The 72,089-nt window shown below is 34.5% G+C and overlaps 1 protein-coding gene across 1 annotated transcript; it reads right to left on the bottom strand.

Moving 5' to 3' along the window:
- Nucleotides 1–71,462: 71,462 nt before the first annotated feature.
- LOC124898018 (uncharacterized protein K02A2.6-like) lies at nucleotides 71,463–71,957 on the bottom strand. Its single transcript, XM_047411634.1, has 2 exons — nucleotides 71,627–71,957; nucleotides 71,463–71,569 (listed from the first exon to the last, which is right to left on the bottom strand). Exons 1-2 carry the CDS (start codon nucleotides 71,955–71,957, stop codon nucleotides 71,463–71,465), a joined length of 438 nt encoding a protein of 145 aa, XP_047267590.1.
- Between the last annotated feature and the right edge of the window lie 132 nt (nucleotides 71,958–72,089).

Raw genomic sequence — 72,089 nt, 5'->3', positions numbered from 1 at the left:
ATTTTGAAAAAGGATTCTTGGGCTCCATGGAAGGTAAGGATCCATGGATGAACATCTAACATACCTCAATTTAAAGAGTTCTTGGAGAGATTCTGAGATTGACCTTGATTCTTGAGAGCTAGGGTTGTTTTCTTGAGAGAGGACTACCTTTTTTATTTTGGGGAAAAGTGAATAGTGAAGAATTTTACACATTTTTAGGGATTAAACCCCACATCTAGGTGAAATAAAATCACGGGAAAAGGTTGTTTCAACACCAGGTGCAACTTTAATTTTTCATGAAAGTTTTCCTATCTAGACCCCTGGCACGACGCGCCGCTATCATGCCAGGCCACTGGAAAATGACAAGTAGGAAATTGCATGTTGGCGCGATGCGTAGCCACCTTGGACGCAACCTGGAAGCTTACCGTGATATGGTGGTATCGCTTTGGAATACTCAAAAAGGACAACTATTAAATTGAGTCTTGGCGCAAAGCGCCAATATTGCGGAGTCTCACTGGTGTTTGACAATTTCCATTTTGGATGGCTCCGCGATGCGCTGATGGCTTAGGTGGTACACTATCTTACTAAAATGACCATAACTCTTCCCTCGGGTGTCGGATTTGGGCAAATTTTATATCATTAGAAAGCTGACTGAATTTTCTACATTATGGTGGGTTTAAATCTGGGAAATTCTGCCTAGAACAAAAATTCTACTTAGGAATTCTCGTGTACAGAAGACTAAACTAAGCTGGGAAATTATAGGGTATTACACTTTCTAACCCGACTCAAAATCCAGTAGGGGTCTATATATCGTGGACTAAGCTTACCCTTTTTTCCAAATCTCTTCACCCCCTTCATGGGTTAAACCTTCAAATATAACAGATCATCTGCTTCAAAATCAAGATATCGCCTTCTTACATCTGCATAAGATTTTTGACGACTCTAAGCAGCTTTCAATCTCTCTCGAATCAATTAAACTTTCTCCAAGGCTTCGAACACCAAATATATCCCAATCAAAGTGGCATCATCTACTTTGATCCAACTGAATGGTGATCTACACCTCCGCCCATAAAGAGCTTCAAACGGGGACATCTAAATACTAGAATGGTAACTGTTATTGTAGGCAAACTTGATTAACGGCAAGTGGTCATCTCAGCTGCCTTTTAAATAAAGAACATAGACCCTCAACATATCTTCTAAGTTCTAAATGGTCCTCTCTTCTTGACCATCTATCTGCGGATGAAAAGCTAAACTGAGATAAACTTGGGTACCAAGACCCTTCTGCAAGGCTTTCCAAAACTGAGAGGTATACTGAGTACCCCTATTTGAGATAATGGGAAAAGGAACTCCATGCAATCTGACTAACTCTCTAATATACAGCTTAGCATAATCTTCAGCTGTGTAGGACGTATGAACTTTTAAGAGATGGGCTGATTTGGTCAATCTGTCTATAATCACCCAAATCAAATCATACTGATGACCCAAATGGGGTAATCCAATCATAAAGTTCATATTCACCTCTTCCCACCTCCAAGTGGGTATGCCAAACTCCTACAAAGTTTCACTAGGTCTTTGGTACTCAACCTTAACCTATTCACAAGTTGTGCACTTGGATAGAAATTTTGTAATATCTTTCTTCATACCACTCCACCAATAGGATCCTTATCCTGCTTCTCTTTCACTTCAGAAACTAGAGAAGATTCTAAACTACTCCGAACCCAAACATTTCCTTCATCAGAGTCAAACAACCTCACACCCAATCTAGCTAACCGGTGAACTTCCCGAGCTAGTTCTCTCTTATTATTCTCCACATGAGCAACACTGCCCATAGATAATCTACTAAGGGCATCTGTCACTACATTGGCCTTGCCTGGATGATACAACATACTTATATCATAGTCTTTCAATAATTGTAACCACCTTCTCTAACAAAGATTTCACTCTCTCTGAGTAAACACACACTGCAAACTTTTGTGATCCGTAAATACATCATTATGCACCCCATAATGATAATGCCTCTAGATTTTCAATGAAAACTCAACAACAACTCTTGATTGTGGCCTTATTTAGATACCGATAGTCAATGCACATTCGCAAAGAACCATCTTTCTTTCGCACAAATAGGATGAGAGCACCCCATAGAGAGACACCGGCCATATGAAACCTTTATCTAATAGATCTTTAATCTTCTTTTTTTACTCTTTAAGCTCAGCTGGAGCTATATGATAAGGAGGAATAGAGATAGGCTGAGTATCTGGGAGAAGGTCAATACCAAATTTTACTTTCTTATCGAGAGGTACCCCTGGTAAATCTTTAGGAAAAACATCAGGAAACTCATTGACTACACAAACTGACTGAACTGTTGAGGTCTCAGACGTAGTATTTTTGGCTCAAACTAGATGATAGATGCACCCTTTTAAGATCAACTTTCTGGCTTTAAGGTAGGATATGAAATGACTCTTAGGAGATACTAAATTACCTTCGCACTCAAAGACTGGCTCATCTGAAAATTAAAACTTCACCACTCAGGTGTGATAATCTATAGATGCATAACATGAATGGAGCCAATCCACACTAAGAATAAGGTCAAAGTCAACCATATCTAGATCTATTAAATTTGCTAACGTGATTTTATGAAGGACAGTGATAGAATACTTTTGATAGATCTGTTAGGCAACAACGGATAGTGGGTGGAAACCAAGAAGGGCTTATGGATCTTTTCAAGACCTATTTCAAAATTTACTGCAACTAGTGGGGTCAAATAAGAGAAACTAAACTTGGGTTCTAACAACACATAAAAATTAAGATAAAATACACGAAGCATACTAGTAACAACATCTGGTAAATCTTTCTGCTCCTGAAGGGATGGTAAGGAATAAAACCGATTCTAGCATTCACTGCCACCGGTACTGTATGATGTACCTTAAGGAGGGACAGGGCAACATAGAGGGACTGGTGCACTAGTAGCCTAAATATGGGGATGAACATCCCTATTTCCTTGCTTAGCATACAGACACTCTTTGATTCCATGTCCCAACTTACCACAACCATAATGAGATTTTTTTCCTAACAAATACTCACCAAGATAATTCTTACAATACTTAGCACATGGAGAATAACTAGTCTTTCCATTCTCATTATTCTAAGATCTGGACATAGAAGACTTACCCCACTGGTTTTCCTTAGATCTGGGGGGTGGGATCACTAGCTAAAGATGGAGCTGGCATATATGAACAATTCTAAAACTGCAAATGATTTCTCCCTCCATACTTTGTTTGGCCATACTCAAATTGCCCGATTCAAGCCTTCTTATTTCCACTCTTTCTTTCCTTCAACTTTTCTCCCTTAATCTACTGAGCATAAATCATCAACCTAGCAAGATCCATGTCCTTAATAATCATGGAAATCCTACACTCCTTGACTACCAAACTAGATACTTCAGTAACAAACATACTCATAATAGACCTAAGGTCAACATCGTATCAGGGGCATACTTAGAAAACTGGTTGAACTTAAGAAAGTACTCTTTCACTGTCATCGAGCCCTACCTCAGGTTCACAAACTCCTCTACCTTAGATTCTCTTATTTCACATAAAAAGAACCTATCTAGAAATATATCTTGAAACACCTACCAACTCATAGGAGCTGCATTCTCACCTCTACCATTCTTCCATATAACCAAATAATTATATTATACATCCTTAAATCTATATGATGCTAACTCTACACTTTTCTCTTCAAAAATATGCATAATCCAGGTGATCTTCCTTATCTCAGCTAAGTAAAGTTGTGGGTCCTCACCTTCTTTTGACCTGAAGAACTCTGGAGGATTCATTCTCATAAAATTTCAGATTTTAGATGTTGCTAAATCACTATTTTGCTAAAGATAGACTACCGCCTCATGCTTGCCCTGAACATTAGCAGTCACAGCTTGGGGTAACACCAGAGAGGCAACCCAAAATTTAGCATGGGATACATTTTCATTCAGAGGGTCAGCAGGATGGGGTGGCTGGTTATTATTTCTACAGGCGTTAGTTCGACGAGGAGGCATATTCAACTTTCACGTAAGAGCATGAGTTAAGAGCAGATAGAGATACTATAAGCATGATAGATCATGAAAGAAAGAGATGATTTCCTAAAAATATCCCGTATCCTCTTGCTCATAAATGTGGTATGCTTCACACCCATAATTAAGACTCTACATAAAGAGGATTTTCTGACACCCTAGGACTCTTATAACCTTAGGAATTGATACCGAGTTTGTAACACCCAAAAATGGGTCCCCGAGATATCACATGGTTATCAATACTATGAGTAGCCTTAATCTAACCCTATAAGCCATCTACTAAATCTTAAAATCATGATAGAGAAATATAGATATAAAATCAAGCTAAAATTCAGAATTTTGTATGAGCTAAGCTAAAAATGTCTGAATATAACATCTAAAAATACTAAACTCAAAAGTCTAATCAATCGATACTGAAAATATGAATCACAATCTAGAAGTCTGATAAGCCTCTACTACTAATGCTAGAGAGTCACTGGGACAAACCCCCAGCTAACTTGAACTATCTAAAAATACTGAATCATATATACTAATAAGCTGCAAAAAAAATTGAATAACTGGGTCCCCAAACTATGAGGACTCTCTAACTATTGGGATACAAATATAGAAGATCAAAATCACTCATGCTGCTAAAACTGACCACTTGTACCTACATTATATGACAATATAGCACATAGACGTATATGTGGATTAGTACTTCTGAATTGTACTTAGTATATCGGGGTGAATGCACAAGTAAATTAATATCTTAATATTATTATAAATTTGTAAAAGAATGTGTGCTAAATGTAGATGACTCACATAAGTTGGAATATTAGAAAACTAAAAATCATAATCATGAATAGAAAAACATGTTGCACAGATCTAGTGAGTCATAACATTTAGTTTCGAAAAAATATACTTATACTCTGTCTTTAAATCATGCTATCTAAGTATAGAAAGGACTTACTTTTATATCTGTAATTTGAAATTTGAAACTTCATAGTTGATGTCACATGTAAAGCAATATCTGAATAAATTTGTAAGCCTTTACACTTCATTTTCTAAATGCTTTTTTGTTATTCCTTACTCTTTTTAGTAAGCTGTAGGGAAATACTTTTAAAAACTATTCTACAAGTCTTTATTGTTAGGGAGGTTCTTCTAAGTGACATACACCATGTGAGCAATTATAGTGTCCAACATCTAGTTCCCTTATGGGAAAAACTCAATTAAGGAGAGGTGTTGTACTCTTGCCAAAGAGTATAACCTAATCTAAGTGATCATATCTATAACTGTCATGCATATAGAAATGGGAATAATCTGATAATCTGAACCTACATTGGCTCATAGTTCAGAGATATGTGAACATACCCAACTCGATGCTAAATACTACTCCCTTTAATCTGTATGCTCATTCTATTGGAAATCCGCATTTAAAAACTAATATTAGGGTTTATAATGAAAACCTCTTATAAATTTATTTACTATAAACTATAGCTAAATCAGTAAAGTAAATTTCATGCCTAAGCTGAGATCAAAAGATCAAATCTTTATAATAAATATGAAAATAGATAGTCATGGGATACTTAAAGCATAGTCATTCTTGAAATATCATCTTACAAGCTAGGAATTAATAACTCATGCTTCAATTTCACATCAAAACATCATAATGTTCATGCTTGATAATGTAAATATTGGTAATTCAATTCAAAATCTGGAAATTACTGCAATACGCATGAAAATATGGAAGTAAACATGCAAATTCAACATCTAAATTACTTCAAATCTCATAATATCTCAATTAGCAATATTGGGTATGAACCCTAATTCAAAACTCATGTAAATTCATATAAAATTAACTTCAAAACTAATTTTGGGAAAAAGGATGAAAGGATTATCCTTGTTGAAAAATCTCACATGCCTTAATTAATGATTAGATGAAGAAACTTGAATTTTGAATCCCTATTTATGATCTTGAAGATGGATTCTTGATTATCATGAATTGGAAATCTTGAATTTTGAGCTTTCTTGGGGAAAAAATGGTGGAATTTAAATTTCTTGGGAATTAAGTTTCGATGTTCTAGGGTTTCTTTGAGAGAAATTTAATGAAAAGTGAGCATATAATGCTTAGAATAGGATAAATCCTCTATTTTCATGAATTGGTGCTTGGGAAAAGAATAAACTACCCATTTTAAAATTAACTTTGGAAAATTGGAATCCTAATTTTGTCCACCACGTGATGCGCTACTATTGCGGTGGCTTACTAAAAAAGGGATGAGCGCCGTTTGGCACTATGGCCTGATACAGTGAAATCGCGTCGGGCTACTGGAAAAGGGATGAGTCCTATTTTGGCCTGTGGCGCAACGCTGCATAATTATGTTGCGCCACTGGAATAAAAAGATGAGTGGGAACTGGAACTTCACTGCAACTTGGGCCAATCACGGTGTTTCACTGGAATTGGAATATTGTGAATTTGTCCTTCACCATGACGTGGGGCCATCCTAAATGCCATACTGCTTTTACTAAAAATATCATAAACTCTCAACCGAGTATCCGATTAAGGCAAAATTGGTATTGTTGGAAAGTTGGTTCAATTATCTACACATTGGTGGATCTAGAACTGGAAAATTATGCATGCATCAAGATTTATTTATTTTCAAAGCTAACCCTTGACACTCTAAAAACTAAACTGAGCTAGGAAAAAGTACGGGCTATTACATTCAATTATTGCAATAGAAGAAGTATCTGTTAGAAAATATCAAACATATTTAGACATATTGCAACATGTAGGTCATCTATTAGAAATTATCAAACAGGTCTTCCCACTGTTGCAACTGATAGACTTATATAGAAACATCAGTATAATGCACCAGATAACTAACCTATTACAATAGATAAACTATCTGTCAGAACAGAGAGAATATCTATTTCAACAAATAGACAATATGTTGTATTACAAAAAAGTCCATATTTCATTAGATATTAAAAATTTCCACTACATGTAAAGTGAAGTGACTTGAAATAAAAAAAAGGCAAAACCCATCAACAAACATCAAAAGTTGCAGCGATCCTTTACTTTGGCACCTCAAGTAGATATTGTTCATTTTAAACATCTAAAATAGACATCAAGTATGTCAGTTTGACACTTTTTTCATTGTTGGTGGCTCTCGTGTAATTCACGCAGCCAAGGCGCGTTGAACCCCTATTTTTGCTGACTTGGTGTCTAATTTGGCCCCTAACGGTTATTTCCCCCATTGTCCTATATATTCATATTCTTCCTAAAATTTAAACCTAAATTCCAAAATCTTATTTTTCTTCGTCTTTTTTTTCTGTATCCATATTCTTCAAATTATTTGTATTTAATTTTTTTTATTTTTTCCAACTGAGCTTGATAATGTCGAGCTCATCTTCAACTATATTTTGTTATAAAGATTTTTGATATTGTAAGTGTGGTCATGAAGCTCTATTACAGACTTCTTAGACTCAACAAAATTCAGGTCGTAGGTTTTTTACTTGTAAGATTTCAAAGGTAATATTTTTTTTGTTTAATTAGTTGATTAATTATTGGCTTGTAATTGTTATGTAATTGTGGTCTTATTTTTATAGAAATTGGGTGGATTTGATTACTTTGACTGGTATGAAGAACGACACCATTCACAAACAAATCGTGTAATCTAAGGTTTGTTGAAGAAAGTCAAGGCTTTTGAAGACAAACAAAATCGAGCAAGAAGATACAACATTATTGGCGTTATTGATACTGGTTTGGTGTTGGTAGAACATAGATATTCAAGCCTGATTGTTAAAATTTTCATGGTGGTGTATTTTCTACTGGTTTGGTGTCTTTGAGCACATGGATATTTAAGTGTGATTGCTGAACTTTTCATAGTGTAATTGTTGCTGGTGTGATGTACCAAAATTGTTGGTTGTACTGTTTTGATGATGATTTATGTTATTTTGTCTATAAATTTTATTTAATCCTTAGATTTTAAATTATTAATTGAAATGGAATACTAGATTTAAATATTGCAACAAATAACATATCTATTACAACAGACAAAATATCTATTGGAAAATATTAAACTGATTTAGACATATGTTGCAACATAAAGGTCATCTATTGAAATTGTCAAACAAGTCTTCCGACTATTGCAATAGATAAACTATCTATTAGAACATATAGAATATCTATTACAATAGATAAACAACCTATTGCATTATAAAAAATTCAACTTTCATCAGACAAAAAAGATTTCCAATGCATGTAAAGTGAAGTGACTTGAAATAAAAAATTGTTATGGTGTTTGTGTTTCTGCATCTCATCATTTGTACACAGGATCCAAGAGTCCAGTTAGTACCCTATAAGCCCAGACCTCTTGAATATTTTCCATAATGTTATCGCACAAAAAGGTTATTGGCTCATCCATTTCTGTGTCGATCAATAAATATTCTATGTGTGCAAGCGCGTACGACCCGCATCCGGCATCAATTTAATTTTTAGGAAGGTCCATATTCTTGTTTTGACCTTTAAAATCTAATGTTTGCTTTCTCAACACTTCTACTAGAAAATCATCCATCAGTTTACTCTGCCTCAACAAGTTGGGGAACAAATCCAATAGTGGTTGCATGTGGGTAAAAAAATAGGCCTCGTCAAGGGAAGGTAAGTTGCAATCATAAACCTTGATCTTTCCCTCCTAGAGTAGTATATCAATAGCCAGATAATATAGGACGTCCATGTTTATGAATGTAAGAATTCTCTTTTCCTTGATCCAGCTCTTGTTGTGTGGATATTTTCTCTCCCAACTAACATATTTAATCATTTATTTATTCCATTAGAACCCAAAAATTAGCGAATCAAATCCTGGTCTATCAAGAGTTGACGCTAGCTTAGTGAGATGATTGTACCTATCCTTGAAATTCTTATAGAAGTTGAGGTCTATTATCTTATCGGCAGCATTATAAGCTTCCAAGTACATTAATTGCCTGTCCCTCGTGAGGTAGAGAATTTATTCAACATCCTATGATATAAGAAGTCAATTTTTAAATAGGTTAGTAATTATAAAGAAGGAAACATAGTAAAAGGTGCAATGGATGGTCCAGCAGAGCGTTCTCTGAATCTGTTCATAGATTATACATCTAACATAACTTATGCAATATATGGGAAATGTGTTGCAATAGAACCACTACCGGTTGCATCAAAAAACCCAGTTGTTGCAACATATGACACATAGGTTGCGTAGCTTCTTCTTTATGGAGTAAATTAGAAGGATAGGTTAGGTAAAGTAAACTTACCTTGTCCACATACTTCATATGCATATCTATTATACTCTTAAAGTCTTGGGTGGAAAAGGTATGCTTGGGGTAATCTTGTGGGCCTTTCTTGACATTCTTGGTCCATCGCAGATCCCTTTTTTCTTTGGCGCCAAGCTCTGAATTTCGTCCAACTTATTCAATGGACCCTAAACTTCAATAACTTTTGGAGAGCTAGGAGTTGTAATTTTTTTTATTTTCGATTGGAGAGTACTTGGCTAATTGCTCTTTTCTTCCTCCTAACCGCCTTTGTAGGAGTGTATAGCTCCCTCACCTTCTTAGATGGTATGAAGCCCCTCTTAGATTTTAATTCCTCAACAGCTTTAGCAATAGCCTCTACTTTTTCAAAGATTTTATCTTATCTGTCCTTGCACTCGTTCCATTTACAATATGAATATAAGGGTGAAGAGGGGTGAGAAGGACCACTATAAAGATGGAAGGGACCAATGTAAGGTTAATAGGGACCTATGTAAGGGTGAGAGAGACCTGTGAAAGGAGTGTTTTCAAATATATTTATTTTTCCTTGAGAATCAACATACTCATCATCATGACTGGAAGGAGTAGGTTGGTCATGAAGAGCCTCAACATTAGGCTGACCTTGCCTAACTGCTCTTCTTATGCCTATTTCTCCAGCCAATTCCTTATTTATTAACTCCACCATTGGGTCTGCTATTATATCAACAAAACCTAGAGTAATAAAAGAATTCATTCCCAATTCCTACTCAGTAGGCACAATCATAGATGCACAGCCTATAAAAAAGATATATACATTTAAATATATAATCATTTGTAATCAGTTGGGTTACATATTAATACATACAACTTATGCAGTAGATGATCTTTCTATCGCAACAGCTGATTTATCTGTCATAGCAAATTAACAATATGTTGCATCAGATACCAATCTATTGCACTTGTTCTATTAGATGGGTAATCTATTGCAATAGATGACCCTCCTATCACAACAGATGACACATCTATTTCAATATCTTTCTTTGAGTCAAATTATTTTACTTGAAAGAAAACATACTACATCAATATCTTTCTTTGAGTCAAATTATTTTACTTGAAAAAAAACATACATCCAGAAGGTTAAAGAGATCAGCCTCCTTAATTCTTGTGTTTCTCTTTGCAGCCAACCACCTAAGGATCCTTGGATGAGAAACCTCATCCGGGTAATCCTTGACCTGCTTTCGGGGGACAAGAATGACTTTAAATGCCCAAGTCTAAAAAATGTAAATGGGAAGCAAGCAAAAAAAAATTCATAATAATTATTCAATATAAATTAATGTATGAGTAAACAAAAATGATTGAATTTACCATGAAAGCCCAAGGAAACCCGTATAATGTGATCGTCTTTGGGGATAGATTTGTCGATAAATATTTGACAGTCAAGTCGTAGTTGTAATATTCCCAGGAATAATTTTTGAATTTCTCAAAATACTTAGAAAGCCTGAACAAATCATCTTCCATGACTTTGTTGATGTCTCTTTTCAATATAAGGGAAAGGCCAAACCAAACTAAGCACAATTGATCCTTGTACTTCTTTGATATTGTTTTATCCTTGAGATATTTTAACAAGTTAGCGGCTTTGTACCCATGTCCAGCAATGTCCAAAAATCCATCTATTTTTTACTTGCGTTTATTGGTTTTGGTGGGTAGTGTAACACCCCGCAAAATTCTAAGCTCATTTCATCCCTTTAAAGATTTTTAAGGGTCCCAGACTTAGAAAATTTTGGCTAAGTATCAAGACTTAGAATTATTTTAGCCTTTAAAAATTGGAGGATTTTATTTTCGACCTTAGAATATTGATTTCCAAATTGATTCATGATCAGGGCCACTTATAGGTCATCTCAGGAAAGTTTATGATTTTCTGGACTGGCGTAAGGGCGAGTTTGGATGCACAAAATAGTAAGGGGTTGCAACAACCTCGCGTCGTGAGGGCCATTCAACCTAGCTAAGGGTCCCACCATAATAGCTTCTTAACCTGAGTAGGGGTCGCATCACGCTGGATACTTGAACCAAGTAGGGGTCGCGATGCAAGGGAGGCCTAGTTCAACATTATTTTGATATGGGTTTTGGGGACAAATGGGTTATTTTCCCCACCCTTTTTCAGATCAAACCACAAAATTCAACCTCTATTCACCAAAAGTATACTCACTTTCTCTCAAGAATAAGCCTTAGGGTTTTCAATCCAAGATTCAAATCTCAAGAATTTTATCATCAATTTTCTCAAAATCAAGCATCAAGGTATGTAAAGTGTTCATCCAAGGGTCCCTTTCACCCTTGGAGTTCAAGAAACCCCTTTTAAAATCTTAAATCATGATTTCCATGTTGTGGGTTGTATTGTACTCATGTTGATGTTGTTGTATGATTTCCAAGTTGTGATGTTTAATGAATTTCATGAATTTATATTAGCATATGGTTTGAAGTCCTTAAAATCGAATTGATCTGATGTAGCCATGATGTATTGGTTTATTATTCATGCCCAAGCACAAGGTTATGCCTCTCATGTGTTTGTCAAAATACCTAAGTGAATAAATTGTGCCTTGGGATTCATAGGTGATCTTATGATAACTTCATGCTAGAACAACATGTTCAAAATGTCTCCCATGTTAAAACTATGCCTTGAGAGTGTTTGCTGGAATGTCTATGTGAACTGCTTAGTGTACTTATGACATGATAGTATGCATTCCTATACATGTACAAGTTCAATATTTTCAAGTGCTTGATGAAATGCCTCATTGATTGCATTGTGTACATTTGACTATTGTTATGTTTCCAAGAATTATCATGTCTTATTATTATTTATACAATCGAGTCCTGGGGGTATTTAATGCCCTACAATTTAGTTGTATACCAAGAGACAATGTCGGTTAAAGAATAGTCTCAATTACATCATGATCAGTAGTACTCTCAGTCAGTTACAGACTAAGGAAAAACTCAGTAAACTCAGTATCAGTCTAGTCCCATTCAGTATTCAGTTCAGTCCTCATAAACTCAGTCAGTTAGCAGAATTCAGTAGTAATCCGTCAGTCAATAGAAACTCAGTACAGTTCAGTTATATAGTACTATCAGTAACAGTTCAGTTAACCCTAGTATGATCTAGGAAATCAATTCAGTGTCTATTCAGTTGGGAGTAGGATTCAGCACCGAGTGAACCCAAGGATGGGGACTCACCTGCCAATAGAGGGTATGATTCTTAGAAATAATCCATGTATTCCAAAACTACGTAGCTAGCGTAGGTTGAGACATTAAACCTATCAATTGAGGTTGATGAGGTATTTTAACCTATCATTCGAGGGTTCCACTGCTCTCATTAGAGTACCTGCCAGATGAGGGTATCTCTTTAGTTGTCCTTACCTGTGGCATGGTACTAACACCCTTCCAACTAAGGTTACAGTCTTGGACCCCAACTCTATTAAGAAAAAAGAGTATGTAGGTTAGATGAATACTTCTTACAGTCTCAGTTTTAGTTTCAGTCTCAGTATGGAACTCATTTCAGTTCAACAAATTCAGGACTGTCAGACACAGTCACTCAGATCAGTATGAAACTTAGCATAGTTCTATTGATTTAGGACTGTCAAATACAGTCACTCGGTAATCAGTTGTACAGTAGCAGAAAACTCAGATGTCAACTAATCAGTATTCAAAACTCAGTACTCAGTGTTATCAGGATCTCAGTTATAGTTTATATATTCATGCATGTACTCTCATTCAGATATTCTCATATCATCTAGTCAGTATTGTTCATGCATACTAACCCATGCATTATAGCCTACCTCACTTAGCATACCAGTACATTCAAAGAACTGACGCATAATTTTTTCTTTCAGTCTATGATGTCTTATATCATAGGTTTAGATGCACGGGCTCCTGATCATACTTAGAAGCCCAATCTATCAGCACCTGACTTTATGGTGAGTCCTCATAGTTTGAGGACATAGTTAGAAGTTTAGTATTTCAGTTAATCAGTAGCTTAGTAGTCGGAGTTAGATGGGGGCTTGTCCTATCAACTCTATGTTTTCAGACAGTTTAGGGGCTTTTCAGACTAGAATATTTTTAGAAAGTTGTTTTTAGTATACTGTATTGATTTCAAATTTGAACCATATGGAATTTTTCCACATTTATCTCAGCTATATTGTTATTACAGTGTTACTATTATGCAGTGCTCACAACAGGTACTAGTAATGGGTTAGCTAGTGGTCCTTCGAGATTTCTAGCACCGTGTAGTGTTCGGGGTACAAAATCAGGGCATTACAAACTTAGTATCAAATCCTAAGGTTCAATAAAGTCTTAGGAAGTCTAAAATCCACATCTAGTAGAGTCTTATCCATGGGTATGTAGCGCACCACACTTATGGGCAGGAGGCTATGAGATGTTTTAGGAAAAGTTTCCCTTCTTTCAGTATTCATATCATGTGAGTGAGAATAAGCTAAATTTAAACTCTTATTCTAATTCATCTCTCCTTATTCTTGTAGAACATGCCTCCTAAAAATGCTAATGGAGGAAGGAACAAAAATCACCTAGCTCCTCTGCCCGTTCAGGCAGATCCTCTATGATGCTGAATTTAGAGTTACTTTCAATTCCTTAGCTTATTCAGTAATTGCTTAGAATAATTTATAGATTGTTGTACTATCTAGGCTTTTGACTTGCACTCAGTAGAGGGAGGGAGGGGAGCATAGAAAGAATAAGGGGGCTAGAACAAATAATTCTAGGCCTAGATTAGGGGGTAGTAACCGCTCCCACTTCCATCAGAGATTCTTAACCCCAGTTTTACTTTCAGTTAGGGTGCCAGTGCCTAATTCGAAGAATGACAGTCGTCATGGAGCACTAGTCTCTAAGCCACAGGGTTATGGGAAGAGGGTTCTTACTCATCCGCTTTGCGGGGATTATGGTAAGAAGCATAAGAGAGTATGCAGAACTGGCAGTGATGTATGTTTTGGATGTGGTAATATAGGCTATAGGATGAGGAAATTTAGAGTAATGGCTCGGAGGGGAAAGAATTTGCACCAACAGGGTCAGTCCAACCGTCCTCCAACTCAGTCTGGTTTCTCGAATCAGCAGGGTGCCACTTCCAATGCCACAGTGGGCAATATCCAAACAGATTCTATGCACTTCAGTCCTGACAGGACCAGGAAAGTTATCCTAATTTGGTCATTTGTATGTTACAATTTTATCATTTATGTGTTTATGCTTTGCTAGATCCAGGAGCTTATTTGTCCTTAGTTACTCCTTATATAGCAGTTGACTTCGAAGTCAATCCCAAAATTCTAGTAGAGCCTTTCCTAGTCTCTACCCAATAAGTAAATCTATCATAGCCCGATGGGTATACTGAAACTGTCCAGTTATGGTATCTCAAAAAGTCACTCCAGCAGACTTAGTCGAATTTGAGATGAACAGTTTGATCTCATCCTCGGCATGGATTGGCTTCATTCCTACTATGCCTTAGTCAACTACAAAAATAGAATTTTCCAATTTTAGTTTCAAAAAGAACCAATCATTGAATAAAAGGGTAGTACCTCAGGTTCAGTTGATTTAAATTTGAATCTCTAGATTGAACTAGTAGGAAAAGGAGTTTAGAATTTTAAGTTAGTCAGTGTTGAGGTTGATATATGATGCTTATTGGGGCAATAGAAGGTTAAGAAATTGTGCATCAAAAGGAAGTACTGACAGTGGACCTTCTATTATCAGGAGTATTCCTTCAGAATAAGGTTAGTGTTTGTGAGTATTGTTATATCTCAGACATGGAATAACGGCTTAAAGATAAGGGGGAGATGGTAGAACAAGTAACCCAATCAGGCTCTCAGATTCCAGTAGTAGGGCCAGAATGTGTAGAAAAGCAGTAAGAGAGGATGATTCCTAACCTATTCTTATCTCAGTGTAAATTTTTTCAGTCATCATGATATATACTCATGCCTAACATGTTAGCTCCCCCATTACGGCTCATATTCATGCATTTTATAGAAAAACCATGTACGCTTTCAGCTTCTTTTTTTTAGGAGTGCTAGTTTACTCAGCATTATGCTTGATGTTCCCTAAAATCATAAACTCCAAAAACTCAGGTCATGAAGCTCATGATTCATGTGCCCATGTCTTACAGCATGTCCAGTTCTAGGTGCTGACACTACACCTCTAATGATCAGCGAAATTCAATTTATGCCATGTGCATACTTAGTGTAGATCTTTTAGTAAATCCATGATGTTGATATTCTATCCCTTAAGCCTCGGTTAAGTGCTGAGTCTGGTATAGTATTCATTTATGCTTCGTGCCCTTATGTTTTAACCCATCAGTGAACACTCCCACAGTTATAGTTTCAGTATTCAATACTCAGTAATCAGTATTCAGTCCCAGAATTTAGTAAGGAACTCAGATAGTTCTACAGAACTATGAATATCAATTATCAGTGACTTAGCCATCAGAATTTAGTACTTCAGTATCAATCTAAATCATAGCTATCAGTTACTCAATTATAAGAACTCAGTATTTAGTTCCAGTACAGTCTCAGTTATAGTCTTAATCACCATCCTAGTTACAGTTTCAGTCACAGTCTCAGTCCAGTCATTAGATTAGTAACTCAGTTCAGTTTTAGGTTTACTTGACCATAGCATACAGTTATCAACTATTCAATTATCAGTATTTCAGCACCTTAGTTTACAGACTATTTAAGAATCATGTATATGCTTGGTCTTATATTTTCAAATAATATAGTATTTCACAAATTAATGATCAGTTATCTCATGTTACTCAGTAAATACTTACTTCATATGCATAATACTCTATAGTTTTAGTCCAGTTATTCAGACTAAGTACAGTTTTGTCTTACATACCAAATATTCAGGTATCAACCATTCAGTTAATCAGGTAAATTAGTATGTTTATGCGTTCATGCTTAATGCCTATGTGAATATTTCCAGTAGTCTCAAGTGAAGTAGTGTACTAAGGTGGAAAGTATAGTTGAGAGAGTATCCAAGGGATGTGTCTAAGCTTAAATATTATAGCTAAGTGTATAAGGCCTAGTCACCCTATCTTAGATGATGATTCGTAAGCCTTGCCTCATATCACAAAATTTTAGCCAGGATATGATTTCTTATTCAGATATTTGATTCAACCCATGCCAAGATTCCTAGCTCCCTAAAGTCACTAGGAACTTTATAGAAAGAGTGTCAAGGAAATGTTTCAGTTAAGTATAAAATTTTCAGACAAGTTGGTCTGTAAAGCCACTAATTCAGTTTAGCAGTCAGGAGGACAAACTCGTATAATTTGGTTTCCCATCTTTTCCTCTAGTTTCACTATTCAAAGTCTCATAGATGTAACTATTCCAAGATGGGGCAACCAGGTAGTTACGTGTTCAACTCAGTTCATGTCTCATGTCTCAGTTTCAGATCCTAGATACTTAGTCAGGACTCCGTTCGTAAGTTCCCTGTGCATCATCCCAGCTTTTCCTCAGTATCTCAACCAAGTTAGTATTCTTTAAGGGACATAATATCCCAAGGGGGAGATGCACTATAACCTCCAAGCTTTCATGTACCAAACCTCTCAACTTCTCTTGACGTAATGAATCTATCTTGGAATAGTAGGTACTCATAAGTTGACCCACAAATTCCAATCTTAGTTGTAAGCCATGTACTCAGGGGCTTAGTTCAGCCTATGATATTCAGTCCATGTATCACGTTTCAGGCTCAATTATGTTCTCATATCTCGAGTTAGAGATTGATGATTTTGTATTCTTGAAAAATATTTCCCATGAAGAGAGTGAAGACGTTCGATAAGAAAGGAAAGCTCAGTCCCCGATATGTCGGTCCTAATAGAATTCTCAACTATTTTGAAAAGGTAGCTTATGAGCTTGAGTTACCTTCAGACTAAGATTCAGTGCATCCAGTACTCCACATCTACTTGCTTAAGAAATGCATAGGTGACCCAGCAGCCGTAGTCCCTAGAGGGCATAGATATTCAGAACAACCTCTCTTTTGAAGAGATCCTAGTCAAAATCCTTGATTATTAGACTCAGAGACTGAGGAATAAAGAAGTCCCTCTAGTCAAAGTTCTTTGGCATAATCAGTCTGTTGAGGGAGCTACTTGGGAAGCAGAAGCAGATATACAAATCAAGTATCTTCACCTTTTCTCTACAAACTCAGACTCTGCTTAAGGTAACAGTTTTTCCTTAAACATATTTAGTTTCATTCTCAGATTTTCTTTACAAACTTGATATCAGTTACCATTACATATTCGGTCATGCATTCATGAGTTATTTTAGTTATGTATTCATGCATCTGGTATGCATGTTCAGTATGAGAACCTCAGCTTAACAGTAGTCCCAGTCATGCATTAATGAATCATGTTCATCCTTATACTCATGCATCAGATATGCATGTCCAGTAAGAAACCTCAGTATATCAGTAGTTTAACTCATGTAATCATGCTTCAGTTCGGCATGTTCAGTACACGAACTTTGTTAATCACTAATCTCAGCTTAGTCAGTCTGATTCGTGGATGAATATTTCCAAGGGGGAGATATTGTAAGACCCCATAAAATCCTAAGCTTAATACAGCGCTTTAAATCTTGTTAAGGGTTTCAGACATAGAAAATTTCAGCTAAGCATCAAGACTTAGAATCATTTTAGCCTTCAAAATTGGGGGATTTTATTTCCAATCTTCTCGACCTTGGAATGTCAATTTTCAAATTGATTCAATCAGGGTTACTTATAGGTCATCTCAGGAGAGTTGTATTTTTTGAACTAGTGTAAGGGCAAGTTTGGATGCCCAAAATAGTGAGGGGTCACGATAGCCCCGCGTCGCGAGGGCCAGTCAACCCAGCTAAGGGTCGCGCTATAATGGCTACTTAACCCAAGAAGGGGTTGTGTTGCGCTGGATACTTTACCAAAGTAGGGGTTGTGATGTGACTACAGCCCAGTTCAACATTATTTTGATATGGGTTATGGGGGCAAATGGGTCATTTTCCCCACCCTTATTCAACCAAAAACACGAAATTCAGCCTCTATTCACCAAAAATATACTCACTTTTTCTCAAATTCTCTCTGGAACAAGCCTTAGAGTTTTCAATCCAAGATACAAATCTCAAGAATTTTACTATAAATCTTCTCAAAATCAAGTAGCAGGGTATGTGAAGTGTTCATTCAAGGGGCTCTTTCACCCTTGAAGTTCAAGAAACCCCTTTTAAAATCTTGAATCATGATTTCCATGTCGTGGGTTGTATTGTACTCACGTTGATCTTGTTGTATGATTTCCAAGTTGTGATGTTTAATTTATTTCATGAATTTATATTAGTATGTGGGCTGAATTCCTTGAAATTGGATTGATTTGATGTAGCCATGATATATTGGTTTATTATTCATGCCCAAGCATAAGGTTATGCCTCTCATGTGTTTTTCAAAATGCCTAAGTCAATAAATTGTGGCTTGTGATTCATAAGTGATCTTATGATGACTTCATGCTAGAACTATATGTTCAAAATGACTCCCATGCTAAAGCTATGCCTTTAGATTGTTGGTTGGAATGCCTATGTGAATTGTTTAGTGTACTTATGACATGATAGTATGGATTCCTATACATGTACAAGTTCAAGAATTTCAAGTGCTTTATGAAATGCCTCATTGATTGCATTGTGTACATTTGACTATTGTTATGTTTCCAAGAATTATCATGTTTTATTATTATTCATGCAATCGAGTCCTGGGGGTGTTTAATGCCTGACAATTTAGTTGTATACCTAGAGCCAGTGTCAGTTACAAAATAGTCTCGATTATATCACGATCAGTAGTACTCTTAGTCAGTTACAAGACTCAGGAAAAATTTAGTAAACTCAGTATCAGTCCAGTCCCATTTTGTATTTAGTTCAGTCCTCAGTAAACTTAGTCAGCTAGAAGAATTCAATAGTAATTCATCATTCAACAAAAACTCAATGAACTCATTCTAATTTAGTTAAATAGTACGATCAGTAGCAGTTCAGTCAAGCTTAGTATTAGCTAGGAAATCAGTTCAATGTCTGTTAAGTTGGGAGTAGGATTCAGCACTGAGTGAACCCAAGTATAGGGACTCACCTTCCAGTAGAGGGTGTGATTCTTAGAAGAAATCCTTGAATTCTAGAACTACATAGCTAGCATAGGTTGAGACATTAAACCTATAAGTTGAGGGTTGATGAGGTGTTTTAACCTGTCAATTGAGGGTTCCACCGCTCTCGTTAGAGTAGCTGCCAGATGAGGGTATCTCTTCAGTTGTCTTTACCCGTGGCATGGTACTGACACCCTTCCATCTGGGGTTACAGGCTTGGACCCCAACTCAATTTAAAAAAAGGTGTATGTCGGTTAGATGACTACCTTCCACAGTCTCTGTTTTAGATTCAGTCTCAGTATAGAACTCAGTTCAGTTTTACAGATTTAGGACTTTCAGAAATAGTCACTCAGCTCAGTATAGAACTCAGTATAGTTCCATAGAATTAGGTTTATCAGATACAGTCTTTCAGTTATCAGTAGTATAGTATCAATAAACTCAGATCTCAGCTAATCAGTATTTAGAACTCAGTACTCAGTGCTATCAGGATCTTAGTTACAGTTTATGTATACATGGATATACTCTCATTCAGATATTCTCTTATCATCTAGTCAGTATTGTTCATGCATACGAACCCATTCATTGCAGCCTACCTTATTTAGCATACCAATAAATTCAAAGTACTAACACATAATTTTTTCTTTCGTGCTATGATGTCTTATATTATAGGTTCAGATGCATGGGCTCCTGATTGCACTTAGAATACTAATCTATTAGCAGCAAACTTTGTGGTGAGCCCTCATAGTCAAAGAACATAGTTAACAGTGTAGTATTTTAGTTTATTAGTAGCTTAGTAGTCGGAGTAAGTTGGGGGCTTCTTCCATCTACTCCATGTTTTCATACAGTTTAGAGGCTTTTCAGACTAGAGTATTTTCAGACAGTTATTTTCAGTATTCTAATTCCAGTATATAGTATTGATTTTAGATTTGAACCTTATGGCATTTTTCTGAATTTATCTCAGTTATATTGTTATTACAGTATTACTATTATTCATTGCTCACAGTAGGTGCCAGTCATAGGTTAGCTAGTGGTCCTTAGGGATTGCTAGCACTATGTAGCATTCGGGGTACAGACTCGGGGCGTTACAGGTGGTCGTTGAGATAATGCTTTCCCTCTATTTGATGGTGGTTGTTTGGCTACTCTATTTTCCTTGAACCTTTTGTGGGATGTTTCCTTGACCAGAGGTTTTTCTGGACATCGCATCTCAAGCCTGTCACTATGGAAAACTTTTTCAAGCCAAAATAAATCGGCACGCCACAGTAGTTGATTCATATTTCATCCATCCTTTCTCCCCCTCTTTAAAATCTTTATCATCTCCCACGTACTTGATCTTGCTCTTAAGGAGACGATAAACCATACTCCTTTGGAAATGGCAGTCTGGTCTTCAGGCAGCGTAAGAAAGTGTCCATAGAAGCTATGTTTAAAAAGTTCGTCTAAGTGTTCATTCTTCATAATTTTCATAAAGTCATCAAAAGGTTTCCCTAACTGACATTTAAGTACAAAATCACCAGTTAGTTCTGCAGGGTCATCTATCGGCATCGCAACTTGAAACCTGTTGATACTAATAGTTTGGACAACCTCATGCTAGGATTTTGATATTAATTCAAGCCCCATTGATGATGCATTATCAGCATATTGATCATTATCCTCTTTCTCACTTTCTTCTTCCTTCTCTTCTTGCTTATCTTCTTATTCTTCCTCCTTACTTTCATTTTCCTCATCACTATCTATAAACCGTTCTCCACCTCTTTCAATGTCATTTTCATATCTTTTCTCCGCTTCACTTTTCATTGACTGAGATTGTTTAGGAAGCTTCTCCGAATCCATCTGTACTCTAGACTTTTTTGTTAGGTGGTCAGAAGTTGATGTACTTTCACTTTCACTTTCTTTTCTTTTGGGAGATATGTTTTACCTGCAAATAACAGAAAAACAAAAAATACATTACAATTGATATATGCATAAATTTTAAAAAAAATCATTACAAACACCACCAATACCAACACCACCAATAGACACCATAAACATTACCACACCACCACCAACCACTACAAACACCACCAGTGCTACCACGATGACCACCAATAACCACCACCACCACCACCAATGCCACCAGCCACCACAACACCATAAACACCACAAACACCATCTAATAATACCACGACAATCAACATAATACTGTGATAAAAACTAGGGTTTTCTCGAGTTCTACCTACGATTTTTGCATCAAAACTCAAAATTGTTAACCCATTCTTGAAAGTAATACAACTAAAAGTTTTATTTTTCCTCATTAACTACAAATACCTAATTTTTAGAAAAAATAATAAATATAGAACTCTTCTTGAACTCTGTTACCTAAGAAGACAGAGAAATCGATGGATACAAGCAAGAATAAAGTCCAAAATAACAACTATATAGTCAAAAATGGGAAGAAAATTAATCTGTTGTTAATAGTTGAGCAATATATTGAGTAGTTGTTGTCTATATTATTGAGAGAGGGAGAAAAGAAAGAACATGATATTTGAAATAATGAAATATTTTCCATACAAATGGATGATTCGTATTTTTGAAAAGACTGACAAGTTTTGAAAATGTTAATTTGGTCCGAATAATTTTATCATCTATAGTTGTAGCTAAATCAATTGAAGTATTTCAAATAGTAAGTTAATATGAATTATTTCAACTCAGATTGGTCGATTGACGAGTCGGGTTAGGAGGAGCGGAATACCAACATCATGCAATATAGTTGACCCTGTGAACTCATCCCTAGTTATAGCTAAATCAAATTAGGCATCTCAAATAATAAGCTAATATGAATCGTTTCAACTTAGATTGATCGATTGATGAGTCGGGTAAGGAAGAGCACAATACCAACAACACACAATATATTTACCCTATAAACTCATCCCTAGCTATATCTAAACCAATTGAGGTATTTCAAATAATAAGATAATATGAATCATTTCAAATCAAATTGGTCAATTGATGAGTCTGGTCAGGAGGAGCGCAATACCAACATCGCGCAATTGAAGTTGTAGTTGAACATATGAACTCAATTGAAATTGTATAAAAATAAATGTTCAACCTGTTGCAATAGATGACTTATCTAGTGGAATTTATCAAACAAATAATTGAATCAGCTGTAATAGAAAACTTATTCGTTGTAAATTATCAAATGACATTGGCATCTGTTGTGATAGATGACTAGGCCGTTGGAAATTTTCAAACAAAAATTGTCATCTGTTGTAAGAGATGACTTATATGTTATAAGATTTTTTATTATTTTAAAGCAATTTCCTGTTTGAGATAAAAAAGGATAAAATATTAAGGCAGTAAAAATATTATTTGGACAAGTCAAAAATCTCCTCCTTGAGTAGTCTTATCTTGTCTTTTCAATGCCACGGTCACCTCGTTCCCCTCAAAGTTATTAATGAATATTTAAAACTCATCTCTAAAATTCTATTTCTTTAATTCTCTGTCTCTCCTCTTTAGGGTAATCACAACCGTCTCCTTTTTCCTCTCTTTTCTCTCCTTTTTTGCATGAGGATCCTTTTGGATCTCAATTGATCAATATCTTTTATCGACTGAAATGGTTGTTCTAACCCCTTTTGTTTTTTTACATTGCAGGTATTTTATACTATTGCTCTTTCCTTCTCATCTTCTTCTTTGTATGTTATTTACAATAAAAATAACAACAAACCTAGTGTATTCTCATAAAGTGAGGTTTGGGGAGGGTAAAATATACGCAGTCGATACCGCTATTATGATAGACCCCATCTCAGCATAGACTTCTTTGTATGTTATTTAAATTAGATATTTACATCTGTTGTTTCTGTTGATTTATCCCTTATTAGTATCCTATTATTGAGAAAATTAAAGGAAAGGTGCCTTTTAAGTCTTGAATGAACGAACCATTATTTTTATTAAAATTTATGAAAAAAATTCATATGTTGGGAGAACTTTAAAAGCCTTGTTGTCAGTATCATTTTTTTATGTCTTTTCTTTGTTAATTTTTTAGTGGTGTTGTTGTTAGGGGTGTTGGAGTTGTTGAAATATGTGGTGTTTGTGTTGTTCATGGTATTTGAACATAGGTATTTTTTCTTTGTTATTGATGCTATTGTTGATGTTGGTGATGGTGTTGCAACAGTTTTCTCAATGATTGCAATTGATGAATCAGCTGTTGGAATAGATAGAGCAACTGTTAGAAGAAATCAAACTAGTAGCAAGGCTGGCTTGATTTATTCCAATAGATGACCCATCTATTATAACATTTTGGCCATTTATTTCCATAGATCCGTCGCCTATTGCAATAGATGACTTATCTATTAAACAGATAGGGAATCTTTTGTACCAAATGGATCATCAATTGCGACGCTTGCTGTAATGTGTTGTATTCATTCAATTTTGTGTTACCTTTTTATAATGTTTATTTTTGTTCTTCTCTTGTTTGACATCAAATGTTTTCTCTTTTTTGTAGATAAAAGAAGTGAAAGTGGATCAAATTTTACCCGAGCAGTATTAAAGACTAGAGTAAAGATAGGTTCAATGGAATAAGCTGCTTGCAGATGGAACCACTTCATATGTGGGAGGTATGTATTACTGATCAACCTATCATGAAAACACACATCCAGTACATTGATTTTATGAATATTATTTCCTTACCTATTAGGTGTTAATCATTCAAACAAGATATGTCATTTTACAGTTAAGGTTGTTATGTTTGAACTGGTAAGGCTGAGGGACAAAGTCAGTGGTCTCGATACCTTATTACGGTTTAACAAAGATTTTGCTCATGTCTATGCATTAAGTTTGGATAAGGATTTAAGTTTTTGGTGGTAGTGTAGACATTTAAATAGTGATTGGACTAATTTTAAGGGTTCAATGGACTTTTGAAAGGCCTCTAAAGCCTCGCACTACTGCAAACAAGAATGAAAAACCAATTGTTATTACCCTTGGTCCAAATTTATATGGATGGGTTACTCAAGGAGACTATTATATAGTAGAAGGTGCTTGGGATAATACCTGTGTGGGAAAGGGAGGTACAGAAGACCATATATTAACTCAGAACCACAAAAGAAGGCATCGGACGCAAGTTAAACTTTAAAAATTGACACCTTGGATGTTTTTATTTTTACTTCTGGAGTTGTTGGTTTAGGTTTCTTTCTTGAATGAATATCTTACCAATCTGTTGTGCTCGCCAAGATGCTTCCTTAGAGTTCTAATCCTACTCTTTGTGAGTCTTCATTGAGACCATACTCGCTAGTCGCAGTCCCTAGCAAAGTGTCCAACTCCAGTCTTCTTCAACATTTTTCTTTTTCAAGAACGACTGATAGATTTTAATATTTGGATACACTTTCATATTTGCAGCTCATTCATTTTTTTCATCTTTCAAGTCAATTTCATTAACCAGATTAGCTAGAAGTTTCTTACTTGCTTCCTTGTGTTTTCTCTTAAACAAGGTCTGAGATTATATATGATCTTCTCCACCTCCCCTTTCCTACATAGTTATTCTCGCAAGCACCTTTTGCTGTATAATAGTCTCCTCGAGTAACCTATTCATATAAATTTGGACCAGGGCAATAACTATTGATTTTCCATTCTTATTTGTAGTAGTGCGAGGCTTTGGAGGCCTTTCAAAATTCCATTGAACCTTTAAAATTAGTTCAATCATTATTTGAATGTCAACACTGCCACTAAAAACTTGAAATCTTTTCCAAAATTGATGCATAAAAATGAGCGAAACCGTCATTAAATTGTAACAGGGTATTTAAATCTTTTTTTATTTTATATAATAAAACGGTCACCAATTTAGATTAATTAAGGTATGTGATGACTATTAAAAAAGAAGTAAACAGTCGTTATTTATTGTATAACACATTCGAAACAACTAATGAATCAAATTCTCCATCAATTGCAACTGATGAATCAGCTGTTAGAAGAAATCAAAACATCTCCTCCAATAGATGGTCCATCTATCGCAATAGATAACCCATATGTTGTAACAGATGTCTCATCTATTTCATATACATACCATCTGTTGAAAAAGATGGAAAATTTATTACGATGGTGGGTTATCTGGTGCGATAAATGGATGATCTATTGTGACAAGTCAATAATAATGGTTGTTATTAACTATTTTGAAAGGGTGAGAATTTTGAATGTAAAAGAAAACATCATTAATTTTCATATAAAATAAAAATTCAGTAATTTGAAATGTCGTGCCTCTTTGCCTAGCACATTTAGATTCAATCCTCTATAAATAGGTCCCTCCTTAATCTTCATTCTACTCCATTTTATTTATTTCTTACATTTTATCATTTTGTGTTATATCTTGAACTACTTCTCTTCATAGAGCATATTCCTTTCTCGTTGAGGTAAGTTTTTTTGTGTGTAAATCTACCAGTTGGCAGTATACATTGTATTACATTCAGACTCTTTTCTTTACTTTTGTATTTACGTTTTTTGTCAATTCATGTATGTTATAGATATGGTTGATCTTGTTTGGGACATTGCTATTCTGCGCGACATCGTTTGAGAATTTTAGGGGAACGTTAATGACCTGCAAAGGGAGTTGGTCGCTGTGAGAGCAAGGATGTTCAGAGAGATGCAGAGGATGATGAGGACCCTGCTACCAGTTGACAATTGGCCGGCTGGCAATAATGATGATGATGATAATAATAATAATTAAAATGTGTTTTTTATTTTAACAATGTATTTTAATTTTTCTATATTGGATCTATACCTAATGTATTTTGTTTTGCATTTAATGAAAAATATATTTTTGGACGACTTTGGATTTTTAATTTTCATTCTTTCCATTGATTCTTCTTAACAAACATGTTGATGGTTGGAGGTAAGGAGCAATTTTAAATCTATCAATAGCAAGTGTTTTGAGTTCTTTCAATAGATGGACCATCTGTTAAAATAAATTAGTCATCGGTTGGGTTTCTGTCAACAAATTATCCATTTGTTGCAACAAATTTGTCATCTGTTGGAGGAAAACATTCTAATTTGATGAACTGTATTGTATTCTTCCAACTAATATCCATTTGTAACAACAAATGGGTTATCTGTTGAAAATAATTTTGTGGTCTGTTGTATTTAGTTCCAGTTTTGTGTCTTTTTATTGATGCACAAGTTATTAAAAAAATATTTTATAATAGTAAATGATAACACTTACATTCAAAATAATGAGTTAAATATATAAAAGTTCATAAAAAACAACAACACAATTTTTTTCTACTACAACGATCATGGTGGATTATGATCTGGGCATGTAGTTCATTTGTGGCCAGCGTTCTTACATACGGAGCTCTTGTTTCTTCTTGATGAAAATGATTCTCAGATTTTATGCCTCCTCTTATATGGCCTTCTTCCTGATTTGATAGTTCTTGGGTCAATATATGCAGAAGATATTAATCTCTTCAAAAGCTCTGCAGGAACAACCCAAGATTCTTCAGGAGGCACCAGAGTAATATGTCCACTATATGCCATTGTATATTTTTCTATCAAATAATATGGAGAGGAGTACTCATAAATTTTAGTTCCATATTTTGCACCGTATTAAGGTCGAAGAGCTGTCATAGCACACTACAAGAAAAATAGCCTATAGAGAAGGGAAATCTGGTCCCAAAAAGTCCAAATCTCATCCCAATTGGGTTTTTAGGATGGGAAAAAACCAGTCATGTCCTGTCCTAATAGGCTCTGCCATAAAAGCCCAATAGGAACGACACAAAAAAGCCGGTCCTAAAAAACTTTTTTGAGACGGCAAAAAATCTGGTCTTAATTATCCTTTTGCAATGATATATCTCATCCCAAATAGACTAACTACCTTGTCCTAACTATTCTTTTACAACGATATATCTTGTCCCAAATAAACTAACTACCTAGTCCTAATTATCTTTTAGCGATAGTATATCTCATCCCAAATAGACTAACTACCTGGTCATAATTATCTTTTAGCAACGGTATATCTCATCCCAAATAGACTAACTACTTGATCATAATTATCTTTTAATGAAGATATATCTCATCTCAAATAGACTAACTACCTGGTCCTAAATTATCTTTAAGAGATGAGAAATACTTGGTCCTAAGTTATCTTTTAGCAATGAGAAAAATTCTGTTCGTAAAACAACTTTTAAAGATGAGAAATATTCTAGTCCTAGATCAATCTTTAAAGACGAGCAATATTTCTAGTCTCTAATTGACCACAAATGAGGATAATATATATCACCAAATAATAAATTTCATCAATTTATATCAAATTGCTATCGAGATTCTCGATACAAAAAATATGATATAATTAGAGACTAGAAAACTAAGTTAACAACCCATGATATTAGTTTCAATATTTGTTTTACAAAAAACATAGTCACCATCTAGATCGAGCTAAGTATGATATCAATTTTTCCATAAGATTTGAATACATAGCAAAAAAAAATTAAGTAACTCTTGTTTCTACTATTTAAGTCCTCGACTTTCAGTTCAAATCGTCAATTTCCATCATATGTAAAAAAAATAATAAGGTCCTCCACTTTTAGGTCCTACCTCTTCACCTAAATCAAGAAACTCCTACAGCAGTAAAGAAGAAAATTAGTACATCACTTTAATTAGGAGAAAAATAATCTATGAAATCGGTTCAAGTTTTCATAAATCACATGTAAAAATATTTAGTATTTCAACGTTAAGGAGTTCATTGAAATATTTAGTACTTCACATTTATATCTCTGTCGAGCACAATTAGACATTCAACTTTAGAACTAGAATTAGTAGCAAACAATGTCTTTTGTATCATTTATGTGCATGGCTTTGCCAAAGTACACTATTTTTCTAGAATCTCAGAAGCAAAATCACATGCAACCAAGTAAACAACCTATGGAGGGAGTAACTACATAATGTGATTTTAACTGGATCAATGTGATTGTCCCTTACTGTGCTAAAATCATGAAGGTGATAGAGAATACACAACTGTTTAGTCTCATCTAGAGATATATTTTCATCCAGAGTGATGAAACACTCAAATATGGAGGATGATTGGAGTCCTATCTAACATGCTAATTCTATTTTGTTGTTCACTATTTTTTTATTGATTAGATGGAACACAAGATTGAGTAGTCATTTATCACATCATAACTTCACTGTTTTGTGCTTTTTGCTTTAAAAAGACTTAACATTAGTGTAGAAAAACTCATGTAAATGCTATTTTTCTGGAATTTTACCTTTGTTCCTTTATGTTAAGGAGGTATCCACTAGTGTGGTAAGATAATATGAAAAAAATTATGTAAATATGAAGTATTACATTAGTAAGTTCTAAATGTTGTTTTATATCTTATGCTTTTAACCTCCTTCCTTATTTTACTAACAAAGTTATCTCTAACAAGTTTTGTTGTTTACTACTATGCAAGCACTTCTAAAAGGGTATACCCAGAATAGAGCCCTGTTGTAATCCTATCAGCCATGATAACCACAACAGATGCATTGGACAACACGCAAGGGACCATCTGTGACATTGGTAACAACAATAATGCTACTAATCCCCTAGCCATGGGAGCTGGCCATATCAATCCAAAAAAATGCACGGGACCCTTGGCTTATCTATGACGTTACACCAGAAGACTGCTATATAAATCTCCTCTGTGCTTTAGATTTCACATCCAAACTGATCAAAGCCATCACAAGGTTCTCCTCATATTCCTGTACTAACTCTTTATTGGACATAAACTATCCATCTTTCATTGGCTATTTCAATTACAACAGTAGCAAGTCAGATCCTAAATGAATACAAGAATTTCGTAAGGATGAACTTTGAATTCTGAGGATGAATAATATATTTCCTTTCACAAGATACAAATAATTCATGAAAGTTTCCAAGTTAAAAAAAATATACAAATAACCTCATTCATCCACCAACCAAAATAGAACCTTATTTAGCAAAATAGAACCTTGAAAAGGATTAACAAAAATTATATGCTACATACACCAACCATTTGCTAAAGCTTATGCATTTCAAATTTCTCAAATCAATATAATAAATATACAGAGAGGAGTGAGATGGTATATGATTACTAACTTGGAGAGCATAAGGTAGTGGTCATTCATTTAAAATTGGTGATGTTGTAGCCCTGACTTGTTGTTGTTGAGCAGCAAAGAATTCTTTCATTTTCCTTATCTCTTTCATCTCATCTTCTAAGGTAGACAAAGGATCATTCAAGGACTAGTTTTCCTCATTCAAGTATTTTTTTCTTCATAAGTAGAACGTAGCGTGGAAATAATTCAGCCTTGTAGAAAGTTCCACCTTTTAATTCTTTCGCCTTTACTCCACCCCAAAGGAAACTACATGGCTATGATTTCGAGGTCCAAAAAACTTTTCAATAATCTCTATGCTAGATAAAGATGGCTCTACATTTACTATTTCTTCTATTTGAGCCTTCAAAATATAGAAAGAAATATTTTCTAGCATTTTTTCATATAATTTCAAGTAACTAATATACATATTAAATTTACCAAACGCACATTTTTTTTGAATTTCTTCAGGTTCAACGAGCTTATTATTTTTCTTTCGATGCTCATAGAAAATAGTCCCCAAATCTGGTGGATTGCCATCTCCCCCCCCCCCCTTTTCCCACAAATACAAACATGTCAAATAACACCTCATAAATTTTTATAGGAAAATAACTTTATGATAATACCTTTTCAAAAATAATATCTCGATAGGCTTGCTACCCATGCGATGAAGCATCGTCAACTTAGCTCGATTTGTTGCATTCCTTTTGCTTTTCTTCTATATTTGTAAAACAATAAGCCAACTTTAAATAATTCAAATAAAAATTATAAAACAAAAGGGAGTAGCATAAATCCCCACAAGAAAATCCATCTCGAAACCAGGGAGTTGCCTAAATTTCCTTCTTGTCTTGCTAGATTTCACATAAGAAAGTATTTGCATACCTGAAAAGCTTTAGAAAAAAAATATTCTTAAACCAACCACTCTTATTCTTTCTTGTCTATTCCATCTGGCTTATTCTTCAGAGCTTGTTGAAGTGACTTATTCTTCACATATGTTCCATATAAGCATCCTGTCCATTTGTCCCATAACTCATTCATCCATCTTAAAATATGTTCACAATGATCACTCAATTCAACACCCTCAAATTTATCCTACAATAATCAAAATATGGGATAAGTTAATGCATTACAAATACTATCAAAAATTTTTACCAAGACAGGACCAGAATGAACAATATGATGCATTGCAAATACTGTCGATGATCCGACTATTGTCTCCATTATGCAATTGTGTGATCTATGAATAATATTACACTGAATAATTTAGAATTAGTAATATAACATTAAACTATAAAATTTGATGGTTATATATTACTTACCCTTTCTTTTAACCATTTAATAAATTATCGGTTCCATTCTGCATCAGACAAGTGTCGAATAGTATCTTTATGAGTTTGTGCAAATTCTCTTCAAAATTAAAGTGAATCATAAATCTCATATTGAAAGGAAATTACCATGAAGGAAATAATAAAAATGAGACTACATGATTTCATCCCAAACTTGAGATACTGTAAGACTTCATCACAATTCTTCAATATGTAAATATGTGCTTGTTCCAATTCAAACCTCAATCTCACATGGATCTTTAGCTGCCAAAGTTTTTCCAGGTTAGTAAAATATAGATAAACCTCCATCAGATTCTTGTAAACCCCTATCATAATTTATTTCAGGCCGATTGAATTTTATGTCAATTCTATGCAAGTACCTTGAACACAAGGTCATACACTCATTTATAATGTAGCCCTCTACAATAGAACCTTCAGGGTATGCCCTATTACCAATGAGAGATTTCAAAAAATACCACCATCGTTCCATAGGATACATCCACCTATAATGAATAGGCCCGGCAATCTTAGCTTCAGTAGCTAAATGAATAGGCAAGTGAACCATGACATCAAAAAAATAAAGGAGAAAAGACCGTTTCTAACTTGCAAAGTGTTATGGGAATTTGCACTTCAACATGTTCCAAATCATCAGTTCTCAACTCCTTGGATCCAAGCACACTAAAAAAATAAGATAAATCAATAAGTGGTTCACACACTTCTTGGACAACATACCACAAAGTGCAAGAAGGAGTAGATGTTGTAGAAGAACATGACGATCACGACTTTTCAACCCAGATATCTTGTGATCTTTTAATTTAACACATTGAGAAATATTAGATGAAAAACCATTAGACACTTTTAGATAATCTAAGAAAATACAAAATCTGTGCTTATCTTTAGGAGAAAATGTGTAGCATGCAGTTGGAACTTCAACTTTCTCCCCCTTTTGGATGAGGTACAATTCTGGCCTAATGTTCATCTCTTGCAAGTCGAGTGTTAATTGTATCCTTGGTCGTTCCTTTGACATTTATAAATATCCCCATAAAAGACTCACATATATTTTTTCAATATGCATAACATCCAAATTATGTTACAATAAGAGATACTCCCAATATGGAAGTTTAAAAAAGATACTTTTCTTATTCCAGTTATTCTTTATAACTTTATGTGATATATTCTTCCTTTTCTTCAGATCTATTGATAATTTTGGCCCTTCAAGATATTGTACTTGATTAAGTATCTCTGTACCAGAATAATTTTTTAATGCTGGCCTTTTCTCTTCTGTAGCATCAAAAGACTGCTTTTCATATCTCTATTTATGACTAAGAGGAAGGTAATGCTGATGACCTATAAAACACTGCTTCATACTATTAGCAAATCAAATTGAGGAAGTGTCTTTGTTGCAACACGGACATGCCAATTTTCCTTTGGTACTCCATATAGATAAATTTCCATATGCTGGAAAGTCATTGATGATCCATAACAAAGATGTATGCAACATAAAATTTTATTTAGTTGATGCGTCATAGGTCTCAAAACCTATTCCCCATAACTTATTCAATTCCTCTATCAAAGGATGAAGATATATATCAATTACATCTCCTGAAATATTTGGACCAGGAATAAGCATTGCCAAAATAAAGTTTTCTTGTTTCATACACAACCAAGGTGGTAAATTATTAGGAATAAGAACCACAAGTCAAATGCTATGTGAGGTTTTTGAATTTTGAAATGGATGAAATCCATCACTAGCAAGTCCAAGTCTAACATTATAGGGCTCGACAGCAAATGAATGATAACATTCATCAAGTAGCTTTTATGCCATTGAATCAGCTGGGTGCCTTACTATCCCATCATCAACTCTTTTATCCTTACGCCATGTCATTAGAGTAGATGTATTTGAAGACATAAACAACCTTTGAAGTCTAGGCAGGTGGTTTCAAATTCTTTGGGACGAAGCAACGTCACCACTTTAGCAAGCATTTGACAGAAACTAGGAAATGTTAAGATAACAGTGAAACAACTGAGAGCTATTGAGTTCTCTAATATTGAATAGAAGCTCAATGAGGCTAAAAGAAACCTTGTGCATATGCAGGATCTAATAGCAGATGGAGGCCACCTGGAGTTAATTGAAACTATAAAAGAGGCAAAGAAAACTTAAGAAAAATAGGCTAGGATTGAAGAAAGTGTGATGCGCCAGAAGTCAAGAACCCAATGGCTTAGATTAGGTAATGGTAACTCAGCCTATTTTTTTTTGCTACAATGAAAAGTAGGGCAGCACAAAATAAAATTAAATGTATCACAATAGTTGAAGGTAATGTTGTTCAATCTGGTATTGCTCTTGAAAAAGAGATCATCAGTTTTTATCAGGACTTGCTGGGAATAAATGCTCCATCTCTTCCTGCCATCTACCAGCATGTATAAAAAGGGGATATATATTTGGGAGAACTAAACAACTACAGCTTATTAGACCAATCACAACGAAGGAGGTATATTTGGCTTTGATTAGTAATAATGACCTCAAGTCCCCTGGCCATGATGTTTTTACTTCTTATTTCTTTAAGAAGTCTTGGGAAGTCATAGGAGGGGATATGACTAATGTTTTTGTGTCTTTTTTAATACTCTAGAAATTCTCAAAGTTGTTAACTGTACTAGTGTGACCTTAATTCCTAAAGTCAATTGCCCTACTACAATATGAGAATATAGGTCTATCTCTTATTGCACAGTTCTTTATAAAATTATCTCTAAAATCCTCACTAGTAGGTTGAAGAGTGTTATGGGGTTGGTAGTAGAGAATAATCAGACAACCTTTGCTCCTGGGAGGGTTCTAATGGATAAAATTCTCTTAAGTCATGAGCTTTTTAATGGATACTCTAGGAAAAGAATCTCACCTAGGTGTATAATGAAAATTGACATGCAAAAAGCCTATGATTCAGTGGAATGGAAGTTCTTAGAATAATTCCCCACTAACCTAAATTTCCCAAAAACCTTTGTCAAATAGATTATGTGTTGTGTGACTATTGTGTCTTATTCAATTATGATAAATAAAAAACTGTCTAAACCTTTCTTTGCCAAAAAAAGACTTAGACAAGGGGATCCTTTATCTCCCTTCTTATTTTTGATTGTAATGGAATATTTCAAAAGATGCTTGAAGGTTCTGAAGGACAATGTTGGTTTTAACTTTCACCCAAAATGCAAGAAGTTAGGCTTGATTCAAATTGGTTTTGCGGATGATCTTTTGTTGTTTTGTCGAGGTGATGAACCTTCTATTTCAAAACTATATGAATGCTTTCTTGGTTTCTCTGAGATGTATGGACAGATTGCCAACAAGCAAAAAAGTTTTATTTATTTTGGAGGAATGTCTTAATCCTAACAACAAAGGGTACTTAACAAGATAGGATTTGGGAAAGGGCTTTTACCTTTCAGATATATGGGGATTCCTCTTAGTACGAAGAGGTTGTTTTGGAAAAAATGGTAGGAAAAATAACACACTGGACCTCTAAGCTTCTTTCTTATGCTGGTAGGTTACAATTGGCATAATTGAGAAGCTGTGTAGGTCCTTCTTGTCGACTGATGGTGATGGGGATGGGAAAAAGGCAATGGTGACATAGGAGTAACTATGTCTGCCAAGATCAGCTAGTGGTTTAAATTTATTGTACATTCAAACTTGGAATAAGGCTGCAATTTGTAAACTATTGTGGAACACTTTAGTTAAAGTAGACAACTTATAGGTAAAATGGGTGCACACATACTACATCCAAGATTAAATAATATGGAATGTTATGCCGAAACAAGCATCATGGATGATTCAAAAAGTTTTCAAAGCTAAGAAGTATATCTTGGAAGCAAGGGTGGACTTTGATAACTTCCTTAATATGAATAAATATTCTATCAAGAACATGAATAAAAAGCTACGAGGGGTCTTTCTAAAAGTCAAATGGAGACGATTGATTTGTAATACTAGTGGTGCCCCAAAGTGGATTTTCATTTCCTTTTTGGCTGCTCATGGTCGATTATACACAAGAGATAGGCTACTCAAATGGGGAATGATCGATAACAATGTTAGCCTCTTTGTGAGACCCAAGAGGAATCCATAAACCACTTGTTTTTTAATATAGTTTCTCTATAATGGTGTGGAACAGAATCTTGAGATGGCAAGGGATCCATAGAATAGGTTTGGAATGGGAGGATGAACATGGTTTGATGTCTACTAATTCTAATGGCACTGGGGATAATGCTGAGAGGTATAGGACTGCAATGGCTTGCTGCATTTATTTCATTTAACAAGAGAAAAACAAGAGGATATTTCAAAGACAATGATGGAATGCAGATATTTTAGTACGGTTAACTGTCCAGTAAACAAAGTCAAGTGTCTATCTAAAGAAGAAATTGGAAGATCTCAACTTTTATCCCTAAATATTGTCTTAGTTAACTGAACTAGAGGGTGTTTTGTAGTTGCAAAGTATTGGGAAAACTGGGGACTATGTCCCAGTGGCCATAGTTTCCTTCCCTGGTGGAATATGTACATAACGCTATTTTGGTAAATAAATCTTTAATTACCAACAAAAAAAATTTCCTTAAGATCTCAACATGATGCGACTACTCAACACACAAAATCTCAGCACTTCGACAAAAAAATTCTTATAAATCTTAAAGAAAGTCAATAATATAAGCATTTTAACAACAAAAAATGCACTCGTTACAGTAAAACTACATAATATCTCAATATAATGTGACTTCTCAAAACATAAAAGCTTCACAATTTTAGGGAGCTACTGCTTCACTTGTTCCTAACTAATTTTGTCTCAAGAATATCAAGTATTAACTTCTAAATAGAATGATGTTTATTCCATGAGGAATTTTTAAGATTTTCACTTTAAGTTATGTGGAAAATTCAATGATCTTTTCATAGATATAAAATTTACCTAAATTTAATAATCGGATAAGAAGTTACGACTATTTCAAGTTCTCATCATAAAACAGCGTCATAGTAGTCAATGGCGCGCCGTGCCACGAGAGAAAATGGAAATTGTCAAATTCCAGTAGGGGTCCGTGATAGTGGTGAGTCGCTCCAAACTTCTAGGTTGCAAAAGAAGTGGCAACGTGATGGCTCCGCATCACGCCATCTCTCAATTTCCCAGTTGCCGAATTCCAGTGACAACGCGATGGCATCGCGTCGCGCCAGGGATCCAATTTGGAAAATTTTCACTGAAATTAAAAGATGTGTCCAAGGTTATAAGGGTCAATTTTCCACCCCTATTTGAGCCCTTTAACACAAGATTAAACTATTTGGAACCCAAAATATATTAGTTTCTCTCAATATTCTCTCAAGAACAAGCTAAGGTTTCAATTGGGGATTCAATTTCAAGAAAGTCTCTCTATCAATCTTCGCTAAATCAAGAACTAAGTTATGTCATGTGTTGATTCATGGGTCTCTTTCACCCATAAAGCTCAAGAATCTTTTTTTCAAATCGAATATTTCTATTTTCGAATGTTCATGATTTGATTGAATTGAAAAGTGATGTTCATGTTGTTGTTCAGTTTCATTCCATGTTATAGACTATTAATTACAAGAATTGATTTTAGTATGTGAGGAATTACGCGGTATTCATGATAAACCCTTCAATTCACTAGTTGATTGATGTATCCTTGATTATTAGATATGTTGATGATTTTATAACCATAGCATGCTCCCTATATGTTTGATTAAATACCTATGTGAAGGAAAAGTGCCATACTAGTATGATAATATGAAATCTCCATTCATGTACAAGTTATGTATGTCAAGTGTTTGATGAAATATCTTAGCCAATGGATTATGTATTGTTGATGTTGATCCTATACTCAAGAAGTCATGATTTGTCAAGTCCTAAGGGTACTTATACCCGAAAGATATAGTTGTGTGCCTAGAATCAGTGTAATGTTTTCACGATGTCCTCAGTCAAGACGTGATCCATAGAACTCAGTCAGTCATGTGACTCAGGAAAGCTTAGTAATATAGTAATCTTAGTACTATTCAGTCAGTCAACGGAACTCAGTTAATTCAGTCCATTTCTATCCAGTAATCCATGATCAGTGTCTATTCAGATGGAAGTAGGAATTAGCACCGAGTGAACCTAAGGATGGGAACACACACTGTCAGATAAGGGTGTGATTCTTAGAAGTCATCCTTGCATTCCAGAACTATGTAGCCAGCATAGGTTGAGATATCAACATTGTCAGATGAGGGTTGATGAGGTAGAGACTGTCAGATGAGGGCCCCACCATTCTCTTTTAGGGACACTATCAGATGAGGGTCACTCACAGCATGTTCTTACCGGTGGAGCAGTATTGACACCCTTCAAATTAGGGTTATAGATTAGACCCCAACTCAATCATAATGGCGTATTAGGGGCATGTTAGTTAGATAACTACTTACCACAGTTTTAGTTACACATTTTAGGACTATTAAATACAGTTATTTAGTCTCAGTAATAGAACTCAGATATTTCTACAAAATTCAGGACTGTCAGATACAGAAAACTCAGAATAGTATGGAACTCAGCTAGTTCCATCAGATTTAGGATTGTTAGATATCGTCACTCATGTCATCAGTTATATCAGTCATCAAAATTTAGTTATCAGTCATGTTAGCTATTAGTAGATTCATGTTATCACAATATCAGATATAGTTACTATGTATTCATGCATATTTTCTCATGTTTATATTAGTCTGTTATCCAGTATTGTTCATGCATATGAACCCCATGCATTCAGCCTACCTTTCATGTATACCAGTACATTCAATGTACTGATGCATTTGTGCTATGGTGTCTTATACCATAAGTTCAAAAGCACGAGCTCCAAAGCACTAGTAGCATTCCAGTCTCAGCAGTCAGAGTTAGCAGTGAGTCCTCATCTTTCAAGGATATGATCATTTATTTATTATCTCATTAAGTAATTTATTAGTTGGAGTTAGTTGGAGACATGTCCCATCAACTCCTTATTCAACAGTTCAGTCTATTAGAGACTTTCTAGACTATCATGTTCAAACTATCATGTTATTTCAGTTTTGTTTTGGGTATTTATACCCCACCCATATGTTATGGTTTATCAATTTATGTTACAGTTATGAACCTTATGGCCTTTTAGTTTATGTTTCCAAATTTATACAGTATATCATGCAGTATACAGGTATAGATATCATTCATGGGTTAGCTTGTGTTCCTTCAGGGTCATGAGCACCGTATAGAATTCTGGGTACCAGATTCAGGGCGTTACAAACTTGGTATCAAAGCCTAAGGTTCAATAGAGTCCTAGGAAGTCCAGAAGCCGCATCTAGTAAAGTTTTGTACATGGGTGTGTTGCGCGCCATATTTATGTACAGAATGCTATAAGTTGTTTTAGGAATAGTTTCCCTTCTTACATTATTCATGTTATTCCAGTGAGCATAATCTCAACTCAATCTCTCAATTGAATTTGTTTCTCCCTTTCTTTTACATAACATGCCTCCTAAAAGAAGAAACAGGAATCAGTCAGCCCTCAGCCTGAAGAACCTTTGGGCGAACATGTTTCTTATGCAGAGTTCAGAGCTATATTCACTACTCTTTCTCAGTTAGTTGCTACTCAGAATGAACGACTAGCCATCATTCCAGCCAACCTAGTGGCCAATTCAGCTATAGCTAGGATTTGGGACTTTACCCAAATAATACTCCATTATTTCTTGAGTCTAAGCTAGATGAGGACCCTCAGGAATTCAGCGATCAGGTTTTAAAGGTTATAAACATCATGGGGTTACTCCTAGTGAGAGTACAGAGCTAGCTGCATATCATTTGCAGGATATTGCTTATACTTGGTACAAGCAGTGGAAGTCAGAAAGGCCAGATGATGTAGGGCCTATAGATTGGGAGGTATTTGTCAATGTATTCTTAGATATATTCTTTTTCGAAGAGTTAAAAGAATCTAAGGTGTTAGAATTTATCAACCTCAGGCAGGGAAACATGACGGTGAAAGAGTATTCTCTTAAGCTTACTCAATTAGCCAGATATGCTCCTTATGTGGTTACAGATAGTAGAGCAAAGATGAGTAAGTTTGTTTCTGGGGTGAATGATACTATGGTCAATGAGTGTAGGTCTATGATATTGAATAGTGATATGACTTTAGCCAGGCTTATGAATCTTGCTCAGCAGATAAAAGATCAAAAGGTTAAGATGAGAGAGAAGCAGAATAAGAGAGAAAAGACAGGTAGTTTCAAATTTTCTCAGCCCAAATTAGAAGGAGAAAACCGCTCTCAGTTCCATCCTAAGTTATCAGTTCCATCTTCTTCTTCAACCAGTGCTCCAGCTCCTAAGTTCAGGAATGGAAATAGAGATAGGGCGTCAGGCTCTACGTCTCAAGGTAGTGTCAATAATGCCTGAACTAATCCCCTTTGTCAGACTAATAGTAAGAACTACAAGGGTGCTTACAGAGCTGGCAGTGATGTCTATTTTAGATGTGGCAAGCCAGGCCACAGAGTCAGAGATTGTCCCCAGTCAGGTTATCAGGGTCAGTAGAACCGTTCCTCATCTCATTTTGGTCGCCTAAATCAGCAGGGTAACACTTCTAGTGCTACTAGTGGGCAATGCCCAAACAGAATCTACGCTCTCCAGTCCTGGCAAGATCAGAAAAATTCTCCTAATGTGGTTACTGTTATGTTATAGATCTTTCATGTGCATGTTTATGCTTTGCTAGATCCAGGAGCTTCCTTGTCTATTGTTACTCCATTTATAGCAGTTGATTTTGGAATCAATCTCAAAATTCTAGAAGAACCCTTTTCAGTCTCTACCCTCATAGCCCGGCGAGTATACAGGAACTGCCCAATTATGATATCTCAGAAAGTCACTTCAGTAGACTTAGTCAAATTAGAGATGACTAATTTTGATGTAATTCTCAGCATGGATTGGATTCATTTCTACTATGTCACAGTTGATTGCAGAAATAGAATAGTCCAGTTTTAGTTTCTGAATGAACCCGTCCTAGAGTGGAAGGGTAGTGTATCTGCTTTTAGAGGTCAGCTTATTTTCCTACCTTCAGGCAAGGAAAATGATATCTAAGGGATGTGTCTATCATCTTGTTAGATTTAAGGACACTAGTTCTGAAACACCCAGTCTTGAATCAGTCCCAGTAGTAAGTGAATATTCAGATGTCTTTCTCGAAGATCTTCCAGGAATTTCTCCCGAAAGGGAAATAGATTTCGGCATTGATCTTCTTCCAAATACTCAGCCTATATCTATTCTGCCATACAGAATGGCACCTACAGAACTCAGAGAATTAAAAGATCAGTTGAAGGATCTCTTAGATAAGGGATTTATCAAACCCAGTGTGTCCCCATGGGGTGCACTAGTCTTATTCATGTGAAAGAAAGACGGTTCTCTCAAAATATGTATAGATTACCATCAAATCAATAAAGTCACGGTCAAGAACTCGTATCCACTTCCCATAATTGATTACTTTTTCGACCAAATTTAGGGTGACCGTTATTTCTCTAAGATAGACCTCAGATCCAGCTATCATTAGCTCAGATTCTGAGAAAGTGATATTCTGAAAATAGCTTTTTGTACCAGGTATGGTCACTTCAAATTCCTAGTTATGTCCTTTGGTCTTACTAATGCCTCTGCATCTTTCATGGACTTGATAAAATGTGTGTTCAAGAAATACTTAGATATGTTCATCATAGTCTTCATAGATGATATTCTGGTCTATTCCCTCAGTGGCATGATCATGCAGACCATCTCAGAATTGTACTTCAGACTCTTAGAAATCAGCAACTGTTTACCAAATTTAGTAAATGCGAATTTTGGCTAAGGTCAGTAGCATTCCTTGGCCATATTATTTTTGGTGATGACATTTGAGTAGATCCTCAAAAAACCAAAGCGGTAAGAAATTGGCCTAGACCTGTCTCTCCATTAGACATCAGGAGTTTCTTTGGTTTGGTTGGATATTACAGATGGTTTGTTGAGGGATTTTCTTCTATTGCATCCCCTATATCCAGATTAACTCAGAAGAAAGTAAAGTTTCAGTGGTTAAATCCTTACGAGAAGAGTTTTCAGGAGTTGAAAACTCAACTCACCTCAGCTCCAGTCCTAGCTCTTCCAGATAGTTCAGAGGGGTTCATAATGTATTGTGATATATCCAGAGTAGTTTTGGATTATGTCCTCATACAGTATGGTAAGGTCATACCCTACGCCTCCAAACAGCTTAAACCACATGAGAAGAATTATCTGACTCATGATCTTGAGTTAGCAGCCATAGTATTTTCCTTGAAAATTTGGAGGCATTATCTATACAGGTTTTAATAGATATGTTCACCAATCATAAGAGCCTTCAGTATGTTTTTTATCAAAAAGATCTCAATCTTCGTCAGAGAAGGTGGTTAAAGCTCTTGAAAGATTAAGACACGAGTGTCCTTTATCATCCGAGTAATGCCAATGTAGTGGCCGACACTCTCAGTATACTGTCTATGGGTAGTATTACTCATGTCGAGGACAGTAAGAAGAAGTTAGCTCAGAAAATCCATCAGCTTGCTAGACTAGGCATTCATTTAGTTGATTTAGAAGAGGGGGACATATGGGTTCAGAGTAGTTCATAATCATCTCTAGTTTCTGAGGTAAAAGAAAATCAAGATGGAGACCCCAATTTAGTCAAGTTGAAAGAGTCAGTCAAGGATCAGAAAGTAAAGATTTCTCCTAAGGGGGAGATGGTGTCTTGCACTGTCAGGATCATCTCTGTGTTCCAGGTGTAGATGACTTAGGGCAGTGAATTCTTGCAGAAGTGCATGGTGACTCCTTTATTTATCCAGGGTCCACAAAGATGTACCATGACTTGCGGGAGATCTATTGGTAGAGTGGGATGAAGATAGATATTACAGAGTTTGTGGCTAAGTGCTCTACATATCAACAGGTTAAGATAAAGCATCAGAAGCCTAGTGGATCTATGCAGGAGTTCACCATTCCTACTTAGAAGTGGGAATAAGTGAACATGGACTTCGTGATGGGTTTTCATTGTACTCGTCATTAGCATGATTTAGTTTGGTTCATTATAGACAGAATAACCAAATCAACTTATTTTCTCCCTGTCCATACCCCTTATTCAGTCGAGGATTACAGAAAACTCTACATCAGAGAGTTGGTCAGATTACATGATATTCCATTATCTATTGTCTCAGACATAGGTACCCAGTTCACCTCTTATTTTTGGAAAGCATTCCATAAGGGTCTTGGTACCCAAATTTATCTCAGCACAGCCTTCCATACTCAGACAGATGGTCAAGAAGAAAGGACCATTCATACCATTAAAGATATGCTAAAGGCATGTGCAATTGATTTCAAGGGTAGTTGGAATGACCACTTGTCTTTGATTTAATTTACATACAACTATAGCTATCATTCTAATATTTGAATGGCTCTATTTGAAGCACTCTATGGTAGGAGATGCATATCTCCAGTCGATTGGCCTGACTTAGTATTCGATACCTTAGAGAAAGTACAGTTGATTAGAGAAAGGCTCTAGGCTGCTCAGAGCCGATAGAAGTCTTATGCAGATGTGCATAGAAAAGATCTCAAGTTCGAGATTAGTTACTATGTCTATCTAAAAATCTATCCCATGAAGGGAGTGAAGAGGTTTGGTAAGAAAGGAAAGCTTAGTCCCCAATATGTTAGTCCCTTCAAAATTCTCAGTCGCTTCGGCAAGGTAGCTTATAAGCTCGAGTTACCTTCAGATCTAGCCTCAGTTCATCCAGTCTTTCATGTTTCTTTACTCAAGAAGTGGATAGGTGACCCATCAGTTATAGTCTCTATCCAGAGCATGAATATTCAAAACAACCTCTCTTATGAAGAGATTTCAGTCGAAATCCTAGACTATCAGACTCGCAGACTGAGGAATAAAGAAATCTCTCTAGTCAAAGTTTTTTGGCAAAATCAGTCCATTGAGGGATTACTTGGGAAGAAGAAGCGAACGTGCGTACCAAGTATCCTCACCTCTTCTCTTCTAACCCATATCTAGCTAAAGGTAATAGTTCTTCTTAAGCTTTTCAGTTTTCATGTACAGATTTCAGTTACAACCTGGATCAGTCTCATGTTTAGGATTCCATTTTTATACTTGGTACTAAGTACCATTTCACATTCAATCATATGTTCATGCATTATATTAGTCATATGTTCATGCATTAGACATGCATTCTCCTTGTGAGAAGACTTAGCTATTAGAAATCTCAATCATGTAATCAGTTCCATCATGTATTCACGCATTACATATGTATGATCAGCTTATCAGTACTCTCAGTCATGCATTCATGCATCAGCTCAGTCATGAAATCATACATCAAATATGCATGCTTAGTATAGATCTCAGAAATATCAGTCATATTTTAGTGTTCATGTTCAGTATGTACTTTGGCTTATCATTTCTCCCTCTCAGTCAGTCTTATTCGAGGACAAATGTTCCCAAGGGGGAGATATTATAATACCCCAAAGTTTCCTAACTAATTTTGTCTCAAGAATGTCAAGTATTAGTTTATAAATCAAATGATATTTATTCCATAAGGATTTTTTAATATTTTCACTATTAGTTATGTGGGAAATTCAATAAGCTTTCCATCGATATAAAATTCTCCTAAATCCGATAACCGAGTAAGAAATTATGACTATTTTTAAGTTTCCGTCATAAAACATCACTGTATTAGTCAGTGGCACGCCGTTCCACAAGAGAAAATGGAAATTGTCAAATTACAGTAGGGTTTTGGGTAATGGCGCATCACGCCAAACGTCCAGGTCGCAAAAAAAGTGGCAACGCGATGGCTACACGTCGCACCATCCCTCAATTTCCCAGTTGTCAAATTCTAGTGACACGGCATGATGGCGCCGCATCGCGCCAGGGGTCCAATTCGTGAAAATTTCACTAAAATTAAAAGACACGTCCAAGGTTAAAAGGGTCAATTTTCCACCCTTATTTAAGCCCTTTAGCACAAGATTCAACTATTTGGAACCCAAAATATACAAGTTTATCTCAATATTCTCTAAAGAACAAGCTAGGGTTTCATTTGGGAATTCAATTTCAAGAAAGTTTCTTTGTCAATCTTTGCTAAATCAAGAACAAAGGTATGTCATGTGCTGATTCATGGGTCTCTTTCATCCATGAATCTCAAGAATCTCTTTTCAAAATCAAAGATTTGTATATTTTTGAATGTTCATGATATGATTGAATTGAAAAATGATGTTCATGTTGTTGTTTGGTTTCATTCCATGTTATAGACTATTAATTACAAGAATTGATTCTAGTATGTGAGGAATTACAAGGTATTCATGATAAACCCTTTAATTCACTAGTTGATTGATGTATCCTTGATTATTAGATGTGTTGATGATTTTATAACCATAGCATGCTCCCCATATGTTTGATTAAATGCCTATGTGGAGGAAAAGTGTCATACTTGTATGATAATATGAAATCTCCATTCATGTACAAGTTATGTATGTCAAGTGTTTGATGAAATGTCTTAGCCAATGGATTATGTATTATTGATATTGGTCCTGTACTCAAAAAGTCATGCTTTATCAGTTTCCTTCTATCGAGTCTTGAGAGTACTTGTACCCGAAAGATATAGTTGTGTGCCTAGAGTCAGTGTCACATTTTCATGATGTCCTCAGTCAATCCTTGATCCATAGAAATCAGTCAGTCATATGACTCAGGAAAGCTCAGTAATATAGTAATCTCAGTAATATTCCGTCAGCTAGTGAAACTCAATTAATTCAGTCCAGTTTCATTCAGGAATCCATTATTATTGTCTAGCCAGATGGGAGTAGGAATTAGCACCGAGTGAACCCAAGGATGGGAACACATATAGTTAGATGAGGGTATGATTGTTAGAAGTCATCTTTGCATTTTAGAACTATGTAGCCAGCATAGGTTGAGACATCAACACTGTCAGATGAGGGTTGATGAGGTGGATAAGAATTGTCAGATGAGGGCCCCACCATTCTCTTTTGGGGACACTGTCAGATGAGGGTCACTCACAGCTTGTCCTTACCAATGGCACGGTATTGACACCTTTCCAATTGGGGTTACAAATTGGACCCCAACTCAGACATAATGGCGTATTAGGGGCATGTCAGTTAGATAACTACTTCCCACAATTTCAGTTATAGATTTTAGGACTATCAGATACAGTCATTCAGTCTCAGTAATAGAACTCAGATAGTTCTACAGAATTCAGGACTGTCAGATATAGAAAACTTAGAATAGTATGGAACTCCGCTAGTTCCATCAAATTTAGGACTGTCAGATACAGTCACTCATGTCATCAGTTATATCATTCATTAGAATTCAGTTATTAGTCATGTTAGTTATCAGTAAATTTATGTTATCACTATCTGAGATATAGTTATTACGTATTCATGCATGTATTCTCATGTTCATATTAGTCAGTTAGCTAGTATTGTTCATGCATATGAACCCCATGCATTCATCCTACCTTTTATACATACTAATACATTCAAAGTACTAACGCATTTGCGCTATGGTGTCTTATACTATAGGTTCAAAAGCACGAGCTCCAGAGCACTAGTAGCATTCCATTCTCAACAGTCAGAGTTAGCAGTGAGTCCTCATCTTTCGAGAAAATGATCATTTATTTATTATCTCATTAAGTAATTTATTAGTTGGAGTTAGTTGGGGACATGTCCCATCAACTCCTTATTCAGACATTTCAGTCAATTAAAGGCTTTCTAGACTATCATGTTCAGACTATCATATTATTTCAGCTTTTTTGGGGGTATTTATACCCCACCCATATGTTATGATATATCAAGTTATGTTACAGCTATGAACATTATGAACTTTCAGTTTATGTTTCCGCATTTATACAGTATATCATGCAGTATACAGGTACAAATATCATTCATGGGTTAGCTTATGGTCCTTCGAGGTCATGAGCACCATGTACGATTTCAGGTACCAGATTCAGGGAGTTACAACCATACTCTATGCTAATGTCAAAAATTGTCCCAGCCCAGATAAAAAATACACATGATTAATTGAAACTAACACAACCCATTAACGTATAATGAGAAAATACAAAACAAGTTGTAATAACCCTAGAATCCTTTTGTTCGTTGATAAGAAACTATAAAAAGTTCACTAAGAATCGATTAATTTTCCTAACTCTCGAATGAGACTTTCAGCACACATACTATAGAGAAGACAAATGAAGAACCACACGTTTTTAATCACTAAGAATCTGATATATACAATCAAAAACAACTCCGAAATGACATCCTAACACTGCGAGCACAAGGATATACAAGAAATCACATTGGAACCGCTAAATCACGATGACCAATCTACATGCAATACAAACTACATTACACGGGAAAAATAGAGTAAAGTAAAGCTTACCAAAGGGAATCGAGTATCAATTTGAGCACGTCACAGTGAATCGATGAGAGAATTGCGCACGTCACAGTGAATCGACAAGAGTACTAATTTGAGAGATGCAAATTAGGGCTTATTAATTTTGTTAATTATTACAGAGAGAACTTCTTTAATTTTTTGTTCGTATGTTTTAAGAGGGAGAAGCTGAATAGTGTTTTAATTTTTTTAATTTTGTTTTATGTCTAATTAATTTATTAATTATTAGTTTCCAATTACAATTTTGGTATTAATTAAAAATTTGGCCGTATTACTTTTTCCCACTTATGACTCCAAATTATCAATAGGGACCGGTTAAAAATATTTTTAGGGACCATATTTTATACCTTCCCAATAAATTGAACATTTCGAGACCAGAAGATAATCTCATCTCAATAAATATACTTTTAGAGACTAGATTATATTCCGGTCCCTAAATGTTGGTTTTAAATAGACCTTTTTTTTGTAGTGACATATGGATAGGGTATTTTATCCAAGTCAAAAACTCTGCATGTACAAGATCTTATTTGAAGATCGATCGTGGCAACATCACCATGACCGTTGATACTAAACTTGTAATCTGCTATTTGATGAGAAACTAACCTATTCCCTAGAATGATGTTCGTTGATATTATTTTTTCCTCTTTTAGAACAAATTTGGTTCCTGTGTTGTCGAACAGCACACACCTTTCATGAAAAAAAATTTCATACTTCTTATTTATTTTATCAAAAAGAGCCACAATGGAAAATTTTCTTTCATCGCCAAACAATGAATTCACTGATTCAGCTATATTTGACGTCATAATATTGTACCTATACAAAAGAATCACTTAATAAGACATCATACGAAACTTGTAACTCAAACAAGATTAAATTCATAAGAATGTACCTATTTACCGGACAAAATGCCCGACTCCATCTCTCGAAACTGATACATACGAGATGTTCTGCTGCCTTGGGATGCATATCCGCTATTTGATTAAAATAGTGTAAGAACTCTTCTCTACTATATGCTTTAGCTGCTCAATTAAAAAGGGTCACGACCCTTTGGTTATGAAAGTTGTTCAAAATGTTATCTCCAAGATGCTTCATGCAACAACCAAAGTGAGCTGAAGTGTAGAAAATTGAACCCATCTTTGGAATACTTGGATGCCTAGCCAAAATAAAATACAACTCTTCGGTATCTTCTATGAAGCTTCGCATCTGCTTAAAAAATTATCCGTAAGAGGCATCATATTCCTTGTCTGCTACACAATAAGTGACAGGAAAGATGTGATTCTCAGCATTCTGCGCCACCACCTAGCAAAACTCCATTATACCTGCACCTCAAGAAGGTCCCATAGATAGCTATGACTTTTCTTAAATGTTTAAAACCTTGAATCCAAGCACCATAGGATAAAAAAAAGTACTTGAACCTTCTGTTTTCATCAACATGCAATGTCATCTTACTTCTGCGATTTTTGGACTCAAGCGATAACGGTAGGCATCGAGGACTACATAACTGTGCTTGTGTGTCCCCCTAACCAAGTCCTTGACAATCCCCATGGTTGTATATATCTTCTAATAATTGACCATGACACCCAATTCCATAAGGAGTTGATTGGCTATATCCCTTGTAGTAGGGCTTTTGCCATCGGGGAATCTATTCTTAAAATATTGACTGAGGACCTTTGCTGTGGCGTGAGGATTTTAACCTAAAATATGCTCCAAACTATATGTATGATATTTTTCATGTTTATGAATGATGAATCTATCAGAACTTAAGTACTTCACCACTCTCAACCACCACTTGCATTTTATATTATCACATCTAAAGTAAAAGACTTTGCTCAAATTAATCACCTTCATTATTCTGAAATCTTTTTTCAAGTAAGCAATAAACAAAGAAGTAGATTGTTCTTCCTTATCCTTGAATGAAATTACCTCGTAAAAACCAATCTAATCATCTTAACGATTACCAAACTATGTCGATTGAGAAGAACTACCCACCGTATTGCTATCATCAATAGTTGTAGGTATTTGATCATCGTTTGGAATATTCATGTCTAGATCATCCAACTTATCATCAAAGATTTCTTACTATTCTTCTTCTTCTGAATTTTGGTTCTTATTCTCTCTCAGTTTTTCAACCACATACACTCTTAACACTATCCTGACTAAATCCCTAAGATAAGCACGTAACCGAACATGATTGGTTATCTTGAAAGACAGTACACTTTGATTTTCAAAGGAGTCGTGCATATAGCTGATGACGAGTTCTTTCGATTGACAACCCATTCCACAATAGCTGATGATTAAGTTCACAAAATAATCATACGAAACATCACTTTGGACTGTCATATCTATTATCTCTAGCATTTCACCCTCCTTCCAATGCTATACATATCGATTGCTCTTCTCGATCCATTAACCATGACAATCCACACCTATTGTTATTGATCGATCCATTAATAGTACCTAAATAAAGTCATTTGTTAGAAAATGTTAATAATGATATCATAAAAAAATTAATAGTGCTTTTATAGTGCTGTAGCATGAACCCAATAGATATGTAACCTGTCGTAACAGGTGAAAAATATGTTGCAATACGTAAGTGATCAATTGCAACAGATTACTTACCTGTTGGGATTCATGTTATGCTTTTGAAGCTAATTTTAGTAGATGAGTCATCTGTTGTAATAGGTGAATCATATATTGCAACAGACTATACATTTGTTACAATAGATGAAGCGCATATTGGGATAGATGTTACAGTACTAAAGAACCTTTGAAGGTGATTTCAATAGATGAGTGACATGTTGCAACAGATAACTAACCTATTGTGATAGATGACTTACCTATTGTAACAGACGATGCGTCTATTAGAATCGAGTTCATCTTCTATTGCAACAGACGGCACATTTGTTGGAATCGAGTTCAAGTTTTGTTACAACAGGTGACTAATCTGTTACAACAAATAAACAATCTGCTGCAACAGATAACTAGTCTGTTGCAACAAAGGGGTCATATATTGCAACAGATGATCTATCTGTTCGATTAATGTTACGGCACTATAGAACCATAAACATGAATCCAATATATGAGTCTTCTATTGTAATAGATGGCTCATCTATCACAACAGATGAGTGATTTTCTTAAACAAATGGATTTATGTTACATTTATGTTCGTGTGCTATCTATTGTTGAAAAAATAACACAATAGCAGTTATTGAAATGACAAATTCAATAAAAAATTATAATTCGACTTACCAAAGGCTTCTATGAAGAAATGCAAAAGTGGAAAGTGGTGCATGAAACAAGATTTGACCTAAGAAATTGGTCACAGCAGCAATGGTAACAACAACAACAACAATAGTTAGTAAAAAAATGATGAATAAAGCAGCAACAATGAGCAACAAAAATCACTAAGAAAGAGAAAACAACAATGGATGAGAAGAGAGAGAAACTCACCTTTATTTTCCTCTGCTTCCTATTATATTAGGTTAACCTTTGGATCAAAGTGTAAATTTAAAAACGTGTGAGCTATTCTCAAACTTTCTCAACCTTATTAATCCATAAAAAAGTAATTGTCATCAACACTCAATTATTAAGACTTAAGTCACTTGCACCTCATTTTGAAACTCTTCTGTCACTTTTAACTAAAAGTCCCATGTAACTTTTCATGTTTAGGACCTTCAAAAATTGATGTACAAGTTTATGATTCTCTATAATTGTCAACCTTCACTAATCAAGATAGCTAGATTTGAAGCTAAATGTTCATTCACACTTAGTTTTTGAAATATTATATACTATGAAAAAATTATAACATAAATAATTATAAAACGGGATATTTTATCCTACAATTAATAGTAAACATTAAATGTGAACAATGATAATTTTGATGTCCATTCCCATGACCTATGAATATCATTAATATGGGTAGATAATATTAAAATTCATCATTCAATTTAATCACCATGTAAAATGAAATGCGTCCAACTAAAATAAGATGGAGGGAGTAGAAATATCAATTTCTTGTAATAAATGATATATATAATTATTAACGGTAAATTATTCATATAGGAATAAATAATAATTATTATTGTGGGAGTGGAAAAATTAATTAGGTATATTAAAGACTGGGATATTTAAAATAAGGTAATGCATAATCTCACTTTCATTTTTTATGTAATATATAATGTGATAATTAATTAATTTGAATAGTTATGTGTAAATTATTGATGCTTTTCTTTTAAATATTTTAGATTTCATGAAATAAATATATTTAGGCTAGATCAAATACACATTAGGACACGATAATAACAAAGTGGATTTAATCAGCCACAAATTTACAATACTTAAATATTGAAAAGATTCACATTATACTCTAGGAATGAAAAAAATTATATTTTTGTCTATTGAAATGATACAATATGTGTTTGGTATCATTTTATACAATCAAAACATTTCACAGTTGAGTTTCACAATTTAAGATTCTTTGATTATTTTTAATATATTAAAATATATTAAATTATATATTTAATAATGCATTTCATGTCGCACGAAGCGCTGAGTTTCCTAGTTTGATTTATATTTCTATTCAATGTCTAAGTGATAATTAAATATCGCTACACAACGAGGCAGCATGCTATATTTCCTTTGACTTCTACGAAACATCCTTTCTGTAGAAAGAAAAGCCATTGAACATTTCTATTAGGAAAGTAGTGGAGTTTTATTTTTAATACATTTCTTTAAAGGGATCATGTCTAAGTCAACATTCTATTTTAATTTTAAAAAAAAAAATTAATAGCACATGCTATGATATATACTCTTGTTAGCAAAAAATAGATAAATGCCACAGAGGGGGTGAAAAACATACAGTTGAAAAAGGAGTTTGTTGGAACATTGAAGTTTTGATGAATGATAATATGAATGAAACAAGTTGAATTTGATTCAAACACTTGATGATAAGGGAAAGGAAGTTGAGTTGAAAAAGGAGTCCTATGTGAAAAAGGAGTTTCACTTCTAAGCATATCCTTAAGAGTCCAATGTGTGGAAGGAGAAAAATTCTAAAAATTGAAGAATTCAAAAGAGTTGGAGTTTTACTACAACACTAAGGAGACAAGAGTTGGAATTGAAGAAGGAGTCTCACTTGAAGTAGAACTCTATTCAATGAGATTTCTAATTAAAGTAGGAGTTTGAAATAAAGAATGACTCTTTGGAGAGTTGTGCTTAAATAAAAGATACAGCAGCCAGAATAATTCACGCACTTAAAAAAGCAGAAAATCTCAATCGACAGATTGACTTCACGAAGTGCTACTCAATCACTGAACAAACACGTTGAAGAACCTGGTCCTCAGTACAGAATCCAGCTAAGAGTTTTAGCGTTGATTTTTAGAGTTGTTCATTGTGTTTGAGCTATTCATGTAATATTAGTTTCAGTGTGTTATAAACTCAATTAGGAGCTAATCTTTGAGTTTGGGAAAACTCAGAGACTTTGGGAACACATACCTTGGGAGGTATGTATGTAGTTAGGAATTAGATTTTATAATTCCTAGTTATTGAGTTATAGGGATTAGATTTTATAATTTCTAGTTGTTGAGTTATAGGAATTAGAGTTTATAATTCCTATTTGTTGGTTACAAGAGTTTTGTAATCAGTCATTGTTGAGGCTCAGAGTTTTTTTAGTGAAGTTGGGGTTAAATCCTGTAGAGGTGCAGGTCGTGGTTTTTTACACCTTTTGAGTCAGGTGTTTTCCACGTAAAAATCATTGTGTTCTTTACTTTTTGTTTAATGCTTCCTTGAAACACGTCAGGCAACACGTTCTATCGATAAGCAAAAGTTAGGCGAAAATAAGAAAATTAGTAGGGCATGAATTCTTAACAAGGTATCAAAGCGAGTAATCTTGTGAAGGCTAACACCTTAAGATAAGATCCAAGATGAATTATACACCACCTACTGGATACTACGAAGGACAAGACATCAATAAGTCTCCGTTATTCAAGGGACAATACTACTTAGGATGGAAAGAAAGGATGAAAGATTTCTTTCAGGCTATGGACTATGAACTATGGAATATAATTATCGATGGACCTCAATACCCCATGAAGAAGGATGTTGAAAAGAAGGAAGTATTAAAGGAAAAGAACGAGTATGATGAGGCTGACTTTAAGATGCTTGGAAAGAATGCTAAAGCCAAGTATATTCTTACTTGTGGACTTAGAATAGATGAATACAATAGGATCTCAGGTTGTACCTCCACAAAACAAATTTGGGATACTCTTGTGGATAGATATGAGAAAAATATGGAGAACTTCAAAAAGAATGAGGGAACGAAGGATAAGTCACCAGCATTAAAGGTGTTTGACAAAGAAGAATCAGATATGGATGTAAAAAGCTTGTCAAGAACTTTAAAAAAAAAATAAAGAAAGAAAAACGTCAGAACAAGAAAGGAACAAGTAGAAGGTGTTGTTTCAATAATAAGTCTCAAGGTGGTTGCTTCAAGTGTGAGAAGATAGATCACATGATCAAAGATTGTCCAGTCTGGGAAATAGAATGGATAAAGGAAATGGCTAAAAAGAAAATAAAAGAAAAAATAAAAAAGAGGAAAGAATATGCAATGGTATCAGCTTGGGGATTTAACTCAGATGATGATGAAGTTGATGAAGCAACACTCATGGCTCTTGGAGATTCAGACTTGGAGGAAGCAGATGATGCTTCTGGGGTAAGTATACTTGAACTTAAAGAAAAGTTGCATTTGTTTTCTAAAACAAAACTTATTTCATTGATGAGTGCACTAATTAATGACTTCCAAGAATCAACTTCTGATAGGGATGAGCTTTTTCAACAGTCTTCCAAGCATCAAATTTAATTTTATTGATTTAGAAGCTTGCAAGAACATTGTCGAACAGGAAAACTTCACTCTCAAGAAACAAGTTGAGCAACTTGATTCTTCAAACAATGATCTTAAGTCTGAAGTTCTAAAATTGACACTCTCTGAAAAGGGGAAAAGGCCATGAGTAAAGATCAAGAAAATGCTGAACTTGAGCTAGTTAGATACAAACAAAAATGTCATGATCTAACAGAAAAATGAATAAGTTGAGTCAACAAGTTTCTAAACTAAAACTTGATCTTGAAAGGGAAAATAGGTGGACAAACTCCTCAGAATTGTTCATAAATTAGGGGAAAGAAATTATAGTGAAAAGGTAGGATTAGGATTCCACAAAAAATTTGATGTTCCTAAAGATTTATGTTATATTTATAGTAACCTTGGACATCCAACCACTGCAATTTCAGTTGCTGCCAAAAGCAGATCTAGCAGTCTAAATCTGGCAAATAAACTATCTCAAACCAAGAAAAAGATAAGTAAACCTGGTCAGAGAAACAGGTCACGTAACCTGTTGCCTGCATGGGCTAGAAGAAATCTAATTCATCCATTTACTCATAAGAAAGGACCCAAACTTGTCTGGGTGCCTCCCTAATTTATTTTAAAGGTGAGAGTGAAAGTAGGCAATCAAAATTTGTACATGGATAAAGCTTGCTCAAGGCATAAGACTAGAAGAAAATAAAGTTTCTTTCACTCACTATTTTTAAAGACTATGGTATTTAAATGAAAGTAATTTCACTCTTGAGGGATATAAAAATGTTGATTATGTGGATTACTTAATTGACTGAAAATGCACCACTACACTAAGTAGATAGTATTTGAAAAGAATAGGTTAGACTTGGGGATGATTAAAATTGCATGAACTCCCCTCAATGATTGACTAGAATAACCATTTTTCTTTTTTATCTTATTAGCTAAAAAGTTATTTTATTCAGTCTTGCACATTTAGTTTTGTATCCCAATTCCAGATTTTTGACTTTTCTAACCTAATTTTGTATTAGATTGTGCATAAAAATAGGAACAAGCAAGCAATTGTGACCACAAAGTTTTTCTTATCAGGTATGTTCTACACTAACATAAGCATAGGATGTCCAATTTGAAACAGTTGAGTACACCTGTTCAATTCCATATAGTTCATCCTCTCATTGTCTAATATATCTAATGAATTGGTTGACCAAACTTTCTTTGATTCTCTGCAAATGGTTGTGCACAAATGTTTTAATTCTACACCAGAAATTCCTTCTTCTCTTTCAACCAAAATATCAGTTTTTGGATCATATATTTGCCAAAGTTGATCATCAATCACATGCAGCATATATTTCTGAAGAATGAAAAGGGACATGTTCTCCCTTTAAGTTCCTAATTGGCTATTTTTTGGAACTTCTCAGTCCTAGTTCAGGTTAGACTTATATAAGAAAATAATGGATATTCTTGAACAAATGAATCATGTTGCTCTACCTGTTTCAATAAGGAGGGATAATACTCATTTAAAAAAAGGATTTAGCTGACAAAAATCTAAACTAGAAGCTGCATAAGACAGTCATGAATTGTAATAAGAGATTTGTAAGGCAAGGATCATGACTTTGAATCTTGACCTTGATTGATGGATGGATGAAAATGTTGAAGACATTCGCCAATTGACACAGTTGATATCACCTCTTCTACCTTCCTCATCAGCTCTTCACTAATTGTATCCTTAGCCATGTCCCATTTTTATATCGTATTCTTTTTTTATTAATGATCAGTTGTTTTTTTCCTATTCAGTACTAGCTTAGGTTTAATGAGGAACATGCTTTCACAGTTAAATGAAATGGTTATCTTTTCTAAATGAACTCATATTTTTTCTCTCTTTAATACGTTATTATGTTGGCTAAAGTCATTGTCTGATTGTTTTGGTGATTACCCCAGTGGCCATGAATAGAATAACAAATCACTTTGACGAGTATATTATTGCATTGAAATGGTTTTCTATGATTCCAAAAGGGGAAAAATAAGAGGGTTATGCAATGTTTATAACCTATTGACTAACTTGTTTCATTCTAGTGTTTTAAACTTTAATGCCAACAGGTGAAGATGCTTAAATACACAAAGACAAAAGGTTTTTCATCATAAAAAAGGGGAAATTTGTTGGAACCTTGAAGTTTTGATGATTGACAATATGAATGAAACAAGTTGAATTTGATTCAAACACTTGATGATAACGGAAAGCAAGTTGAGTTGAAAAAAGAGTCCTATGTGAAAAAGGAATTTCACTTCTAAGTATATCCTTAAGAGTCCAATGTGTGGAAGGAGAAAGATTCTGAAAATTGAAGAATTCAAAAGAGTTGGAGTTTTACTACAACACTAAGGAGACAAAAGTTGGAATTGAAGAAGGAGTCTCACTTGAAGTAGAACTTTATGCAATGAGAATTCTAATTAAAGTAGGAGTTTGAAATAAAGAATAAATCTTTGGAGAGTTGTACTTAAATAGAAGATGCAGTAGCCAGAATAATTCACGCACTTAAAAAAATAGAAAAGCTCAATCGACAGATTGACTTCACGAAGTGCTACTCAATCACTAAAGAAACACGTTGAAGAACTTGGTCCTCAGTACAGAATCTAGCTAAAAGTTTTAGCGTTGATTTTTAGAGTTGTTCATTGTGTTTGAGATATTCATGTAATATTAGTTTCAGTGTGTTATAAATTGAATTAGGAGCTAATCTTTGAGTTTGGGAAAATTCAGAGACTTTGGGAACACATACCTTAGGAGGTGTGTGTGTCGTTAGGAAATAGAGTTTATAATTCCTAATTATTGAGTTATAGAGATTAGAGTTTATAATTCCTAGTTGTTGAGTTATAGGAATTAGAGTTTATAATTCCTATTTGTTGGTTACAAGAGTTTTGTAATTAGTCGTTGTTGAGGCTCAGAGTTTTTTTTAGTGATGTTGGGGTTAAATCCTGTAGAGTTGCAGGTGGTAGTTTTTTTACACCTTTTGAGCCGGGTGTCTTCCACGTAAAAATTATTGTGTTCCTTACTTTCTATTTACTGTTTCCTTGAAACACGCCAGGCAACACATTCCATCAATAAGCAAAAGTTAGGCAAAAATAAGAAAATCAGTTTGGCACGAATTCTTAACACAGTTGATGGGAAAAAAACTCATCGTGAAGGGGTATGTAAAAGTGATTTTCTTTTATTAATAAATGTTAACATTAGGAATTCATATACTTATGTGATTTAAACGTTGAACCCATCGACTAGTCCCTACTTAACCTTGCCACTTATTATAATTCACATAGAGAGAGAAAGACTCCCTTCTCTCTAAACTCCCCTCTTATTAAAATTAAAATATTGGTGTACATGTCTATCCACCAAACCCCACCACTTCTAACCCCTCAAGCCACCAGATCCACCTGATGAATCCAATTGTCGGATGACAATTGACGCCCCAATAAAGAAATTATCCTTTTGCAAAATCATGAGTGGAAAATCCATCTCCTCAAACACGATCAACCACTTCGTTGAATTTGAAAAACCACCCAAACCTTTGAAGTGAGGTGATGAAAGTACAACACCATTATCCATTACCGACAAGAAAAGAGTCTAAACCCCATGGCAATTCTCAATCATAATCAAAGCAGTGGAGAAGAGATTCAATCACCAGTACTTGAAGACTAAACTCAATGATCTTTGGAAACTTAAGGAAAGCTTTGCACTGATCGAACTCGGTCTCAATTACTATATTGTGAAACTGGGAGAGACGGCCAGTCTCAGAAAAAAAATAACACATGAAGGGCCTTGGTTTGTAGCGGACTTATGACAGCAAAGCCACAAAAGAGTAGTACATAGACATACAGTAAGTGCGCTATGGTTTCAACTTGAATTAGATAATTTTTTCAGAAATTAGTAGATCTTGTTAAAAAATTTAAATCAATATTCATGATAAAACCAACTTAATTCCAGACCCGACTCATAAAAAATTAAGATCAATATTTATGATAACTAATTCCTTACCCGACTAACTTAATGCGTTGACTTTTGCATCCTTTGTTTCTTCTTCCACCAGCTGATTATGGGAAGGAATGGGAATAATGATGAGAGTTTTATGTCTAGCAATAAGAGAAAGAACTGAGAAAAAGAAGAGCAATCCTATATCAACTTGTGTTCTGATATCATGATAGAATGATTATGCAACTTAATAGTATTTAACCCTAGCTTTAGTGCATACAATCATTCTTCATAATATCTAAAATTAATTTCAATATATAATATTACAATATGGGCTTTTACTGAGCACATATGCTAACATGACTAGTATCTCAGTACTACATAAGTTGATATGGAATATCTCCTCGAGGCATGATCTAAAAAATTGACATTCAAAGAATATATGATCGATTGATTTATCTAGATTCCACATAGTAGACAAGTACTATCTTGGAATATTCCATTTCTAGCTAGGCTATAACTTGTTAATAGTCTCTTGTATTCCTCACTTCAAACAAAATTGTGTTTGAAATATTTTGCTTGCTCCAGATACGTCACTACACACCACTACAGATTTTGTATATTAAATTTAAAATTGTAACAAGTTTCTGCGTTCTTTTGACAATATCTTTCATACAAGTTAATGTAATTTTCTTGAAAAACATAAAGGTCTCCAATTCTCCAGAAATTACCCTACAAGGTCTTTCTGAAGTAATCTTGAATCTGAATTGAAGGAGGGATATAATGACATCATAGGTTAGATTGGAAACTTAAGTCTAGAATTTACTGGCTCAAATAATGTGATGTCAATATTAAATTTTTTATGTGATGCCAATACTAAATAATGTGATGTTAAGTCCAGGATTAATAATCTTGATATTTATGGATCATGGATTGATAATCCAAAAAAACTCTAGGATCAAGGTGCAACTAATTCAATAATTTATTTATGTAAAGCCTCGAAGATCCTTAAACCTTAAATATGGTAGCTAAGAGACTAATGACACAATTAAAGAATCTCAAAGATATTAGTGATGCTACATCATGAAGGTTGCTCGCTCAATTCATGAATACATACTATAAGAGTACTGGTGTCATCCATCCCCTACACTATGGAAATAATACTAGCTGCTATATTCTAGCCCTATATAGTTATTATGAAGCCGAAATAACACTAACTGCAGCTGTTCTAGTACTTTCAACTGCTATGGCACTGAGACAATGCGATGCTCAGTCCTATAAGAGATTCTCAAATTGAGACTTTTTGTTTAAAACAAGATAACAAGGCCATGGCTTAATTCTTTAGGGAGATTTTACACCAAGAAGAACTACCAGCCATGAGGGAGGGTTTTTGAGATTCATTTATAATACTATTCAATATCCGCTATGCGTTAACATACGTTTTAAAATTAAAATCATGAAACTCAAAATTTAGAATTGCTAGGATGACAATCAAGATTCCCATTAATTCCAACTACTAGAGTTCGTAAGCTAATGACGTATATCAAATCTAGATTGTTTTGATAGAGCTTATGAACAGAAGCAATATGAAATCATAATGGCCATGTAAGGACTTTATAGAAGGATAGTGTTGTATGACTTGGGTTAAATTAATGTCATAAATTACTTATTGAATCCAGATATTTTTGTACATAAATTTATTGAAGGAGAAGTTGAACAATCACTACTTACGTGAGGCACTTCCCTTATGGTCAAATTGTAATGATTTTGTAGCTCACTAACATGAATTACTTCTGTGTTCTTGAAATTGGAGAGAGTCAAAAGAATGCAAAACCATTCAAAATCATACATACTATACTCCATTTTATCCATTCTACTCGGACTATCTCGAATCATATTAGAGATATTTAGAGCAAATGAGGCTCAATATTGTTAAAAAAAATTTTGACCAATTCAAAGTTTTAAGTATCCCCTCTGTACATCTTTACTTGTTTATTATTAACTGGACACGTAAGTTAAGAAGCAATAAATAATTGGAGTAATTTTACTATATTACTCCCATTGAGTGATGAATAGTATTTAATAACAAGGATAAAATGAGTAAAAATGTGTAAATTATTCATTGATTTTTTTAAACTAAATAAGTATTGTTGGACATTTCTTTTTAGTATAGTGGACAAATATTACTAGATAGAGGGAGTAATTATACATAAGCAAGTAAAGAAAAAAATAAGATAAAAATAGATAGTTCCCTCCATTATGTTATTATATGATGATGAACAGACTATGATAAAGTTGGGTTTAGAACTTGAATGGGTCCAAGGATCAGGATAGTCATAAGTGATGAGAATATTAGTGTTGGCCTATTTAGTAAATGAATATATTTAGTGTTTTATAAATGAAGTAGTATATAGCATGAATATTCCACTCAAGATATTTTAGATTTTTATCTTAATCTGAGACATGACATTTTTTTCAATAACAAAAATTAAAGTTCTTTTCTTATTTTTAAGTATCAACTTTTTTATATGCACACAGCAAAAAAAAAAAAAAATAGTTTAGGATATATGAGTGATGAAGTAAATGGAATAAAAGGTCATTTTTTGAAATCATAATTTATGGATTAAGTTAAAAATATTTTTTTTTGTTTTATTCTCCTCTATCTTTTGTAGGAGTACTTGATCTTGTATACAAATGTTGGTTCTAATTTTTATGTTGTACCTTTAGTGTTACCTTCGTTCATGGTATTTTTTACTCATCAAATAAATATTTTTAAAAGTTATAAAAATGAAGCAATTAAGCCAAAGTTATGAATAAATAAAATATTTTAATTAATTATAATGATATAAAACACAAGAATGTGACAATTGTTAATATGATACTGCATTATATATGATATTTATAATATTTCTATTTCAAATATATTAATAAAAAGTAATTACATAAAAAGAGGAAAGAAATCTAAACTCTATTATATATTTTTTAAAAAAACGATCATACTATTATAAAATTACCTTAATATTGATTTTCATGAAGATTTTCTTAATCATATTTATTTGGAGGAGGATAATAAATACATACAAAAAATGTTAAAAATAAAGAAAGAAAGAATACCAAATACAATAACATTTAAAAATATAATATTTGAGAATAAAATGTTTTCCCTTCATATACTTCTTCATGTTACATGTTATAATTTACAAACAAAAGAGATGGAGAAGAGAAAATATAACTTTGAATGAGAGTCTTTATGAAACAAATATGAGTTTAAATAGGTAATATGAGTTTAAATAGGTAAAATAGAGAAATACCATAAAGTATTATAAATTTACAAATTTATGTACAGGAGTTATAGACATGAAAATTATAGGAGTTATGGGTAATATTAAAAGTAGAAATTTAAGAGGTATGAGTTATGAATAGTCACTCCTTATAAATACACTAGTGGCTTACACGGTTATAAAAAATCATAAAATATCAATAATTTTATAAAATAGAATATGAAATAAAAAAATAAAGATAAATCATAGGGAGAACAAACCAAAAAAGATAGTGCAACATTATTCTTACGACCTTAATCATTAAGAATAGAAGAGAAAAATATTAAATCAATATACAATCTTCCGAGTTCTTGTAGACATCTACTCCCATAAGTCGATTATAATTCAATAGCCTTTAGCTTATTCTCTAAGTCAAAATAAAATAGGACTATTATAAGCATCATAAGCAAAACAACTTAAAAGACTAACGTGATTATTGTATACAAAGTCTTACGATGCTATGAATAATTTGCTTATCAATTATCTTAAGGGTTATGATGATGAAGATTTGTGGGAATAATGAAAATAAAGATGACTAAGTTTTACATTAAATTATGAGTGAATGACATATTTGTTGTTCTACGATTAAAAAGATAAAGAAGTGGGAGAAAATTATCAAAAAAGTGCAATATGGAGTTGAGTAGTAGTTTTTTTTGTTGTTGTTGTTTTTCATCTTCTATTTGTTCAAGCTATGATTTAGGTCTTTTTTTCAAGTCTTTCTATACAATTTTGAAATAAGTTCTCTACATTTTGTGTGGTGGATTATGTTAAAAATGAATATTCTAAGAGACTTAAGACATTATTGTGTAGATTTTATTGTTATTTAAGCTTATAATGAAGGATCTATAATTGAATATTTATGAAAAAATTATATTAATATGATATTTTAAAAGAAATAAAAGTCCATAAAAAGGGGGAGGGGGGAATGGAAAAATGTCCAATTAAGACACATATAAATATTTTGAACATATGAAAAAATTAATGCAACATCTAGGACTTTGAAACACCTCGAATTTTGGTCCTTGAAAACTTATGGAGCTTTGAGCTCACTATCTTGGTTTCGAGTTGACCCCACGAGTCGTATGATGTCTCGACAGATTAGGTGACCTTAGTCATAATGTGACTAGTGTATGGTGTTAAGTTTCTGTCCTGGGTATGATTTAAGGAAATGAGTCGTTAGGAGGAGTTGTAACCAAATCATGTAAGTTTAAGACAATATTCTACTCTGAGTATGAGTAGATCACTAAGAGCCATAGGGATATGTTATGAGTTGTGGGATGAAATTGTAAGAAATGTAGTATTTAACCCATTTGAGTTCTGTGTTAACTACGTCTGAACCTTACGAGTTGTAGGGAATCATTACGGGTTGGTTGATTTAGTTGTAAGTGTAGCAGCTTGTGTGCTTGGTAAGACTGTCCTAGTTATGACTGATGGTGACGAGTCATAATGAATGGTTATGAATCAATGGTTTACTCATAGTCAAAGGAGAAATTTTTTCAGCTTTTAAGTTAAGGACATTCTGGATATTTTTTCATTTTGCCCAACTTAAAATCCACGTCTTATAACCTCTTTAGGTTATCCGTGGCCCTCATAAACACATCAAATAAACTCTCAAATACTCTAAAATCCTCAAGGTCAGGAACACTTAGGGTTTTCAAGAGATTAATCAATTGAGGAGTCCAAGGGTGATTTCTCTCCATACTACTTGGTGTTTAAGATATGTTACTCTTCCCTCATTGTCAACTTCGTAAAATCATGTGATTTAAAGTATTATTCATGAAATATTGATGTTGGATTTTGAACTATGGAGGGTTTTTAATATAAACTGCTTAAATATTTCTTCCATGATATTTATAAAACTATTATGTTTAAACTGATGGTTGGTAAATGGATTGGGGTGCATGGGAATTGTGTATGGAGATAAGGGTACAATGGAATCCCTAAATTAATTATTTTGGTATGGAAATCGGTAATAAACTCAACCCATTTGCATGATTGATTTTGATTTATTACCACTTGGCTTGGCTTGTTTCTTGAAACTAATGCATGGTATAAATGGTTAAGTATTTAAGGATGGGTTTAAAAACCTTATGAGGTACAATGTAATCCCCTAAGTGAATGATTTACGAAAACCTTGTGGGGTTCGCTGAAATCCCCCAAGTGATTTTAATAATAGAGTTTGTGGGGTACACGGGAATCCCCTAAGTCTTGGCTTAATGATATTGCTTGCAATCTATAGTTGGTATGATGATACCACTTAATAATGTCTTAATAATTGACTCCTGTAATTGGTGGTTTGGTTATGTATTAAATATTTTAATTGGGCAATAATGGGGGTTGTGATAGCTAGCCGTGAAGGTATGAGTCCAAAGGGCAGACATTGGAAACTCATGATTGTCGACATGAGGGTTGATTTTGATGACCATGTTCTTGTGGGTTACAAGGGAATCCCCCAAGTCTAGACATGTATATATGTATCATGGGGGGTGAAGGGTACAAGGAATTCCTTGGCCATTTATTATATATCTGGTTCTTATGGCTAACACGTACTGTGGCTCATTCAGGGGTAACACTAGACCCATATAGTATGTGGGTGTACTTATAATGGTAAAGCTACATAGCCCAAGTTAAGGATTTGAAATATATGCTAAGGATTTAAAATGCATGCTAAGCCTTGTTCCCTCTCCTGACATCGTATATATGTATATATGTATTTGCATATAGTTATGTGCATTGTCTTGACTTGATTTTGGATTGACGACATTACTTTATCAACATCCCTGAGTTACATGCTAGAATTCACTCCGCTAATTATCTTTGGATGTTGTATCCCCATGCGATGCAGGAATCGTCCATACTTCCAGTCCTTCTACTCAGTGACTAGGTGATTCGGGGACAGCTTTCTAGTCATACTAAAATGGTGAGCTTTTATACTTCGGAATACCCCATGTCATGCTATGGATTTATTTATTTCTTTACTATTTATTTTATCTTGGTTTTGGCTATGGTTCGGGGAATGTCCCAACTGAATATTCTTTGGTTTTGATTAGAGGTTTTGTCAGACTACTGTGGGCATGAGTAGTGTCGGTATTAGTGTTAGCATTGGCATTGGCATTGGTATTAGTATTGGTTGGATGTTTGGTTGTGAATGTACTATTTTAGTTATAGACTTATCATAATATTTTAAAATTGATATTCTCTTATCTTGTTATATGTTCAGAATTCATTCAATGTGGGATGTAAGGTGGGTGGTGGTTGAGGTATTGGGGGTAGTCTCCGGTCCTGGTTTGACTTAAGATACTCGACATGGCTAGGCCCGGGTTTGGGTCATGTCAGATTGGTATCAGAGCCTACGTTTATGGTCAATTAGGTGTCCACAAAGTCGTGTCAAGTAAAGTCTTCTTTATGGGTGTGTAGCGTGCCCACTTATAAAGGAGAGGCTACAAGGCATTTAAGAATATTTTTCTTTCTTTTGCTCTGTTTTTAGGCTGTAGAGTCTAATTTCTTAGATCTCTCTGATTTCTATTTGTTTATTTTTCAGATTATGCCTCTGAGAAGAACTAATGTCTGTGGGAACCCTTCTATCTTATCTTAGGACCATGGAAATAGAGCATATCCTACTCTAGGGGTTTAAATTAGTTCTAGGGCTACTGTCTCTGATTGTTCTAATGGAGCATCACTGGTTCCTCCTATCCCTCCTCAAATACCTCAAGCTTACGTGTCTAATAATAAGTTTTACTAGTCGATCTATTTGCTCACTTAGTTGGTTGCCTCTATGACTGAGTGTGTGGATTCTGTTGCTCCATCATCTGAGGCCACAAAAGTTGGTCAATTTATGAGGTTGAACCCTTCTGTTTGCACTGGTAAAAAAGTTGAGGAAGATCCTTAATATTTCATAGATAAAATGGAAAAGATCTTTCATGTAATGGATGTTATGGAGGTGGGGTGTGTGGATTTTGTACCCTATCTATTAAAAGATGTAGCACATCAATGGTATGAAAAATGGGAGCAGCTCAGGGATGTGGATATAGAGTCGACCTTGTGGGAAGACTTTTCTAAAGCTTTCTCGACCATTTTTTTCCTTTGTAGTTGAGGGAGGCAAAGGCCAAAGAATTCGTGAATCTGAGGTAAGACAGGATGATAGTTAAGGAGTATGCCTTGAAGTTTAATCAGTTGTCCTGGTATGCTCCTGAGTTGGTATCTAGCATGAGGGCTAGAATAAGAAAAATTATTTTTGGGTTATCTCGTGATTTGATTCTAGAAAGTATGGCTGCCTTGTTGAACAAGGATATGGATATGTTAGACTGGTTGTGTATATGTAGTAGGTTGAGGAAGAGAAGAAAAAATAGGTGGAGATAGGGAAAAGACATAATAAAAAGTTTAGATTTTCTGATCAGAGTGGAGGTCGGCAACAAATTAGCAGGCATGGTGGAAAGTGGTCTAAGAAGAAGTGGGTCAATTCTAGATCCTACTCGATGGCTAGTGTTTCTTATTTGGATCTATATGGTGATCGAAGTTTTTAGGGTGACGATGGTTCTAACGCACAAGGTACCCAATCTCAAGCCAGTGGGGCCCAATCAGATCCATCATATCCTCCCTACAGATTTTATGGTCGATTACATCTGGGTTTCTGTGATGAGGGAAGGACAAGTGTTTCAAATATGGTCAGCCATGACATGGTCTTAGAAAGTATCCCGTGGGTAAGGTTGCTCCTAGGGCAAACAAGGTTTTGATTGCCTCTTCAGAAGCTGCTGCACCAAAATAGGTGCACCATCTGGCTCTAGCATTGGTCGGAACCGTCTTTATGATTTTACTTCACGCCAGGAGTCTGAGTCATCTTTAGATATCGTTACTGGTATGTTGAAACTCCTTTCTCGTGATGTGTATAGTTTACTTAATCCAGGATCCACTCTTTCTAATATGACTCCATTTATGGTTGTGCATTTTGGTTTTGGTCTTAAGTATATTTTGGACCCATTTTCATTTTCTAACTCGGTGGGTAACTCTTTGGTGGCTAGGAGAGTCGATAGAGGTTTTGTGGTATCTATGGGTTTTAGAGAGACTTTTGTAGATATGATAGAGTTAGACAAGGTTGATTTTGATATCATATTAGGGATAGAATAGTTGCATTCGTGCTATCCTTCTCTAGATTGTTGGACCCATAAGGTTATCTTTAAATTCCCTAATGAGCCAGTTATTGAGTAGGAAAAGGCTCTCTAGTGCCTAAGGGAAGGTTCTTATCGTATCTTAGAACCAAGAAATTAATTTTCAAAGGGTCTCTATTATTTGGTTTGAATTAAAGATTTTAAATTGGAGGGACCTTCTTTACATTCTGTTTCTGTGGAAAATAAATTTACTGAAGTCTTCCCTGATGATCTTCCTAGTGTCCCACCTAATAGAGAGATTGATTTTGGGATTGATCTTTTTCTAGGAACTCGTCCTATTTCTATTCCCCCATATAGAATGGTTCCATGTGGAGTTGAAAGAGCTTACGGAGCAACTAAAGGATTTTTTAGATAAGGGTTTCATCCATCCCAATGTATCCCCATGGGGTACACTGATATTGTTCGTGCATAATAAGGATGGTTCCCTTCAGATGTGTATTGATTAATGGCAATTGAATAAAGTGACAGCAAAGAATAATCATCCTCTGCCAAGGATAAATGAATTGTTTGATCAGCTTCAGGGTGCTAAGTTCTTCTCTAGGATTGATCATCGATTCGAGTATCATCAGTTAAAGATTAGAGAGGTGGATATCCCTAAGACTGCCTTCTGTACCCTATATGGGCATTTTGAATTCCTGGTTATGTCTTTTGGGTTGACTAATGCTCCGACGACATTCATGGACTTGATGAATAGATTCTTTCATTAGTTTCTAGTTTTTTTTGTCATTGTGTTTATAGATAATATTCTGGTGTACTCTAAGAGTGAAGTGGATCATGTCAATCACCTTCGCATTGTGTTGTAGACCCTGAAGGATCAATAATTGTATGCCAATTTTTTTAAATGTGAATTCTGGTTGATCGCTATCACTATCACACCCCTTTTTCCACTAGAGGCGACGAGGTCGAAGGATTTTTCAATTAAAGTGATGGTTTTGAATAGGGATTATTTTAATTACAGAGTCACCATTTGGAATTGAGTTTTGGTGTTCCAAGTCACCTTTTGAATCCCTAATCAAAAGAAAATGACTCTTTATTATGGTCTGCGAAAATAGAAGATCGGTTAAGGAATTCTACTGACCAAGGGGAAGGTGTAAGGCACCCCTCGAGTCTCATGGTTCTAGCACGGTCGCTTCTATTGACTTATACTTAACTAAAACTATTTCAATAAATTGTGTTAAGACCTAAATTCGCTCATTTTATTATACTAAAACTCGTCTATTATTTCACATTAAATAAATCGGTGAAATTTTTTAAAAAATTTATCAAGTTAATTTTAGAAAAATATTTACCAAGGTGTATTTTTACATCCTTGTATATTTAAATGTCTCAAAAAAGATGCGTACACCGCATTCTTAATCAAGACAAACAAATCTTAAACATGTTTTAAAATTACCTAATATTAAGGGTGTGTCTACTCAAAATTCTATTTAACATTAATAGTGATCTAAAGTAATTTTACTTTTCATTTTTTAAAAAAAAAAAGAAAATAATAATTAATTAATTTAATAATAAAAATAAAAATAATAAAACTTTATTAATATAACTAATAAAATAATATAATAGTAATATATATAAAAAAAGAGAAAGTGATTCATATTACTAATTTTGATCCACTAAGTTTAAAAATAAAATATACACATTCAACTTTTAAATACACGCTTAATACAACTATCTAGACTCCATTTCTTTTTCTCTCTCTTTCTCAAAATCATTGCTACTGATCAATCCACAAAATGACATTCTTTTTTTTCAGTAACGATAATACTATTGTGCTCGTAATGGTGATTTGGGGTTTCCTTGGAAGTTGTTATTTGTCAATGGCGAAATAAAATGGGTGATAGCGCCGAATCTACATGGAGCGGCGTGATAGTTTTTGGGTTGTTTACCGGCGACGGGATGGGGAGAGAGGGGTCAACGGCGATGCGGGAAAGGGGAGAGAAGATCGGCAGCGGCGCAAGAAAGGGGAGCGAGGAAGCTTCTGATCAGATCCGGCACTGAAGAGGGGAGATACGCCGGATCTGGTGGTTTTCGGCGTAACGGAAGGGATAAAAGAGGGTAGTTCGGCGTGGGGAAGAAGGGTACGGCGATGATGGCCTCGCTAGCCATTTGGTCGTCGTTTTTAACGGCTTCCGAGGGAGTTTTAGTAGTTGTTTGGCCGAATTTTAGATGGATTTTCGGCGAGGAAAAAGGAAGTCCGTGCACGATTAATGGTTGGTTTCTGGCGATAAGTCGCCAGAAAAATCAAATTTCTGTACTGCTTTTCTCCTTTATTTTTATTTTTTTTATTGATTTTTCCGTCATTTGTTATATTGTGTGCGATATGTGCAGTATACAAATTGATAAATTACATGTAAGTATACAGTGTGTGTAAAGGTCGGATTCTATGAATACATGTGTGTGTTGTGAATATATCCGTTAAAACATGTCCAAGTCCGTTATACATGGTTTCAAATATTTATATAATCAGATATATAGTATAACTTATAATCATATTAATATCAATAATCAAACTTTTGCATATCAGATGATACATGAAGTCATTGAACAATAATTTATAAAATAACTATACAAAAACAGATAAAACCTATTTGATGAATTCAAATGATTGTAAGTACAGAATATTGCCACCGAAAACTCAACGGAAAATTTATTTCCACTTCAAGTTTTTTCTTTTTTTGGACTGAGGATTTTCTCTCTGTTAATTTTCTGTCTATGTTTTTTATCTGATACTCTGATGGTGAATGTTAAAAGTCCATACTCTGTAGGTCAAGAGTCCTATAAATAGGAAATTATTGTGTGTGGGGGGGGGGGGGGGGGGAATAGGGGGGGGAACAGTTACTTAGGATAGGAATGTGTTTTAAATTTTAAAATAAATTATTACTACTATTTTTTTTAAAGACAATAATAAAAATAATAATAATTATAATAGTAACATTTAATTAATTTTATGTTTAATAAAAATATAATAAAATTTACAAATAGTTAAAATAAATAAAATAATACCAAAATTATTAATTTATTAAAATTAGAAAACAAAAATATATTTTTTATTTATTATTAGTTTTAATATCTCAAAATTAACTTTAATTAATCATTGATTTTTAAATAAAAAATTATTAAAAATAAAAATAATAATCAAAATATAATATATGATTAAATATTTAAAATTGATGGAGGATCAAAAATCACGTGTCTACATTTTTGCCCCTCTTTGTGTGGAATCTCGAAGAGTTTCATACAAAGAAGCAGACAAGACATGATTTTTGACCCTCTAATTATTTGAAGGGTAAGAATAAAATAAAATTAAAATTAAAGAAAATAATATGACCGAGTCCTATTTTTGGACAGCCTACCTATCCCGGGTTATAAGGGAATCAGGTCACGAGTAGTTCAAAAGTAATTTGGTGAGAGAAAAAGTTAAAGTTGAGTGGGATTCTGTCGAGTTTCCGGTTAACAACTTCTGCTTTTACACTCAACTGACTAATAAAAATTAAAAATGAAAAATACAAGTAAAAATTGCAATCTCTAGAATCTTGATTCAAGCCTTCGCGACTTGAATTTGAAAATTTACCCTATTCTTCAGGCGGGCTCCTGAACTTCTTTTTTCTTCACCCTGTTCTTCAGGCGGGCTCCTAGACTTACAATTTCTTCACCCTGTTCTTCATTTGGGCTCCTGGACTTCCAATTTCTTCACCTTGTTCTTCAGGCGGGCTCCTGAACTTACAATTTCATCACCCTATTCTTCAAGTGGGCTCCTAGACTTCCAATTTCTTCACCCTGTTCTTCAGGCGGGCTCCTGGACTTCCAATTTCTTCACCCTGTTCTTCACGCGGGCTCTTGGACTCAAAGCAAATAGTGAAGCAGAAAAATAACATTCCATTCTTCAGGAGGGTCTTGGATACAAAATAATTTCCCATTCTTCAGGAGGGTCCTGAGCATAAAGATAAATTCCCATTCTTTAGGAGTGTCCTCTCCCATTCTTCAGGAGAGTCCTAAGCATTAAATAAATTCTCATTCTTCAGGAGGATCCTGTCCCATTCTTCAGGAGGGTCCTGAGCATAAAATAAATTCTCATTCTTCAGGAGGATCCTGAGTATAAAATAAATTTCCATTATTCATAAGGGTCTTGAGCATAAAAATAAATTCCCATTCTTTAGGAGGGTCCTGTCCCATTTTTCAGGAGGGTCCATGACCGAGATCCAGCATCGGATGTTGTAACCATGCTTCTTGCATTGAGAGAAGTGTGAAATCGCATCCTTTATCTGAAAATAATTATTTCATCTCTGTTCCAAATAAAGAAAAATTATGAGTTTTTTAAAATATGTGGTGGTTAGTTTTGTGGCATTTGGCTTTTGAAGTGGTCGCTCTCGCACTTGCCATGCTTAACTCTTTTCCAATCCATGATAATATTCATTGAATTGTCATACTTCTGACTCAGAATTTTGAATACTGAGATCCTAAACTCAAATCATATTTCTGTTGTATGATGCTTTTGAGTTTAGCTTCCAATACATCCCTTAGATTTTCACAAGTTTAAAATGGTCAAATCACAATCATCTTGAGTACCTTACTTTTACTTTGAAATGTTATCTCTGTGCATCGACCCTTTGTCTTGATTTGTACCCTTAAAGGAGTTGGTAGCGAGTTTGGAGTCCTTTCTCACTTGACCTGACGTGAATTTGACTCAAAAGACAACAAAAATTTTCGTTTGATAACAAGGACACAAAAAATCAAAAATTAAAATAAAACAAAAAGAAAAAGAAAATAGGCATTTTAAAAAAAAAAAACAAAGAGAAAACTTATCTAAATGTGGAAACCGATTCTGGTGATTATAACATGCATTTTGAATCAAACAACCAGATCTACCCACACCAATCATTACAACTTTTTTCCACTTATTAAGCTTGAAATTAAGCTAATATTGAACTTGTTCCTTCTTGATAACAACCTTTCTTCTGCTAGTGACATCTCAATGGATTTTTTCCAACAAGCCTATCTCCTTTTCATTTCTGTCTCAGCTCACAGTTGTCTTATGGTGCCCGAAAGGGTTTTCACCAATAAGACTCTCTCATTTTTATTTTTTTATTTTTTTAAATAAGCACCCAAAATATAAAATATCATGCACTCATAACATGTTTAGCCTTGACATTCTCAAAGATTGATCCAAAGGTCTTTCTTTGGTTGTAACTTGGCTTTTGGGTAGGGTTAGAAAGACAGGTCGACATGAGGCTCAAAAATTTATATAACATTGGGTGAAACATTCAACTTTTGAAATCAATTCTTTTAAGAAAATAAATTTTTGCCCCAGTTTCATTTCATTCTAGGTGATTTGAATTTTTTTCTGGTTAGATCAAACCCCGGAGTAGGACTGCCTACGTATCTTGTCATAGCAAGAATTAGGTCAAACGTAGTTCAGGAAATATCATTGTTTTGTTTGATTTTGAATTTTTGATTGATTTCTTCTTCTTCTTTTTTTAATTGTAATTTGATTCCAAAAGAGGGGTACGAAGAAAAATAAAAGCTCAAAAGAGTAAGCAAAGGTTGATATATTATTTGGATAGTAGAACAAAATGCCTTCATCATTTCAAATCTTTAAAAATGTAAGTACAAAACATGCATAACATAATTGTACATGAATATCATACATAATAACTTTTAACTACATCAGCATTGACCGGTATTCCTTTTATTTTTCCTTTTATATAAGTAAGATATAATGCGCCATTAGGTAACACTTTCTTCACCATGAATGGTCCATGCCAATTAGGAGAAAATTTGCCTTTGGCTTCAATCTGATGAGGTAGGATGCATCTTAGTACTAACTAACCAACTTCAAAATGTCTGTGATGCTCCTTTTTGTTATATGCTCGTGCCATTCTCTTCTGGTATAGTTCTCCATGACATACTGAATTCAATCTTTTTCATCAATCAAGCTTAATTGCTCCAAACGAGCCTTGACCCATAGGTCATCATCAATTTAAGCTTCTACAACTACTCGAAGAGATGGAATTTCAATCTCCACAGATATAACTGCTTCGGTTTTGTACACCAATAAGTAAGGAGTTGCACCAATTGAAGTCCAAACTATAGTAAGATAACCCAACAAAGCAAAAGGTAACTATTCATGCCATTGTCGGGAACCCTGCACCATCTTGCGAAGTATTTTCTTTAAGTTCTTGTTGGCAACTTCTACAGCCCCATTTGCCTTTGGGCGATAAGGAGTAGAATTTTTATACATAATCTTAAATTGTTGGAACACTTCTTGCATCAAATAACTATTGAGATTTACAGCATTATCAGTGACAATTATCTTTAGAATGCCGAACCGACAAATAATATGGAAGTGAATAAAATCAATCACTACTTTCTTGGTCACCAACTTAAAATTCGCTGCTTTCACCCACTTCATGAAATAATCAATGACTACTAAAATAAACCTATGTCCATTCGAAGCCTTTGGTTTAATTGGCATAATTACGTCCATTCCCTAAGCCGCAAAAGGTCATGGAGCAGTTACTGTATGCAACTCAGATGGAGGGGAATGTATCAAGTCTCCATGTACATGGCATTCATGACATTTATGAATGAAATTGATGGAATCTTG

Source organism: Capsicum annuum, chromosome 4 (assembly GCF_002878395.1).
Source record: "Capsicum annuum cultivar UCD-10X-F1 chromosome 4, UCD10Xv1.1, whole genome shotgun sequence".
In the NCBI taxonomy this organism is placed as follows: Eukaryota; Viridiplantae; Streptophyta; class Magnoliopsida; order Solanales; family Solanaceae; genus Capsicum; species Capsicum annuum.
This window is presented reverse-complemented; position numbering and strand designations above follow the sequence as displayed.

Coding starts and splice junctions, on each gene's coding strand:
- LOC124898018 (XM_047411634.1), bottom strand. CDS start 71,957: ATGCCAATTAAACCAAAGGCTTCGAATGGACATAGGTTTATTTTAGTA. Junction 71,570..71,626: donor ACTTCGCAAGATGGTGCAGG/GTTCCCGACAAT, acceptor ATCTTACTATAG/TTTGGACTTCAATTGGTGCA.